Below are 67,275 nucleotides of genomic sequence, written 5' to 3'. Positions count from 1 at the left end.
GTCAAGCATGCTAGCTAGTCATGAGTTGATGTGTCTGTCATGTAAGACAGTGTGAGTTGATGTGTCAAGCATGCTAGCTAGTCAAGACAGAAGTGAGTCTTCAGCATGCAGGATACTAGAGAGCCACAGACTGAGATGATGTGTCAATCTGTAAGACAGTGTGAGTTGATGTGTCAACCAGGCAAGCTATCAAGAAGTGACTCTTCAGTATGCAGGAGACAAGATAGCCATGTGTCGGACATGTAAGACAGTTCTGAGATGATGTGTCAGTCAGGCAAGACAGTGTGAGTTGATGTGTCAGACAGGCAACCTATCAAGAAGTGAGTCTTCAGCATGCAGGATACTAGAGAGCCACGTGTCTGAGATGATGTGTCAATCCTGCAAGACAGTGTGAGTTGATGTGTCAACCAGGCAAGCTATCAAGAAGTTAGTCATCAGCATGCAGGAGACAAGACAACCACGTGTCGGACACCTAAGATGGTCAGACATGATGTTTCAACCATGCAAGCTATCAAGAAGCTAGTCATTAGCATGCAGGAGACAAGACATACACGTGTCAGACACCTAAGATGGTCAGAGATGATGTGTCAATCATGCAAGCCATCCATAAGTGAGTTGTTCAACATGCAGGAGACAACAATGCCACATGTCAGACATGCAGATGGTGGCGCCAATTGGTTTGGCGCCTACACTTAAGGCTTGTACATGGTCGCCAATTTGAATGGCGCCCCCATGGAGTCAGTCCTCGAAACCAAACATTCAGAACTAGCCTTGCATGCATGTACCCTATGGTGTCGCCAATTTGAATGGCGCCCCCTCTTTATTATTGTACATGGTCGCCAAATGAAGTGGAGACACCATGCAAACACAATTTTTTATGCTCTCCTCCATTTGCCTATAAATTCATCCACTCCTTCAACAATTCTTCCACACCAACATTCTCACTACTTCATCTACATTACTTCTTTTACAATTTCATCTTCAACAAAATCTTCCAATTTCATCTACACCAACTCCCCAACAATATGTCTTTACTCACAATGGGCGAAGCACACAGAGGAACAGTTGCAAACATCGCAACATACGTAAGTTTTTTCTTATACTAATTTTTTATGTTTCATCTCCACCAACCCCATTTTATTTTGAAATACCAACTTAGTCAAGTGTTATATTATTTCTATTATAGGATGTATCAAGGTTTCGAACTCGAGTCCACGAATTTGTCCCAATGGACCCGATGATTCAACCTTATGTTGAACTCGCCAGTTTTGGTCACATTAGCAAGATTATGTCTTGGTCTATAGATAACAAGTTCATTCTAGCCTTATGCGAAAGATGGAGGCCAGAGACACACACATTTTGGTTACCAACCGGTGAGTGTACCGTGACGTTAGAAGACGTCTACATGCTTTTAGGACTACGAATTGAAGGCAAAGCTGTTAATGGTAAGACCAACTATGCAAATTAAATTTGCATGGAGCTTTTAGACACTGATTTGTTAGATGATAATGCTAGAGGTCAAGGTATACTACTCTCACGCCTAAAGTCATATTATAATAGTTTATATTTAGATGAGCATTCTACCGAAGATGCTCGAATAATCAAAACTAGATGTTACATTATGTTGTTACTAGGATCCTTTTTATTTCCCGAAGGTAGTGGTTCTAGCATGCATATTATGTACTTACCTTTACTTAGACATATAGATAGAATAGGTAGTTACAGTTGGGGATCCGCATGTCTAGCCTATCTCTATAGTTCGTTGTGCAAAAACTCCCACAAAGACACATCTACATTTTCTGGATGTGCTGTTTTGCTACAAGCATGGGGATGGTCAAGATTACCGTCTCTAGCACCGGTCAATAACAACCCCTTCACTTTTCCATATGCAAAAAAGTAAGTTGTTTAAATTGCTATATCTTTACTTACTTCCTTACAGTTTAGTACCCATAACTAATTTATTTTAACTTTTTGGTGTAGATGGTCGGCACGTGGTATGAATTACAGCAGATGTTTGAGACACTGTATTACTCAGTATCGCAACCTGTTGGATCACCTTCGACCGACAGACGTAAGCAAAATAACTTCATTAATTCGTCATATTATGTTGACTTTTTCTACATTCATTTAAATCCTATCGTCTTTAACATTTCAGTTCATTTGGCGTCCATACCTTAATATGGATCATGAGCATCAGGTCAACCCTGAAGACGCAGTCGTATGGACAACATGCACACCGATAATACGGTTCACAACAGTGGAGATGCACAACACCGATCGTGTGAAGCTGCAGTTCGGTATGGTCCAGAATATCCCAGACCCCCCAGCTAGCCTAGGAGAATGGCATATGCGTAAAGTGAACGACCAATGGAACTACAACCCTTGGCAAACCTTCGCAAGATCAGAGTGTCGCAAGTGGAAGCACCGTCATGACCATGTCTTAACTAACGCAGTCATGCCAAATGAGGTAAAACCAAGTCGTACTTATATGGCTTGGTACAGATCAGTTGGATTTCAATTCATCGCCGATGATATGTACCTCTACGATCCACGCCAGACAAGTTACACACAAGAAGGATCAACATCTAACCCCCAATAACATTCTCAGTCCGGTTACTCACAACTGTAACACCCCGATAAAATAAGATAATTATTTAAATTGAGTTAATAATATATTTATTAATTTAATTAAATAATTGGAATTATTATTATTATTGGAATAATATTTATTGGAATATTATTGGGATTATTATTATTGGATTATTTTTATTGTTATTATTGGAATAAAAGTAGAAATAAGTAAAAAGGTTCCATTTGGTAAAAAGAGTTATTTCACGTGAAAAGGGAAAAGAGGCAGAAAAGGGAAAAAGGGCAAAGAGCCAGAGGACGAAGGTTGAAGGAAGGAAAAGCTTGGAGCTCAGAGATTGCCGGATTTACTCAGGTAAGGGGGGTTTATCATCGATTAATGGATATTATGGGATAATATGTGATGGGTAGTGAGAAACCATTGATTTACCTCTGATTGAATGATGTATGATGAATTTGTGAACTTTTGGGATGAACGAAATTGGGATTAAAATTGAAGAAATTCGTAGGAATTAGAGGTAGAAAGGTTAGAAATTTGTGAAATCGAAAGTGTATGATTCGTGTTAGACGAGATGAATGAATTGTGTGTAAAATTTGAACTGTGGAAGGTTGAATTGGATAGATCTCGTAGCAGGAAAAGCCATTGCAGATCTGGAAATTCTGGTTTCTGGTCATACGCGTATGGCACTAGGCAATACGCGTATGATATGGCTGGTACGCGTATGGATGAGGCCTTACGCGTATGAGTGAAAAAGATGATGTTTTGAACGTGAAATTGTCTCTGTTAGTACGCGTATGAGAATGTGGTACGCGTAGCATACGCGTATGGGCGTGGGCAATACGCGTATGGATTTGGTCAGGAATGGGCAATACGCGTATGGGCATAGGCAATACGCGTATGGGCAGACTTGTGATTTTTCTGAACTATGGTTGTGCAGTTTTTGGTTGTTTAGGCTGAGTGATGTAACTTAGCTGATGTATGACGTAGTAGGGATCATTTTCCCGTTGTTTTGAGTAGTATAGGTATTAGTAGAGTGTGCTAATACTGTGTTTGATTATGCGGCATGATATGATATGCTTTTGTGATAAAATGTGTTGATGATGTGTGATGGTATGCATGATGCTGTGAATGTATCAGTTATGTATGCATTTGTGAATAAACTGTTTTATGGCTTAGAGTGTGAGCATATGTCTATTCTTGAGTTGTTGTTGTTGTTGCATTGCTAGGTGATTAGCATGCATATTGTGGCCTTTATGGTGGTAGCTAATTCCCATGGTGAGGAATTAGTGAGTAAATCATTTTGATTGTTGTTGATGTTTGCATGCTAGGTGATTAGCGTGCATAGCATGGCCCATTTGGGGTGGTAGCTAATTCCCATGGTGAGGAATTAGTGAGTGAGTCACTATGTCTCAAATGAGTGGGACTAGTGAGCTTGGTAGCCGTGCCTGGATTTGGACGGTGAGGTTGAACTATATGTTCACAAATAGTCGGTACTGCATGCATGGAGTCTCATTGCATAATATATGTATGGCGTATAATATGAATGGATGTATTCCAGTATTATACGTGTTGTTTGTGTTGGTGTTGAGTATTATGTTGAGTTGATGTGCTGTTACTGAATACATGTTTGGATTAGGGTGATGAAGTGTGTTAAATTACTTAACATGACATGATATTTTATAATACTTATTATATTGATTGAGGAACTCACCCTTACAACTGTTTTTCAGGTAACGAGCAGTGATTGAGTAGGAGCTAGTACTTGGAGTCTAGAGTAGTTCCTTAGTGGGTCATGCTCTGATAGATGTAACATCGGGAAGGGATGTTTTGAATGTTTTACTGTTGGTTATGAACCATTTTACATGTAATGTGTTACATGTTTTGATTGATTCGATTTATATCCGCTGCGATTTATGCGAATGTTTATTTGATTAAATAAAGAGCATGACTGTTATTTTGGAACATGGTGTGAAGTGTTTATGTGACACCCATAACTGCATAATTACTCTGATGTTGTATTTTGATATTTAATTTAAATTATTGGGGTATTTTAGAAGGGTGTTACAACAACCACCTATCCGTCAAACTTTCCGTTCCACAAACACACAAACATACAACCAAAACATGCCATTCACCCAACCCCAATACCAAGAACATCCCCCATACCACCACCAACAAATGGACCATCAACCTCAGACCGAACATCGCTTCGCACCCACACCATCACCCTACCAAAGTCGCCTTAGCCAAAACACTAACCGCCCCTCCTCCTACCGTAGCCAAGAACCCCAAACATCACAATACCAAAACATCCCACAACCATATCTCTTCCAAACACCCCAACAACCTTTCCAACCGTTCCTAGACCCATCATTCACACCCATGTCTCCCTTCAACCGTCCCGGTCGCCCATCCATGAGTCAACCACACCCCAACTTCTCTGGCATGGGTCATGAGCTCAGCTACGCCGGTACACCATCATTGAATACTGAAGACTATGCTGAGTTGGCTGAATACCTCAACGGATCTTCTCCTGTATGAGGTAATGACGCTCCTGGACCATCAGATGAACAAACACCGGTGCAGAATCGTCAATGTGGGTTAGGGTAGCTAAGGGATGTGGGACCGGAGGTCGGTTAGGTGATCCCGGTCATCACCATTAGGATTCTTTGTGTAAAATCCAAATTTTATTAATATCAATTCGTATTATATCAAATTTATCTTTGTGTAAACTCCAAACATTAGGTTTCTTTGTCTAAACTCCACTTTGGCAAAATTCACATACACATGTTTTGACTGAAACTCCATTGAGATGTCTACTTAAATTGTTATGTTGGACAAAATTTCATAATTCTAAAATAAACACATATGATAATACAAAACATTATAGGTCAGATAACAATTGAAATGTCAAAGAGTCCAAGTTCAGGTGCCCATACCTTTCTCATAAAAAATGCAAATGATGCAAAACTTTTGTCCAAATTCATTATCTTGAAAAGATCTAAAACTTTTATGTTGAAGGTTTTGTCATTTAAGACTTTTATCATTCAAACAGAAGGGCTTGAATTTGGTCCCTTTTGGCAAAATTCACATACACATGTTTTGACAGAAACCCTAATTTTGGGTCAAGTTCGCAAGGACCTAACTCACTCATTTTTAATTATTTTGAAGGTGGGACCAAGTGCATTGGAAAATTTAAGATGTCTACTTCACTTGTTATGTTGGACAAAAATTCATAACTCTAACACAAACACATGCAATAATACAAAACATTATAGGTCAGATAACAGTTAAAATGTCAAAGAGTCCAAGTTCAGGTGCCCATACCTTTCTCATAAAAATTGCAAATGATACAAAACTTTAGTCCAAATTCATTATCTTGAAAAGATCTACAACGTTTATGTTGAGGGTTTTGTCATTTGAGGATTTTATCATTCAAACAGAAGGGCTTGAAGTTGGTCCCTTTTGGCAAAATTCACATACTCATGTTTTGACATAAACCCTAATTTTGGGTCAAGTTCGCAAAGACCTAACTCACTCATTTTTAATTATTTTGAAGTGGGACCAAGTGCATTGGAAAATTTAAGATGTCTACTTCAAATGTTATGTTGGACAAAAATTCATATTCCTAAAAGAAACACATGCAATACTACAAAACATTATAGGTCAGATAACAGTTGAAAAACTCAGAAGTCCAACTTCAACTGCCCATAACTTTCTCATAAAAAATCCAAATGATACACAATTTATATCCAAATTCATTGTCTTGAAAAGATATACAACTTTCATGTTGGAGGATTTTTCATTTGAGGCTTTTTAAGGGAGGCGCCAATTGGATTGGCGCCCCCTCTTAAAAATTACACATAGGCGCCAATTGGATTGGCTAGGGCAGGTGCCCTAGCCAATCCAATTGGCGCCTCCTTGCAATTTTTAAGAGGGGTCGCCAATCCAATTGGCGCCTCCTCCTAAAAGTGGGGTATTTTGAGAATTTTCCTGAAAAGTGGGGTATTTTGGGAATTTTTTCGAAAAAGTGGGTTATCTCGGTAAAAAAACCACATTTGTTACTCTAACAAATTAATTATAACATATAAAAAATAACTTAAATTGCTCTTGCAGTTTCTTAAGGAAGAGTTTAATCTTAGATCTATTCTAGTCTATCTTTAAGGAATATCATTTTCATCAAATCTTTTTTAAAAAATAAACAAAATTTTAAAAAAATGAAGAAAATTTAAGTGCAAAGGCATCACATGATAACTTTGATATTTCAAATATATTGACATTTGCATCACCCTAATGAATTTTTAAAATAAAAGAAACTAATGTACCGATGAGATTGTGGCATATGAACTACAAAAGTTTAGGGTATCTGAGTTCAAAGAATCTGGTATATAAAATTTTTTAAGATTGTAACACCAGAGAAATCATGTGATATATGCTTGAGAGGCAAGCAATCATGATTGTCGTTCTCATCAGAAATGCCTCAAAGAGCAACTCATGCTTTACGTGTGGTGCATTTTTATGTATGTGGTTCATTTGAGGTATCTTCACTTGGAGGGAACAAGTATTTTTTGTCATTTGTGGATGAGTTCACAAGAATGACACGAGTGACACTCATTAAGTTCAAACATGAGATGTTTGCTGAGTTTCAGAAGTTCAAAGTGAAGATTGAAAATAAAAGTGGACAAAAGGTTGAAGATCCTCATAATTGATGGTGGAGGTGAGTTCAACTCAACAGAGTTCAAGAAGTTCTGTGAGAAACATGGTATTGAGCATGAGGTGACTGTTTCATACACTTCACAACATAATGGTCTTGCTGAAAGGAGAAATAAAACTCTGCTTGACATGTCTGGTTGCATTCTGAAGGAGAAGAATCTTCCTAAGCAAGGGTGAAGGAATTGCTACTTCAGTATATGTGTTCAATAGATGTTCAACAAAGAAGTTAAAGGAAGTAGTTCCTATTGAGAAATGGACTGGAATAAAGCAAAGTGTCAGTTATTTCAAGGTGTTTGGTTTTGTATGTTACAAACATATATCAGATGCTACTAGAAAGAAATTGGAAGACATAAGCAAAGTCATGTTGCTTATAGGTTACCATAGTACATGTACTTATAAGCTCTATTGTTCAGTCACCAACAAAGTTGAAGTCAGTAGAGATGTCATAGTAAATGAATCATAAACATGCGATTGGAACAAGTCTTAATCCAACTTTAGTGCAGTGTCAACACTAGAGTTTGATTCTGCCACTGAAGGAGATTCTTCCTCTGAAGGTGATTTTGACTCTAAAGGATAGTCTAAATCTGAAGATGACCCTGACTCTGAAAGTGAGTTTGGCTTTGAAGATAACATTGAATCTGAAGGTGATTCAACCTCTGAAGGTGGTCCAACCTCTAAAGGTGGAATTTCTGAAGGTGATTCAGGATCTGAATGTGGTCTAACCTCTAAAGGTGGAATTTTTGAAGGTGATCCAACCTCTGAAGATGATCCATCCTCTAAAGGTGGAACTTCTGAAGGTGATCCTGTTTTTAAAGGTTTCCAAAGGCCATAAAGAGTAAGACAAATACCAAGGAGAGTTGCAAATTTTGAGTTGCTGCAAGATACTGAGATTGATTCTGAAGGAGAAGTCATACATAATGCCATGATGGCGGACTTTGAACCTGTCACCATCAATGAGGCTCTCAAGAAGAAGGTGTGAGTGAACGTCGTGAAGGAAGAGGTTGAGGCAATTGAAAGAAACAAGACATAGGAATTGACTGTTCTACCTCAGAATAAGAAAGCCATTAATGTGAGGTGGGTTTTCTAAGGTAAAACTGAAGCCAAATGGTTCAGTTGCTAAGCATAAAGAAAGGTAAGTATCTAGGGGATTTCTACAAAAGTCTAGTTTAGACTATTTTGAAGTGTTTGCACCTATAGCCAGACATGAAACCATAAGGTTGGTTATTGTTATAGCCGCAAATAGGGATTGACCTCTGATACATTTAGATGTAAAGTCAGCTTTTCTAAATGGTCCATTGCAAGAAGAAGTTTATGTGTTATAACCTCGTGAATTTACGAAAGAGTATAAAGAATGGATGGTGTACAAGTTGCATAAAGCCTTGTACGGGCTAAAACAAGCTCCAAGGACTTGGAATCTGACGATTGATTCATTTTTCAAGCATCTTGGATTCAAGAAATTTGAAATAGAATATGGTATCTATATGTAACATACTTCTGATGACAATGTGATTATGGGGTGTCTTTTTGTGGATTACATACTTCTGACAATGAGTTGTACTTCTGAGATAAAAAAATTTAAGAAGGTGCAGATGAATGCTTTTGATATGACTGACCTTGGAAATTTGATATATTTTTTAGGGATGAAGATTTTTCATTCTGAGAAATGAATTATTATGGACTAATTGATGTATGAACTTGAGTTGCTGAAGAGATTTGAGCTAATGAATTGTAAGTCAGCACTCACACCTACGGAGACAAATCATAAGTTGGACTCTGATGATGATGATGAGGAGGAGGATGTAGATGCTACAACTTTCAAACAATTGGTTGTTTGTGTAACACCCTTCTACCCAAACGACATATTTAAAGAATTTATCAGAGTACAACATGTAGAAGAGTTTACATTTCATTCAACTTAACACTCATCACTTTACAACATAAAAATATTTTATTTATTTTAATAAAACTTCGCAGCGGACAACAACACAATTAACGATTTATAAAAATGTTTCAACAAAACATATCAATAATTTAGTCTTCATACACAACTTAAATAATAATATAATCTCTATTGAATCCCATAACCCCGGTGTCACATGACCAGAGCATTGACTCGACTCTGTAGAATAACTCTACACTTATTCTTCACCTCAACAAAAGCTACTCCTCATTATCTGCACATTGCTCATCATAGATGAACATAAACACATGCAGAAGGGGTGAGAATTACATTATTAAACAATAATATAACGACAGAATATAATATGAATAATTTGCACATATGTCAACACGGATCATCACAATCATCATTATAATCAACAAACTCATGAATATCAACAAAACAACACATCAATTGCAATGCACACACCCATGCATGACTCAACACGACTCGGTATACCCATTTTGTGACCACTACAGGATCACTACTCCCAGATTCACCACCATAGAATCCGAGTTCCCCATAAGGAACCAAGCCTCTCAACAAGCCCGGAGTCAACAACATCATTGGAACTCAGTCCGTTCATCACTAGGCATCGGCCTTTCATGAATGCATGCACATCAAACATGCATCATAATCAACATAGCAACAACAACATCATATAGTCATGTTATCATCATCATTAATAGCATGACATACAACTCAACAAAACAACAACAACATTACAACGATATCACATCTGGGAGTTTAAAACGCGAAAGCTGTCCGTCAAACTGATATGGCGAACGCCATTAGGCTAATGGCGAACGCCATTAGCGTTAAACGCTCTTATTCTGGAAAAACTGTCCGTCAAACTGATATGGCGAACGCCGTTAGGCTAATGGTGAACGCCATTAGCGTTAAACGCTCTTATTCTGAAAACTGTCTGTCAAACTGATATGGCGAACGCCATTAGGCTAATGGCGAACGCCATTAGCGTTAAACGCTCTTATTCTGGAAAAACTGTCCGTCAAACTGATATGGCGAACGCCATTAGGCTAATGGTGAACGCCATTTAGCGTTAAACGCTCTTATTCTGGAAAAAGGCCCAAATGGCGAGCGCCAAAGGCATAATGGCGAACGTCATTTGGCTGTTATGTGCATAAACAAGATTTTAAGCGCAGAAACAGTGGACGCGCGGCTTCTAAGCCTACAACCCAATATCAACATTTAACAATCATACATACACAACATACTTCGATTACAATGTATATAACGCCACCATACTCACAGATCGGACAATTTCCCTCAAAAACCACAACTTTCCCAATCTCCCTAAATTCCCCAAATTTATCAACAACCCAATCCTATATCATGTAATTGCTCGCATATTATCGTTTAATAAGGTTCAGACCCCTTACCTCTTTGGATTGAAGGAAGCTCTGAGCAATCTTTGGTCTTTTCCTCTTCCTTCTCTTTCTCTTCAGCGCTTCTCCCTTTTCTGACTCTGAGGCAAAATACGTGAAAATGAAAACCTTCAGTTATCTCCTTTGGCCTCTTTTACCCAATTCCACTTTTACCCTTCCACTCTTCATATTCCAATTATATTATTTATTTAATTATTATTAAAATAAATAATATCTATAATAATAATAATAATAATAATAATAATCCAATAATTCAACTTTATTTAATTAAATTAATAAAATACTATTAACTCAATTAAATAATTCTCTTATTTTAATCGGGTGTTACAACTCTCCCCCACTTTAGAAGTTTTCGTCCTCGAAAACATACCTCAAGCAAATAGAGCCGGATACGACTCCTTCATCTGATCTTCACGCTCCCAAGTCAAGCTCTCACCAGCTGGACCTCCCCAAACAACTTTCACTAGAGCAATTTTCTTACCTCTCAGGGTCTTCTCTTCTCGGTCATCTATCCGAATTGGCAACACCTCAACGGTCAAATTATCCCTCACCTGGATATCATCCAACTGAACAACATGCGACGGATCCGCAATATACTTTCTTAACTGAGATACATGAAACACGTCATGCAGATTAGAAAGCGACGGCGGTAAAGCTATCCGATACGCCACTTCCCCAACCCTCTTCAAAATCTGATACGGACCCACAAACCTCGGAGTAAGCTTTTTAGACTTTAAAGCTCTACCCACACCTGTCGTCGGAGTAACTCTCAAGAACACATGATCTCCCTCTTGGAACTCAAGTGCTTTTCTCCTCTTATCATGATAACTCTTCTGACGACTCTGAGAAATCTTCATCTTCTCCTGAATCATCTTAACCTTTTCAGTCGTCTGCTGCACAATCTCAGGTCCGAGTACAACACTCTCACCTGACTCATACCAACACAATGGAGTTCTACACCTCCTACCATACAATGCTTCATATGGAGCCATACCGATACTAGCATGAAAACTATTATTATAAGTAAACTCCACCAACGGCAAATAACTATCCCAAGAACCACTCTGCTCCAACACACAAGCTCTCAACAAATCCTCCAAGGATTGGATAGTTCTTTCAGTCTGACCGTCAGTCTGAGGATGATAAGCTGAACTCAACCTCAACTTAGTCCCCAACGCTTTCTGCAAACTTTCCCAAAATCTAGAAGTAAATCTGGGATCTCTATCAGACACAATACTGGATGGAATACCATGCAGCCTCACTATCTCCTCAATATACAACTCTGCCAACTTCTCTAAAGAGTGATTAATCTTCATCGGCAAGAAATGCGCCGACTTAGTCAATCGATCCACAATCACCCAAATAGAATCATTACCTTTCACCGTCCTCGGCAGTCCCGTCACAAAATCCATGGAAATGCTATCCCACTTCCATTCAGGAATCTTCAAAGGTTGCATCATACCTGTCGGTTTCTGATGTTCAATCTTTGACTTCTGACAAGTCAAACAGGCATACACAAACTTAGCAACATCTCTTTTCATACCCGCCCACCAAAACAACTTCTTCAAATCTTGATACATTTTAGTTGCACCTGGATGGATACTCAATCCACTCCTATGGCCCTCTTCAAGAATACTCTTTTTCAATTCAGACACCTCAGGAACACAAACTCTACCTTTAAATCGCAGGATGCCATTCCCATCAATCTCAAAATTACCACCATTACCCTGGTTAACCATAGTAACATGATCAACTAGAGCGACATCAACTTGCTGACCATTCCGAATATCTTCCAGAATTCCACTAGTCAACTTCAGCATACCCAACTTTACACTATCAGCGGAAACTTCACAACCCAAACTCATATCACGGAACTGTTCAATTAACTCAAGCTCCCGAACCATCATCATAGACATATGTAGAGACTTTCTACTCAGCGCATCTGCAACTACATTAGCCTTACCGGGATGATAACTCAATTCGAAGTCAAAATCCTTCAGTAATTCTAACCACCTTCTCTGCCTCATATTTAACTCTTTCTGATCAAACAGATACTTCAGACTCTTGTGATCACTGAACACTTCGAATCTGGAACCATACAGATAATGCCTCCACATTTTCAACACAAATACAACAGCTGCAAGCTCTAGATCATGCGTAGGATAATTCCTCTCATGAACTCTCAACTGTCTAGAAGCATAAGCTACAACTTTACCATTCTGCATCAAAACACCACCAAGACCCATCAAAGAAGCATCACAATAAACAACGAAGGACTCACCAGGATTAGGCAAGATCAACACTGGAGCACTGGTCAACCGCCTCTTCAACTCAACAAAACTCGCTTCACAAGCTGCATCCCACACATACACTTGACCCTTCTTAGTCAACTGCGTCAACGGCAATGCCAACTTAGAGAAGCCCTTAATAAATCTGCGATAATAACCAGCTAACCCCAGAAAACTGCGTATCTCAGTAGCAGACTTCGGAGTCTCCCACTGTAATACAGCATCAACTTTAGCAGGATCAACAGAAATCCCACCACTCGAAATCACATGGCCAAGGAAACTCACTTCCTTCAACCAGAACTCACATTTAGATAACTTTGCATATAATTTCTTTTCTCTTAACACCTGCAAAACAATTCTCAGATGTCCTGCATGCTCTTCTTCCGTCTTAGAATATATCAATATATCATCTATGAACACCACAACAAAATCATCAAGGTACGGATGGAATATACGATTCATATATTCCATAAACACACCTGGAGCATTAGATACACCGAACGGCATCACAGTGTATTCATAATGACCATACCTCGTACGGAAAGCAGTCTTCGCAATATCATCTGACTTCACTCGGATCTGATGATAACCCGATCGCAAATCAATCTTACTGAAAACATGAGCTCCAACCAACTGGTCCATCAAATCATCAATCCTCGGCAATGGATACCGATTCTTGATAGTCACCTTATTCAACTGCCGATAATCGACACACAACCTCATCGTACCTTCTTTCTTCTCCACTAACAATACTGGTGCACCCCAAGGAGAAACACTTGGACGCACAAACTTCTTCTCAAGCAATTCTTCAAGTTGCTTCTTCAGTTCAACTAATTCAGTTGCCGACATTCTATAAGGAGACATCGACACTGGACTCGTACCTGGTACTAAGTCAATGGCAAATTCGACTTCACGTTCTGGAGGTAAATCACTTACATCCTCCGGAAACACATCCTGAAATTCACAGACAACAGGCAAATCTACACTCACCACTTTCTTGGTACAGCTATCAGCACGGTGGCCTGGCTCGCCACACTTGAAACATTTACCAGCTATGGGAGATCCTCCCCCACTTGGCTTCTTCTCATCTACTACTTTCTGCTTACCTTTACCATTCGGAGATGCATAAGGACTACCACGATCCTTATTCTTCTTCTCACTAAGACTCTTGTAATGAGCAGTCCTAGCCTTGCTATCTTCATCAAATATCCTGCACTTATTAACCAGTGTAGGAAACCCACGAATCTCCTGGTAACCAATGCCTTGTTTGATCTCGGGACGCAACCCGTTCTCAAACTTGACACACTTGGATTCCTCAGCATCAACATCATTATAATGAGGACAATACTGCACCAGCTCCTCAAACTTCGAAGCGTAATCAGCAACAGACATGTTACCCTGCTTCAGTTCTAGAAATTCCATCTCCTTCTTACATCGCACATCAGCAGGAAAATATTTCTCCAGAAAGACCGTCTTGAACCTTTCCCAAGTCATCTCAGCACCTGGTACTTCAATTCTCTGGCGAGTGTTATTCCACCAGTTTTCAGCCTCTTCAGATAACATGTGCGTACCAAACTGCACCTTCTGTGCTTCAGTACACGTCATCACCCGGAAAATCTTCTCAATTTCCCTCAGCCAAATCTGAGCACCATCTGGATCATAGCGCCCTTTGAATGTAGGAGGGTTATTCTTCAGAAACCTTCCCAAATTCTTAAACTCGTCGACCGGCGGATTCTGCTGCGCCTGCATAGCCTGCGCCATAGCAGCCAAAGCCTCAGCAATCGCACGGTCGTTTTCTCCAGCCATACTCTGTACAACACAACCACCACCGTTAAATATCGACAGTGTCATTTACACTAATCGACCAACAGGGAAAACATCACATTATGACTCGACTGGACTAACTATGCTCTGATACCACTAATGTAACACCCTTCTACCCAAACGACATATTTAAAGAATTTATCAGAGTACAACATGTAGAAGAGTTTACATTTCATTCAACTTAACACTCATCACTTTACAACATAAAAATATTTTATTTATTTTAATAAAACTTCGCAGCGGACAACAACACAATTAACGATTTATAAAAATGTTTCAACAAAACATATCAATAATTTAGTCTTCATACACAACTTAAATAATAATATAATCTCTATTGAATCCCATAACCCCGGTGTCACATGACCAGAGCATTGACTCGACTCTGTAGAATAACTCTACACTTATTCTTCACCTCAACAAAAGCTACTCCTCATTATCTGCACATTGCTCATCATAGATGAACATAAACACATGCAGAAGGGGTGAGAATTACATTATTAAACAATAATATAACGACAGAATATAATATGAATAATTTGCACATATGTCAACACGGATCATCACAATCATCATTATAATCAACAAACTCATGAATATCAACAAAACAACACATCAATTGCAATGCACACACCCATGCATGACTCAACACGACTCGGTATACCCATTTTGTGACCACTACAGGATCACTACTCCCAGATTCACCACCATAGAATCCGAGTTCCCCATAAGGAACCAAGCCTCTCAACAAGCCCGGAGTCAACAACATCATTGGAACTCAGTCCGTTCATCACTAGGCATCGGCCTTTCATGAATGCATGCACATCAAACATGCATCATAATCAACATAGCAACAACAACATCATATAGTCATGTTATCATCATCATTAATAGCATGACATACAACTCAACAAAACAACAACAACATTACAACGATATCACATCTGGGAGTTTAAAACGCGAAAGCTGTCCGTCAAACTGATATGGCGAACGCCATTAGGCTAATGGCGAACGCCATTAGCGTTAAACGCTCTTATTCTGGAAAAACTGTCCGTCAAACTGATATGGCGAACGCCGTTAGGCTAATGGTGAACGCCATTAGCGTTAAACGCTCTTATTCTGAAAACTGTCTGTCAAACTGATATGGCGAACGCCATTAGGCTAATGGCGAACGCCATTAGCGTTAAACGCTCTTATTCTGGAAAAACTGTCCGTCAAACTGATATGGCGAACGCCATTAGGCTAATGGTGAACGCCATTTAGCGTTAAACGCTCTTATTCTGGAAAAAGGCCCAAATGGCGAGCGCCAAAGGCATAATGGCGAACGTCATTTGGCTGTTATGTGCATAAACAAGATTTTAAGCGCAGAAACAGTGGACGCGCGGCTTCTAAGCCTACAACCCAATATCAACATTTAACAATCATACATACACAACATACTTCGATTACAATGTATATAACGCCACCATACTCACAGATCGGACAATTTCCCTCAAAAACCACAACTTTCCCAATCTCCCTAAATTCCCCAAATTTATCAACAACCCAATCCTATATCATGTAATTGCTCGCATATTATCGTTTAATAAGGTTCAGACCCCTTACCTCTTTGGATTGAAGGAAGCTCTGAGCAATCTTTGGTCTTTTCCTCTTCCTTCTCTTTCTCTTCAGCGCTTCTCCCTTTTCTGACTCTGAGGCAAAATACGTGAAAATGAAAACCTTCAGTTATCTCCTTTGGCCTCTTTTACCCAATTCCACTTTTACCCTTCCACTCTTCATATTCCAATTATATTATTTATTTAATTATTATTAAAATAAATAATATCTATAATAATAATAATAATAATAATAATAATCCAATAATTCAACTTTATTTAATTAAATTAATAAAATACTATTAACTCAATTAAATAATTCTCTTATTTTAATCGGGGTGTTACAGTTTGTCTGAGATATCTGTGTATCACCAGATCTGACATATGTTATGCAGTTGGAATTGTGAGTAGGTTTATGAATAAACAAAAATGGTCATATTACCAAGTTGCAATCAGGATTTTGAGGTATGTAAAAGGGACCTTGAAGCATGGAATTCTGTTTTCATCTGGAGTGTCAGATGATGCTGAGCTGATATGCTACTTAGACTCTGATTAGTGTAGAGACAGAGTAGAGTAGACTCTGATTAGTGTGGAGACAGAGTAGAAAGAAGAAGCACTACATGATGCACATTTATGTATCTGGGAGCCCCATTTCTTAGTGTTCCAAGAAGCAATCAATGGCTACATTGTCAACCCGTGAAGCTGAACACTTAGTTGGTACTTTGTCAGCTTGTCAGACTGTTTGTCTGATGAATTTGTTGCATGAACTGAAGTTTTAGGTGAGCAAACCAGTTAGATTGATGATTGACAACAAATCTGCCATACGTCTTGCTAATAATCCAGTGTTGCTTAGAAGAAGCAAACACATTGATACTAAGTACCATTTTCTGCATAATCAAGTTCGAAATGAAATACTTGAGATTGTTCATGTCAGCACTCATAAGCAACTTGCAGATGTGTTGACAAAGACAATTAAAACTGAACACTTCATCAATTTGAGGATGAAATTGGTGTTGTTGATTTAACTTGAATGTGAATTAAGAGATGATGTTGAGTTAATTCAACATTCAAATTAGTTTAGCTTTGAATTTTATTTGAGTTTGAAATTTCTAAAAGATTGTAACAGAATTTGAGAATTGAAAAAGTTTGCTGAAATTTCTTTCTCTTTCTCTCTTTTCTCATTCTTTCATCTTCATTTTCTTCAATTCTTATGCATTGTTAATAGAGATTCATCAATAAACTCCAATATATCTGACTATTAATGTTTAAGTTATTAATCTTTCTTTTCTCCTCAAGGTTTTCCAATTTCCTTTATGGGTGATAAAATATCATAAGAGAGAGAAAGAATAATATTCTATATCATCTTTAGAATGAATACATTGGCTCTTTATATATAGAGCAGCTAGCACTAACCGAATACAGCTAGCACAGCATAGCTGGCACAATATTCACCACTAACTACTATATACTCTATTAGTCCCCCTTAGAAACTGAGGGTACAACAAGCAGACTATGTTTGTTGAACACTCTCAGTTTGTCCCTTAGAGGAAGAAACTTGGCTGCTGAAAGTGGCTTGGTTAAAGCATTTGCCCATTGATCCATAGCTGGCACATGTTCAACAATGAGGCTTTTGGACAATACCTTTTCCCTCACAAAAAATATATCAAACTCCATATGTTTTGTCCTATTATGCAGAACAGGATTATGTGCAAGTGTGACTGTGCTGAGATTGTCACAGAGAAGTTTGGGAATGGAGATTTTGCAGTGAAGCTCAAGAAGAAGGGACTGCACCCATAGGATTTCTGCAGCAAGCTGGGCCATACTCCTGTATTCAGCCTCAGCACTAGACCTAGCCACCAATTGTTGCTTCTTAGACCACCATGAAATCAAATTAGGGCCTAGGAACACACAGGCTCCTGAAGTAGAGCGCCTGTCATCAGGGTCTGATGCCCAATCAGCATCACAGAACCCAAGCAAAGATAGAGGTTGATGAGCAGGAGCAGGCTGAATAAGTAATCCATGATGTAGAGTACCACTTAGGTATCTCAAAATCCTTTTAACTGCCTTCCAATGTTCTTCCAAAGGATGAGATAAAAACTGGCAAACCTTGTTTACAGAAAATGAGATTTCAGGTCTGGTAATAGTGGCATACTGAAGTGCCCCCACAACGGACCTGAACTGGGTTGGATCTGGAATTGCAGCAGAGCCAACTTTTGACAGTTTACTTGTAGATACCATAGGAGTAGGCATACTATTTGCATTGAGCATGTTAACCTTAGCAAGCAAATCAGTTAAGTATTTAGCTTGAGAAAGAAAGAGTGAACCATTAGCCAAATGAGTAACTTCTATGCCAAGAAAATACTCCAATTTTCCCAACTGTTTCAGAGAAAAATCAGTATTTAATTTGCTGATCAACTTGGTAATGAAAGGGGCAGAATTACCAGTGATGATAATATCATCAACATAGACCAATACCATTATAGTTAAGTTTGCAGTATGAAGCAGGAATAGGCTAGGATCACATTTGCTGGCATGAAAACCATGTTGCAGTAAAGAGCTCTTAAGCTTGTCAAACCAGGCTCTAGGAGCCTGCTTTAGCCCATAAATAGCCCTGTTCAGCTTGCATACAAGAGTCTTGTCAGGAGCTTCAAAACCAGGAGGTTGCTGCATATATACCTCTTCCTCAAGGGTGCCATTCAGGAAGGCATTGTTCACATCAATTTGCTGGATAGGCCACTTGTGTGTCACTGCAAGAGATAAGACAGTTCTGACAGTAACCTGTTTAACCACAGGTGAAAAAGTTTCTGTAAAATCAGTACCATCCTGCTGATGGAAGCCTTTAGCCACCAACCTGGCCTTATACTTATTGATGGAACCATCAGGGTTCTCCTTAACCCTGAATACCCACTTGCAGCCAATTGGCTTCCTAGAAACAGATGGTGACACCAAGGTCCAAGTCTAATTCTTCAACAGGGCCTGATATTCATCTTTCATGGCCTGAAACCAATGGGGAGAGGCCAAAGCCTGACCAACAGTAGTAGGTTCCACATGAGTGAGTAAAAGGGTGGGGTGAAGTTTAGGTTTTATAATGCCACTTTTGGCTCTAGTTTGCATGGAATGAGTATTATGGGGAAGGATAAAGGTTGGATAGGGGGCTGGTTCAGGGCTGGAATGAGCAACAGATTCAGGACTAGAAGAAGGAGAGATAGTACTAGCCTCCGCAATATCAGAGGTGAGAGGAGTGAGAGATGCAGGAGTGATAGGTGAGGTGATGGGATTAGGGGAGGCCAAAGATGTATTGCTGGGAGCAGGAGAGGTAATGCCGGAAAGTGTTCTGTTAGGAGAATTGAGAGCATGCCCAGGAGTAGACATAGAACTGCTGCCAGAAGCAGTAGTGGTAGCAGGGATAAAACTAACTTGATGGAGAGGAGCTACAGAAAGAGGACCTGCTGGTATAGACCAGGCAGAAGTGGGAGGAGAAGAAGATGTGGTAGCAGCAGGAGAAGTTGAAGGAAATAGAGAAGCATAAGGGAATCGTGTCTCATGAAACAAAACATCCTTAGAGATGTAGATACGACCAGTGGCTGCAAGACACTTATAGCCCTTATGGTTAGTGGAGTAGCCAAGAAATATGCACTCTTTGGATTTATAGTCCAATTTATGAGTGTTATAGGGGCGAAGAAAAGGAAAACAGGCACAGCCAAAGACTCTAAGATGAGAGTAATTTGGAGTTTTGTGAAGAAGCTTGAAATAAGGAGATTGGTGGGCAAGAGATACACTAGACAGCCTATTGATTAAATAAGCAGCTGTAACAAAGGCATGGTCCCAAAATTTGAGTGGTAAATGAGAGTGAGCTAATAGAGCCATGCCTGTTTCTACAATGTGACGATGTTTTCTTTCAACTAAACCGTTCTGGTGATGAGCATGAGGGCATGTAAACCTATGAGAAATACCAAGATCAGTGAGAAATTTGGTGAGAGGTCTAAACTCACCACCTTCATCACTCTGCACAACCTTAATTTTACAGTTAAACTGAAGCTCAACCATGGTTTTAAACTGAACAAACTGAGTAAAGGTATCAGACTTGAGTCTCAAGGGAAAAACCCAAACAAACCTAGAAAAGGCATCTACACATGTCAAAAAATAGGAGTAACCCCCTGATGACTGTATGGGAGCTGGTCCCCACAAGTCACACACAACTAACTCAAAGGGTTGTGTATAAACAGTGGTGGATAGAGAGGTAGGCAGTCTATGGGATTTCCCTAGACAACAGGCAGTACATAGTTCAGTTAGGGACCTGGAAGGGAGAGGAATGTGACAAGTTTTAAGCACTTCAACAAGAGCTTGATAATGAGGATGACCAAGTCTTGTGTGCCATAAAGCATACTTGTTGTTAGACATAATATTAGGAGTAGGAGCAGAACTAGCACAAGTAGTAGAATAAACAAGAGGTGAAGTAACACAAGAAGAGTCAATTTTATTGATTGGAATAACAGTAGTACAAGCAGGAATAGCAGTACTGTTGGCTGTAGAATGCAGTAAAGTATTACAAGATGTACTAGGACTATAAGAATTTGATCCTAAAACAACACTAGAGTTGAGACTAGAGGGAGGCTTGGGCACTTGAGAAGAGAGATTTTGGAACTTGTATAGACCATCAGCTCCTACAACTCCACGAAGAAGCACCTCAGAAGAAGCCTGAGATTTAACAAGGCAAAAATAAGGATGAAATTCAAAGAAAACTTGGTTATCTTGGGCAAATTTGCTGACACTAATCAAATTCTTGGTGATATGAGGAACAAGGAGTAAATTGTGAAGAGTGAGAGGTGTGTGAGGAAAGGTAGGGGAGGTAAAATTCATGGAACCTATAGAGTTGATATACAAACCTTGGCCATTCCCCATGTAAACTTGCTCAGAACCAATCATAGAGTGAGCATCAGACACATTAGAAGAATCAGGTGTAACATGATGTGACGCACCTGAATCAGGATACCACCACTGGTTATTGAAGTTAGGATCTACACTTGCCATAAACGCTTGTGGGAGAGAAGGTGTGGATGCAGCTGGTCTAGGCGCAACATAGCCAAAAGATGGAGCATACAATGGACGAGTGTTCATCAGGAATGGATTGAAGGGAGCACGAGGAGGTGAAAACTGCATAGACGGAGATTGTGAATACCTGTGATAGCAGATTGAAGCGTCATGGCCAGTTTTGTGACAAATCTGACATTGAGGCTTACCAAAACGGCCACCGCCACGACCAAAACGACCGCCACCACGTCCAGATCGGCCTCCTCTGGTGTTGTAATTGTTGTTCTCAGCATGAGCAGTCACGTGACTAGTGCCAGTCGGAAAAGACTCTGTAGTAGGCCCCGAAGGTTCCACCGGAGAAGACGAGGTTGACGACTGAGCTTGCGTCAAATTAACAGACACCGGTTCCGTGAGAATCGCTTTCCGATGCTTCTCCAAGCGAGATTCATGAGCGAGGAGACACGATTCGAGTTCATCCAAAGAGCTGAGATCTTCCTTACTATTGACAGCGGCGACGATAGAATCGTACTCCTCAGGGAGTGCATCAAGAACGATTTCAATTAGGTTTCGAAGGGGAACAGGATCCCCAATTGAAATCAAGGACTCATTGATTTCACGCACGCGCATCATGAACGATTCAATTGCGAGATTACCTTTGGAAAGACGACGCAACTCCGAGCGAAGCTGACGTGCTTTCGTCGTGAGCAACGTGGAGAAGTAACGGTGAACTTCCGTCCATACCTGCCATGCGTGCGTACAATCAACAAGTTTCGGAAGCAACGAATCGGAGATCGTGGAGAGGAGCCAGGTGCAGATGAGAGCATCTTGTTGCTCCCACTCAAGATACACATCACTCACCTCACTGAGATTAGGATCAGAAGACGACGGCGATCGCTGAGGAATCATCGGTACTGTGACGAAGCGTTGAAGCTTATGGCCACGAACAACACCATCAATTTGTTGTTTCCATTGCTTGAAATTTTTATCATCAAGCTTTACAGAGATCAGATTTGAAAGCTTGATGTGAGAGGAAGAAAAGGCGTCGTCGTTGCAAAACGGTGACGCCATGGGTGAGGGTCACTGGATCGAAAAAAAAGCAGCTCTAGATACCATGATAGAATATCATAAGAGAGAGAAAGAATAATATTCTATATCATCTTTAGAATGAATACAATGACTCTTTATATATAGAGCAGCTAGCCCTAACCGAATACAGCTGGCACAGTATTCACCACTAACTACTATATACTCTATTAATGGGTAAATTTTGTATTATAATAACCTTAAGCTAGCACATAAAATTTGTGGTAAATATTAAATTTTGAAATTTTTGTATAGTATTAACAATATTCTCCCTGACACAACCATGTTATTATTGAAATCAAGAACACCAAGACTTCCATTTCCATGTCCATATCGTAATCATATTATTTATTAATCGTAGTTGTGAAAAGTATTGTATATTTACTTTATCTGGGATGCGAACTAGCAGGATGAGTCAGAGGATTTCATCAAGATGCAGCAATATAAAGGTTATGGTTGATAGTTGTTTAGGTGAGTTAGATTGTATCAAATACAAATACAAAAGCCTTTCTATCTGTTTGGTAGTTTAGAGAATCTATTTTAATTTAACAAAGAAAGTCTCTATTAAAAAGAAGTAAAAAAATTCAAAAATAATAACCATTTAAATAACATTAAAATCTAGAGATAATAAGAAATAATATAAACATGTTATTCCTACCAATATGATTTTCGTATATTATATTTTAGTATATTATATTATAGAGTTTTTGTCAAATTTCAGAACCACTAAATAAATTATAACCAAGTTTTAGGAATATAAGCATTTTCACACATTTTTATTTAAAATTATTCTTCTTATTATAAAATTTTCAAAATTTAGAGATATTGTGCTAAAGATACTTGACACTATGTATATAATTTTTTCACTATTAAAACATATACTAATATTTTCATTGAAAAAATACTTATAATTTTTATTGAAAGTTGATATATCAGTACAAAGAAGACTATATCAGTCGAAAATGTTATAAAACTTTATAAATACTATGTTTGAGATAGCTAAATCTTATAAACCTAATAATTTATAATTGAAACACATGAATATTTGGAATACTTTAGTCTATATTCGAGTTTGTATTAGATCGATGAAAATTCGAATGTAGGAAATATGAAATTTGGATTTTTGTGTGAAGATGATAGATTTTTGTGTTGTATTTTTCTTTATCCAGAATGTTTAATTTATAGGTCAAAGTAGTGTTGTTTCACAAGGTTGCGATCCTTGATGAAACACATACTTTCAGCAACACTTTTATCAAATATTTCACTGTTTCACTTACAACCAGACTTTTATCAAATGTTGTATTGTTTCGCCTACAACAACACTTTTACTAAATGTTGCACTATTTTGCCTACAATAACAATTTTCAAAGGACGTAATGTTTCGCATTCTGCAACACTTTGCGAAGTGTTGCATATTTCTGAATTTAAAATAAAAACTTCCTACTGCAACACTTCACAAGTGTTGCTTGTTTTTGAATTAAAAAGTTAACATTCACTCACATATTTTCTTGTTATTTAGAAAAACACTCAAGATTATTAATTTTTAATAAAATTTACAACAATCTCCCACTTGTTCTAATAATGACAAGATCAATTGCAGAAAAAGATAGGAAAAGAATGTTAATACAGTTAAACATCTTTCGATTTGAACTTATCCTTAGTAAGGATAACACAAAGTTTAATCAGAATGTTAGGTAGATGTACTTTGAACCGTTATCCCTTGTGATTATACTGACATTACTTTACACACATTCTTTAATGGTTCTTCGCCTACATCTCTCGCCTAACATTATTTATGGCCATGTGATTTTCCTATTTTCGTAAATTTTTCATGAGAGAAACTCCAACTCTCACTTTGAGACGACACCATCTCGAAATTCATATAGGTGAAGTTCATTTTGTATCTATTTCTTGAGATACATATCCTAAATATAAAAATTTATTAAGAGTTTGAAAAAAAAAAGAACTCAATCTGTAATATGTAATAGTTAACATTGTCACAGAATGTTACACAAACATCCAAATCAACGACTTGTTATTACCCATTGAATCTTAGGTTAAGGTTTATTAACTTCATAGTAGGTTGCTACTATTGTCAGAATCCTTATTCAATGAGTTTCAATCTCATACCTCTCGAGGTAATCTTTGTTAAATCTTTGGCCAGTGGTTTACTAAATGGATCAAGCAAATCACAAATTGACCAGATATATGTGAATGAAATGATTACATTCTTAATCAATTTTCTTATGAATGAATATCTAAGTCCTACTTGCCTAGACTTTCTGTTATACACTTTTTGTATGCTTAGGTAAAATGGCTTGATTACCGCAATATATCAACACCTTTGAAACATTGTCTTTAGCCAATGAAACTTCCAACAGAAGATCCCTCAACCATTAAACTTCTTCACCAACGGAAACAAGAGACTTGAACTCTGATTATATGGTTGAGAGAGTGATCCACATTTGTTTCTCGCTCTTTCAAGAAATTGCACCCTCGATTAGTATAAATATTCACTCAAATGCATATTTATGATATTCAACACTTGATATCCAACTCGCATCGGAATATCATTCTAATATGACAAGAAATCTACCATTATGGAGACCAAAATTTTTGGTTTTCATAAGATAGCCTAAAATCCTAATGATGGTCTTCCAGTGCTCATCATTTGGATTGCTAGTAAAATTTACTCATTTTACTAATTGCATGTTATGTCAGGTCTAGTACATTGCATGCACTTACATATTTCAATTGAACCATAACTCTTCCATCATTCTTTTGAAGTTTGACACTAGGATCAAATAGAGTACTTACTTTCTTAAAATGTAGGTGTTTGAACTTGTCAAATACTTTCTCAACATAATGTGTTTAATTAAGTTCATAATCCCCACTATTTCACTTTACTTTGATCCCAAAAGTGTGTCAACTAGTCAAAGATCATTCATCTTAAATGTGAAAGTTAAAACCCTCTTTGTTTCTAAAACTACATCCATCTCATTGCTAATGATCAATATGTAATCAACATAGAGACAAAAAAATATCACAATATTGTCACACAACTTTGTGTACAAACACTTGCCATAAGAATTAGATGAAAAAGATTTTTAGATAATCATGCATGACAATGTAAGAAGGTTTTTAGATGAAGTGAAAGATGAAATTCAGAGCAATATAAAGTAATATAGTATGAATTGTAATGAGTATCTTATTTATGTTCACTTGTCTCAAATCTTCACTTGAATTTCTATGTTCAATCTTCTTGATCAATTTTATCATTGATGTGCATGACAATTTTGATCTCTTTCTTCTTTGATGATCTTTGTCTTCATCAAAACTGAACTAAATATAAGATGTATTCTTCATAATTCCCCTATTTTGATGATGACAAACTCTTGTGTGCATCCCCTTAATCGGTGAATCTTACAATGACAAAGTCAAACTTTTGATGTCATTGTTTCGGTGCTTGTTTTAATCTATATAAATATTTGACAAGTTTGAATACTTTTTTTTCATTACAAAGAAGTACATAACCTTCTGGTTTCTCCACATAAATCTCCTCACCGAGATATCTATTTATGAATAATGTTTTGACATCCATTTGATGAACTATAAGGTTATGCAAGTAAGCTAATGCAAAAGAAACTCTAATTTTATTGTGCTTGCTACTAGTGCATATGTATCAAAATAATCAACAATTCATGGAGAGCATTCCTCACAAAGTTCTTAGTTTGTGGGAATCTCGAATTCCTTATCCTCCGCGATAAGTGATCACACTGAATCACACAGTGTTTTTGACTCGGATTTCACATGTTTATTAGGTCTTTATTATCATTTTGCTTGTGTTATGCTCTCTTTTATGTTGTTTTCAGATATTTAGCTCTTTCGGGACCCTTTTAGAAGAAACGAAGCAAAAAGACCAAAAATTAGGGTTTTTCGACTAATATTGTACACATGGCGGCCGCTATAGGAGAAGCCATGACTCATCAGCCCTCAACCAGGAGGTAACCGCCACGTTCCCATGATCTTTTCCATTTCCACACATGGCGGGCGCCATGAAGGGGTGGCGGGCGCCACCTTTGCAATTCACGTTCCCACTAAGGAGAAGTTGAAGGCCACCATGGTCTTTGCAAGCTGCTGAATTCCTCTATAAATAGGTCGTTCCATTTCATTTCCAAATCATCCAACTTAGTTTACAACACTAAGACTATATTTATCATCTGTAAAAGCGATAATCCGTCACATCGGGGGGGAGGGGGGGGGGGGTTATCGCACCTTAGTAAGATTGAGTTGGGTCACTTCGATTTGTTGTCGACTTTATCTTCAGAGTCGAAGGTTTATTTTCCTTGTACCAGATTTAAAGCCTCCATTTGGAGTAAGTTCTTATTTAATCGCTTTTATTTATTTTACTTGTCTACGCTTTACTTTATTTAATTTTTTGTCTACGCTTTACTTTATTTAATTTCTGTCTACGCTTTACTTTATTTAATTTCTGTCCACGCTTTACTTTATTTAATTTTTGTCCACGCTTTACTTTATCTTTACGCCTTACATTCTAAAACAACTTTTCATCATGATCAATATCGTTGTGTTTGTTGGTATTACCATGTCTGGCTAAATCTTTTAAAGGTTAGAATGTAAGGATCGCGGTTAAAGAGATGTTTCACATATTGAATCTGTAGAAATGCTTTAAAGGCTGTTTTGATTTTTAACTTGAGTTTTCTGAAACAAACTTGGTTAGTTTTAACTATTCAAGGAGTGCGAAAGCACTCTGGCTTAGTTAACTAGGAATTTTTATCACTTTAAGGAAAAACGATTTTTGAAACTATTTTCGGACGCGTTGATAGATTTAAAATCAGGAAACTCCTTGGGTAAAACTTTCCAAATCAAAATCACTTTTCAACTAAGTTTATGAGTCTTATTTCTTAAAAATAAGTTTACCACTTTAGCGTTCTGCGCACATTTTATAAGTGACAATAAAATGCCTTAATTTAAGGGTAAACTCGGTTCTGAATACGCGAAAGCGACAGTTCCTGTTAAATGGATTCTTTTTTAGAGTAGAAAATATTGCCCCATAAGTAGTTCTATTTAGACAATCGAAATATCGTTTAACTGACGTGAAATACATTCAAACCCTGTCTTTATCTGCACCACATTTATTACCTCTTTTATTTATCGTTATTTTACAACATCAATATCTCTTTTATACCGCCTTAGATAAACATCGTAACGATAGTAATCGATAGATTGACGATTTGATCTCTGTGGGATCGATATTCTTTTATATTACTCTGACGCGATTCGTGCACTTGCGAATAAAGCGATCAATAAGGTTATCAAAATTCCACATATAGGATTCAATAATTATATTAGACTCCAAATTCAAAATTCTATATGCTTTAATGTTAGGGGTATAGCCTACAAAAACATATTTAATCCCATATATGACCCAACTTGTTCCTTTTAAGGTCCATATTCTTATAATAAGCTACACCCCCACACTCTAAAATAACTAATAGTTTGGGCTTTGCCTTTCCATACCTCACATGGAGAAATATCATTGCTAATGATCAATATGTAATCAACATAGAGAAAAAAAATATCACAATGTTGTCACACAATTTTGTGTACAAACACTTGTCATAAGAATTAGATGAAGAAGATTTTTAGATAATCATGCATGATGATGTAAGAAGGTTTTTAGATGAAGTGAGAGATGAAATTTAGAGCAATATAAAGTAATATAGTATAATTTGCAATGAGTACCTTATTTATGTTCACTTGTCTCAAATCTTCACTTGAATTTCTATGTTCAATCTTCTTGATCAATTTCATCATTGATGTGCATGACACTTTTGATCTCTTTCTTCTTTGATGATTCTTGTCTTCATCAAAACCGAACTAGATATAAGATGTATTCTTCATAATCTCCTTATTTTGATGATGACAAACTCTTGTGTGCATCCCCTTAACCGGTGAATCTTACAATGACAGAGTCATACTTTTGATGTCATTGCTTTGGTGCTTGTTTTAATCTATATAAAGATTTGACAAGTTTGAATATTTTTTTTTCATTACAAAGAAGTATATAACCTTCTGGTTGCTCCATATAAATCTCCTCACCGAGATACCTATTTAGGAATATTATTTTGACATCCATTTGATGAACTATAAGGTTATGCAAGGAAGCTAATGCAAACGAAACTCTGATTTTATTGTGTTTGCTACTAGTGCATATGTGTCAAAATAATCAACAATTCATGGAGAACCTTCGTCACAGAGTTCTTAATTTGTGGGAATCTCAAATTCCTTATCCTCCGCGATAAGGTTATCAAAATTCTACATATATGATTCAATAATTATGTTAGACTCAAAATTCAAAATTCTATATACTTTAATGTTAGGTGTATAGCCTACAAAAACATATTTAATCCAACGATGACCCAACTTGTTCCTTTTAAGGTCCATATTCTTATAATAAGCTACACACCCCCACACTCTAAAATAACTGATAGTTTGAGCTCTGCCTTTCCATACCTCATATGGAGAAATATCATTTTTCTTCAAAACAATTCTATTCATTATATAATATAAGGACTCTGTGACACAACAAATTTTATGTCATTCTTCCATAGTCAATAAAATATTTAATAGTAATGTTTTTCCTTTGAAGTTATACTTCTATTTGAATATATCTAAAATATATTCAATGCATTAAATAGTTATAACAATCGACAACCATGGTATTAATGAATGATATTTCTTAACATCATGTTTAACAATGTTCTATGTTATATCCATATAAGAATCACATTATAAAATAAACAATGAACCAAAATCATTAATATTTTCTATAACTTTTTTCATTAATATTTGTCAACTGTCAATAATAAAAAAGAATGTACAAATTATTTTTAATATAAAAATGATCAAAAAATAACTTTTTCATATAAGCATGCACGTATAATTTGAGATAAGTAATTTAAGATGTTCAAATTATTATTATTATTATTATTTATACCATTTTATGTTTCCAATACAACTTCTTATTTATAATTTTTAAAAATTATTTTACTCATAAATAAATGTATTATTTATCTTATAATAGCATTTTAAGTAATAATTATAAAAATTAAAGAGTTAATTTATTTGAATGATACATGGAAATTTCTTTTTCATAAATATATCCACTGAGTAATCTATGTAATATAAATATTTCGAGGTGGAAATAAATTATAAGGAGCAAAGTGATCTAGTGGTAGGTGTTTGTTTTGCATGCTCAAGGTAATGAATTCAACACTTTATGACCGCTAATGCTTTTTCATTTTTTACAACTAGTATTATCCAGTCAGCGTGCCACGTAACTTTAGGCGCTAACATGATGAAATGATGTTATTTCTACTAAGTTTTGTTGTTTAGACTTTAGAGTAATTTGGTGTATTTAATGCAATTATTTTTGGAAATCCCTCATTTTTGGTTCCGTCTGTCTTCAGTCCTCCTCACCGTGAACATCCTCCAACGAAACAAAACCGGCGATGGCATCCGCCGCCAAACTCGATGAAGATCAGGTTTTCTCTACTCTCAAAATTCCGTTCTTATACTTCAATTCTCTATTTATTCTTCCGGCTTAAAATTTCGATCCATTTTTACTCATCCGATTTTTTTTTCAATTTGAATCGTTTTCTGTTTCAGGTTCTGGTGGAACGTAAATCATATGCGAGAGTTTTGACATTGAACAGGCCTAAGCAATTGAATGCCCTCTCTTATTATATGGTACTATTTCAAAATTCTTATTTTTTCTCGTTCATTTCATGCGTAGCTTTTTTTGTTCTATTATTTTATTTTCCTTTTGGAGGAGCTAAATTTGACTGTAGAAGTGTAGAATTTGGTTTTGATATGTTTTTGTTGCTCTTGATATAAAATTGACTCTAATTGAAGCTAGAATTTGGAACTTTTGATTCTAGAATTGATTATTAAGCTCAAATTTGTTGTTCAACTAAGTTTTATGTATTGTGACATGAATCATTTTAACTTTAAATTTACTTTTAGCCAAAATCAATTTATTTAAAATCAAAATTTCACTAGAACATTTAGCTTCCGTGCTTGGTTCCACGGTTGGCGGGCTCACTCTTGAGTTTGCCACGGTCAATAATCATCTGACAGGATGTAAAGCTGTTTGACTTCCTAAGTCGAAGCTTCTTTGTGTAGCTTCCAAGGTGGCTTGGAATTGATTCTGAATTTCATTGTAATGTGATGGATATCTTTCCACTATTTCTATGGTAACTGCATACTCAAAATCACCTGAAGATGTATTGGGGCTTCTTAGCCTTGTTTTCTAACATGTGCTGTCTAGCCATCTATATTACTCTGGCTCACATTAGAAACAAATAGTAATATTTATGATCTGGAATGTATATTTCAAATTTTATGGTAATGTTGTTTGACAGAATGCAAGAAAACGGTCTATTCGCTTTTGTTCTCCTTGGTTCTATTCGAAAGGATGAAATTAAAATTTATTATTTTTCTTATCTTGTGTTTGATTTGTTTCAATTTCTCCACCAAATGCTACCGAAGAATACATTTTTTTTCCGGTTACATCATTTGGTTTTTTTTAGTGTTTTTTTCCTTCCAATATTTGTGTTAAGAGTCCCACATCGGACTCGACAAAGGTCACAGAGAATAGAAAAACACAAACGATGAAGAAGAATTGGAAAAAGGGGGGAAAGTTGAAAGGAGAGTGCGGTGTGTTTAGTGCAGCTGGGATTGGTGCTCTTGGTGCTTCTAACACTCAAGATCTTAACCTTTTGGAAAATGTTTCTCAAGATGGTGCATTATTTGATGCATCACAATATGCATTCGGTAAAGATGTTGCTGAGAAAGTAGAGTTGGGGGGTGAGGTGATAAAAATGATTACATCCCTTCGGTTGAGTTCAACGGGGAGGAGTTTTTTCTCAATGCAGAAGAGGCGGAGGATGCAAGATCTTTTTCTGAAATTGACGATCTCTCAACACTTGTTTGAAGTTGAACAAAAGTGTTAGTGGACCAAGAAATGCAGGAGTTATTGGTGATCGGTGTCTAGAGAAAATTCCTCTGCTTCTGAATGGTCACAGAGGAATGATGTTCCCTACTGGGTTGACTATCACTCTTGTGACAGTGAAGGTTCTCAGGATGGCAAAAGATGATCCTCACATCCACATTCTTCTGTCACTCATCTACAAGAAACAAAGCCCTTATACCGAACGTCGTCATATCCTGAGCAGCAACAGCAGCTACAACACCACCTCGAACATCGCTCTAGTGAACATGTTCCTAACTGTTCTGATCAGCATTTTTATGATAGTGAAACCACTGATGATGAAAAGAGATGGTCATCACATCCACATAACTCTATTTCAAACACAGAAGGACCAATGCCTTAATATAGAACATCTTCTTATCCTGACAAGAGACAAGAGCTTCCTTGTTTTTCGAGTGAACCAATTTTGGCACCAAAATCTTCATTTACTTCCTATCCTCCCCCTGGTGGTAGGTCTCACCAGTCTTCTTCAAATCACAGTGCAGGTCAGTTGAATATTCCTAATGCTGGGGGAGCTCACATGCACTGTCATCACAAAATTGCTCTCATTTATTCAATTCTGCATTACACTTGGGTGGATCAAAATATGAGCCACATTTTAGTGGAAATATGGCCCAGTTTAATACTGGCTCCCCCTCAATAACTGAATCCAGAATCAATGGTGTTGAATTTTCCGCTTTAATTGCGGTTCGTCCCTAGTCGCGGCACTTTGGTTTGCTTCATTGCAGCCCCTAACACGTTCATTGTGTTAGCTTTGAAGGGGTGAGTTTAGTCCCACATTGCTTAGAGATATGGTTTGTGTTGTGTTTACAAATGGGGGTAATCCTCCCCTTACAAGTCGGTTTTGTAGGGATGAGTTAGGCCCAACCTAAATTCTGAGATGGTATCAGAGTCTATCCTAGATCTATTGTTGGGCTTCCTGCATCGTCCACACTTTGGGCTCATTGAGGCCCAAGCGTGAGGGCGTGTGTTGAACTTTCCGCCTTAATTATGGTCCACCCCTAGTCGCCTTAATTGCGGCACTTTGGCGTGCCTCATTGCAGCCCCTAACACGTTCATTGTGTTAGCTTTGAAGGGGTGGATTTAGTCCCACGTTGCTTAGAGTTTTGTAGGGATGAGTTTGGCCCAACCCAAATTCTGAGAAATGGATCAACCAAAAAGGGTTGTATCCTGGAAATAATTCAAACCTCCTGAATAATATGCTACAACAACAACTATACCATCACAATGGATCAATGTCTCCTCACCTACCGACTAAGCTGCAGCAACAGCCGCATAGATTACATCATCCTGTTCAGCGGTCAGCAGCCTTAACGCAGGTTTACAGTCTCATATATTTAATCATGATCTTTCGCCTGGATCATCCATTGGTAGAAAATATGAACACGTGTTTATACGTGGGGGAAATTCTCACCCTACAAGCCGATTTTGTAGGTTGAGTTAGGCCAAACTACATTTCTTAACATGGTATCAGAGTCCGATTTAAGATCCGTTGGGCCACTGGCTATCAGGTTTCCGCTATCAGGCCACCCACAATTTATTGTCACAATCCAAATGTCCACTCCTGGGCGTGAGCGGGTGCATTAAGAGTCCCCATCGGACTATATATGACCTGAAAAGGTGCTTATATGTGGGGGCAACCAGTTTTGTAGGGTTGAGTTAGGTTCAACCACATTTCTTTACAATTTGTTTCACAAATAACTACAAAAATGTCATCTTGTTTTTCATTTTGTTGTCTCATTTTTAAATATTTGCACCAGAAATGACAGATAATTTTTCACAAACCAAAATCACTTTAATTTCTTCTGCATACCTGCCTGAACTCTTTAAAAAAATTATTATATTATTTGTGAAGTTCCAATTCCATTTCCTATTCTCTTCTCTTAGTATTATTCTCCTCTTTTCCTGATATAGGTATCTAAGCTACTGGAAGTACTTCATGACGACGAGGAAAATTCTGATGTTAAATTGGTTATTGTTAAGGTCATTTTCATTTACACTTTTTTGCATTTTGTTATTCCCTGATGTAAAATATGGAAGAGAGAGAAAAGTGCTAGCAATTGGAATAAAAATGAATAAACTGCTAAATTACTTGACATTTTCTTGCAAGAGCAAATTGGTGCCTGAAAGTAATCAATATGTCTGAAAGGAAATCTGAATAAATTAAAGACTCAAACTGAAGAGAACCTCAATTTTCTAACTTCTGGATACCTATATTAGGGAAATGGAAGGGCATTTTGTGCTGGTGGTGATGTTGCAGCCGTTGCTCACAATGCAAAAGGAGGCATGTTCTCTTCTTATTACTTAATTTATCAGATAATATAACTATAATGTTCGTTGCATTGCTGTGAGCGCTGTATTTCATACTAGTCTTTTTCTTTTGACAGTATGTCATACTAGACTTAAATATCATTTCATATTATATTATATTCTTTTATTGATTTTACTTTTCATTTATGAGCTGCTGTAAATTTGTAACCATCCCTCATTATAATTTCATTAAATTATTCTTTTATTAGGATTATTAGTAACCATGCATAGGGGATTATGTTTTAGGCAGGGTAAAAGTAGTTAGGTCTATAATGAAAAGGGCAGTGTCCGAAACTATTATCAATAATTTTCAGTTTTTTCCCTAAGTCTTTTTATTTCAAGTTGGCATTTGAGCTCTTGATATGGAAGACCATGCTTTTACAAAAACCTTAGGCAACCTTCATTGCAGCTGCGGCTGACCTTGACACTCTGTTGATGGCTTCATGCCTTCATTGCATTTATATTAGGATCTGGACACTAAACCATTTATCACCTCTACTGCCAGCAAAACTTCATCAGACAACCTCACTAGACAAACTGCCAGCCTTCATCCAACCAACAGATCCATCTTGAGTTGCTGCCACACACATTCGAGTTTTGCTTGCATTTCAGAGTCATGTGCCTCGTGGTAGCATGTGAAGGCACACGTTGCCTATATTCATCTTGCTAGCAATCCCATCTTTCTACCCTGGCGAGCCTTAATTCTGTTTTGGTGGTCAGTTTCCATAGCCTCCACCTTGAGGTTGACTCCCCTTACTATTTATTTTGGGATAAATTTGATTCTCTCCTTGTAGTGCCCTCCAATTGAGACAATTGTTACAATCTTAATTAAATTTGATATGAAATGTCACACTGTTTCTAAATTCCTTATGGCAGTAGAGAATATAAATTTGAATGCATGGATTTTCAAATGCAGTATTAACTCAAATGAAAATCTAATATTTGTTTCCCTATGGAATAGGTGATTGGAGGTTTGGTGCAAAGTTTTTTGATACGGAATATAAATTGAATTATTTGATGGCAACATATAGTAAGCCTCAGGTATCTCTATGATTGTACAAACACTTATTCTGTTTTGTGTTTGCGCTCATTGCTTTAGCACCTAAAATTTCCTCACATCTGTTTCCAAACATCTTCAGGTTTCAATTCTTAATGGAATTGTCATGGGAGGTGGTGCTGGTGCTTCTATGCATGGAAGATTTCGGGTCGTTACAGAAAATACCGTACGTTTTGTCGAGATCATTATCATGTAATTACTTTAGTGTCTAGATACATTGGATAGTCTAACCAAATCAGAGAATTATTGCTTCTGAGAAATTCTCTCAGGAAATTTATAATGCTGGCATATTTTCATTTCAGAACCCTAATCCCTAAGTTGTAAGGATCAATATTGATCTTAATTATAATAGGATTCTATTGCTAATTGCAAAGGATGTATCAAAGACTATCAATCCTCCCAAGCCGGTGCACATACATTATATGTATCAAGGTTGTTGCATATGCATGTTACCGTTGGGTCTCGAAGAGATTTAGCGAAGACGATGACAATTAACTGATTTGAAGTAATCAACAATTTACTAAGCCTAGCCTGTCAAATCACCTTAATATATATATATATATATATATATATATATATATATATATATATATATATATATATATATATATATATATATATATATATATATTTCAAAACATGACCTATTTTTATAATATATTCTTTCAAAATATCTGGCACTTCTCTGTAACCTTAGGCAGCACAATACCATTGGAATTCTTATGCAGGTGTCTTATTTGTATTTGCTGAAGTTATGAGTTTTAGATAGAAGGAGAATAATCAGATATATAATTATTGTGAAATATGATTGATAATGGTTTGATACTAACTTGATACAAAAGACTAAATGTTAATCCCTATTTATAGGGATACAAGATTCCTAATCCTTAATAAATAGGAAAGTCAGGAAGCAGATCATAATAATAACTAAATAACATAGAAACTAATCCTAAGAGATAATTTAAAATACACTAGGATCAAAATATTCTAATATATTTCATATTTATTAGTTCTAACAATATTATTTTTTTGGATTTTTTCTTGTTCACTATTGTTGGAATTTGGAAATTTGTTTTCTATCCAAAAAAGAAAACAGTGATACGAAAGAAAGGTTGGTTTGAAATGGCTTATACAGATATGCATGTCCCTATCTATTTAGTATCCAGATGTTCATTGATTTAATTTTTATGTTTGTACTTCATGACCTATGTACTAGTGGACCATTTGCAGGTCTTTGCAATGCCAGAAACAGCTTTGGGATTATTTCCTGATGTAGGCGCCCCATATTTCTTGTCTAGATTAGCTGGTTTTTTTGGTATGAAAGTTGTATCTTAGATATCTATGAATTTAATTTATCATTAATGGTTTAGTTGATATTAACGTTACTCAGATTTTCAATCTTTTCATCATTTTTGTCACTGATATCTCCTATAAGTTTCGTGGATAACTGATTTTGTCAGTCAATTAACATCCTCCACTTTACACACACATGTATGTGCACACACACAACACCAGGGGGTAGGTTAGAGGAGATGCCTAGATTCTTGAATTTTCACTATTGTTTACTTTCTCTTGGATGGTTGGATTATGTAAATCTAATACTGTTTAATTGAATATTTTTTATTATGATTCCAACATCTTTTCAGCATTTGCAAATTGCAAATGTCTTATAAGAAAAGTACAATATCATTCCCTCTCCTTTTGGACACAAATTGCAGGTGAATATGTTGGTCTTACAGGTGCTAGGTTGGATGGTGCAGAAATGCTTGCTTGTGGTCTTGCAACACATTTTGTCCCTTCAACGGTATGCTACCTACTACTAAAGTTTTGGGCTCTTTCTGCCAATTTGCATTTTGGTGAATAAATACCTAAACTCCAGTCAACTTAAACAATGTACAGGCACCCACCATTGGAAAATTATTGCAGTTTTGAAAGATAATGGTTTTCAGGCCTGGGGTTTAGAAGTTTATCATGAAATATATATGGATAACTACTATTCAGAAGTTAGAGGCGTCGTTGTTTAATTAGTTCCCAACAGTTACTGTTAGCAATAAAAAAGAGAATAGTGGTTTGAGAAACTTCTTTCTTGCAATTTGAGCTGTTTTGAATGCTTAAGAGGTGTAAACACATGCATCTTTAAGCCATTACCTTACTCCCCTTATTCTTTAAAATAGAAACAAGCTCTATCCAATCTGAAACCTTATCCAAGTTAGGTACATGGAGATTCATTTTAAACAAAGATGGCCTTATCCAAATTTAACTGTTTGGCTTACATCAGTACTTTTAATGGATATTCCTGTGGAACTTTATTATGTCACAACTTTATAATGCATAAACATTCTTTTTTAATGACTAAGATATTTATATGATGTTTAAACTCCTTGATTTGGGGTTTCTAATCTGTGTCTGTTTGGTTGCCTTTTGCAATGAATGCACAGAAACTATCCTTATTAGAAGAATCATTATGCAAGGTCGAAACTAGTGATCCAGCTGTAGTATCTGCAATTATTGATAAGTACTCAAAGAAGGTTTCCCTAAAAGAGGATAGTGTTTATCACAGGTTGGTGTTTGTTTGTTTTCTTTATTGTTTCTAAATAATTGGAACATATCACTCTAGTCTTAGTCAGTTACCTTTCTCCTTTATATTCACTTATTGTGGCCACTCATTGCAGAATGTATGTAATCAATAAGTGTTTCTCTCGGAAAACAATGGAAGAAATTTTATCTTCTCTTGTAAGTTATGTTTTGAGTTATTACGCCATTAAAAATGCCTTTTGACATTTAGCAACCATAACATTATTACACTAATTTAGGAGACCGAAGCTACGGGTAAGGCAGACAGTTGGATTTCTACAACTCTTGAAACCTTGAAGAAATCATCTCCAACAAGCCTTAAAATCTTTCTTAGATTGGTACGTGGCCAGAGAGTATTAAATGTTACGTTTTATGGAAGCATAATATAGTTGGCTACAAGAGTCTATTATACTTGTTACCATTATTATAATGTCTGCTTCATATTTTTTTATTGACCTTTTTCAGATTAGAGAAGTCAGGCTTCTAGGTATTGGTGATTGCCTTGTTCGTGAATATAGAATTGTTTGCCATATCTTACAAGGACACCATAGCAAAGATTTCTTTGAGGTTTTTCGATGATTCATAAACATGTCTATGTTTTAGATTATTTTGATTTCATGCCATACTCAATGGTTATGCCCAACTGCAGGGTTGTAGAGCTATACTGATAGACAAAGATAGGAAGCCAAAGGTGAGAAGCCATAATTATAGACACAAATTAGCTAGTAACTTAGTAATTAGTATTATTGAAATTGCATTTCTTTGGTTCTCATGTTGATTGTGTCTTTATCAGTGGGGACCTTCCAAATTGGAGCTTCTGAGTGACAGCGACGTTGACAGATACTTCTCTAAGCTTGATGCTGAAGGGTGGAAAGATTTGGAGCTTCCCAAAAGGTTCAAAAACTTGCCTGCACATGCTATTTCCAAGCTTTAAGGCATCAACAGTCTGTCATCTGTTAAGCGGAAAGTGTAGAAACCAATGAATCACAGCATTAAATGGATTCTTGAAGGTTGAGTATAGCTTTGTGAATTGCCACCGAGCAAATTCATTATATATTTATTGATATAAAAAATAAATAGTCAGATGAAATTAATTGATACCTAAGCGAACCATGATAAAAGAATAATGAGAAAATTATATATTGATATAGATTGTTGTAAAACTGTGTCGGAGTTAATCTATGTTTCATTGGTCATAAAATTATATACACTGTGTCGGAGTTAATCTATGTTTCATTGGTCAATTCATATATATGGCATCGCTAGGAAAATGATTACATACACATCCAATTGTGTTTTCTTTTGGAGAAGTTACATTCACTCATGTGGCCATGTGAGATATGTCGAGTACTTGGTTACATGTAGATTAATAGCTTAACATTAACGTGTGTGTCTAGTACAAGGGAATACACACGACCGGGCGAATTTATATTCAAATTTTGATTGGGAGAGAGATTTATATTTAGAGTAGGTTGTTTGCTTATCTATTGGAAAATCAATGTCTGTTGTTGTTATGTTAAATTGGTTGGATATGGAGGGTGATGAAGGGGTGGAGGTGTTAGAAGACAAGTGCTTAACATACACCCTTTTGTAACTCACTCTAACAAATAGTAACAGAGGTGCCAACTAACACACCTCTGAATAACAAACAGTTTCTAAAAGAAAAAGTAAGAGGCTAGTTAGTTACAGTTAATCTTACACCCATCATCCCCAGAAGATCCAAGCGAGTCGCACCCACATTGATATTGCTAAGAAACTCAAGAAGGTTAAAATGTCAGCTTTTTAGAAATCTATTTCATTAAAGTATAACTTAGATATTGAATTTTTTCAAAAACTCACCCAAATAGAAAGAAAATTCAATGGCATGAACATGATCGTTGGGCGTATAATAACATCATCGCGTACATGTTAAGGTTTTCCAATTGCTAGCTTACAAGCCACGCCTCATTTCCACATGATTTTTTTCCTTTTTTTTTGTTGTTATTTCTTGTCCATATGTTCTATTACGACAAGTATTGTGTTACTCAAACCATCACGACAAGTTAAAGAAACACAACCATTTATGATATATATTTTCATTATTAAATGAATTTTATTAGAAGGATTTAGATTCTTCTGAGTCTCATTTTCACTTGTCGTATAGTATATTCTTTATGCCTTTCTAAGTTGCTTCACCAACAATATAACTTCATCACATTATTTGAGTGCATGTAGTAAGTATAAATATGTCTCTTATTTGGGAATTATCAGCAAAATCCCCCCAAAAAAGAAGAAAATTTTCAAGAAAATGACTTCAAATTCTAGTCCTACTAATAGCTATCCAATCAAAACGGTGGTCGTTTTGGTTCAAGAGAACCGTTCATTTGACCACATGTTGGGTTGGATGAGGTCCTTAAATCCAAAAATCAACGGTGTTACCGGTTCAGAGTCAAATCCAATTTCAACGTCCAATCCCAACTCAAAACGAGTTCAATTTAGCGACCGGTCAATATATGTTGACCCAGACCCCGGACACTCGATCCAAGACATTTACGAGCAAATTTTTGGAGAACCATGGAGCGAAGCCTCAGCAGCAAAGAAATTGCCACCAATGATGGAGGGCTTCGCTCAAAATGCGACGAGACAAGAGAAACCAAAAGAGGCAACAACATTGACAATGACGGAGGCGGTTATGAATGGGTTTAAACCCGATTTGGTTCCGGTTTACAAAGAGTTAGTTAAAGAGTTTGCAATTTGTGACAATTGGTTTGCTTCGGTTCCTGCATCGACCCAACCAAACCGACTTTATGTACATTCCGCCACATCACACGGGTTAACTAGCAATGACCCTTATAAGCTAATTGGAGGGTTACCTCAAAAGACAATATTTGATTCTTTGGATGAAAATGGGTTCACTTTTGGGATCTACTATCAACAGCCACCATCCACTCTTTTTTACAGGTTTGTTCATTTCATAATTTAGGTACCTTACTATACAAGTTTCCTTATTTTTCTGTTTTCCTTCATGGTTACAATTGATGTCTTATAATTACTTCTAGGAATCTTAGGCAGCTGAAATACATAGATAACTTTCATGAATTCGGATTAACATTCAAGAATCATTGTGAAGAAGGGAAATTACCAAACTACGTGGTGATAGAACAAAGATTTTTCGACTTGTTCTCAATACCTGCAAATGATGATCACCCATCTCATGATGTTGGAGAAGGACAAAAACTTGTAAAAGAAGTGTATGAAGCACTAAGAGACAGTCCACAATGGAATGAAATGTTGTTTGTAATTACTTACGACGAACATGGAGGATTTTACGATCACATGCCAACGCCAGTGGATGGAGTCCCTAGTCCAGATGACATTGTTGGTCCTGAGCCATTCAAGTTTAAGTTTGATAGGCTTGGTGTTAGGGTTCCAACCATCTTTATTTCTCCATGGGTTGAGCCAGGAAAAGGTAAGAATGAGATGCATATGCATATGCATGCAAACTAAAACTAAGTTATTAATGCTTCCTATAATTTAGAGTTTTCTTAATTTAGTGCATTATAGTAAAATGAACACTCTTTTTAAGGAACTAGTTACACCAATTAACTATAACATGGTTAATATTGAATAGTGTTGCATGAACCTTGTGGACCTTTTCCAACATCACAATATGAGCATTCATCTATACCAGCAACTGTGAAGAAGATATTTAATCTCCCTAATTTTTTGACAAAGAGGGATGCATGGGCTGGAACATTTGAGAGCCTTTTAACTCTAACCCGCCCGCGAACCGATTGTCCAGGTAAAATATCGGTCTCTTTAAGGTTACGAAGTCAAACTCTTTGTTTTGATGAACTTTCAATGAATAAAACGTTACCTCATTCTCGTGCAGAAAAATTACCCGACCCGATTAAACTACGAGAGACGGCTGCTAAAGAACGAGCCAAGTTGAGTGAATTTCAGGAAGAATTGGTATTACTGGCAGCAACTCTAAATGGAGATCATAGAAAGAGTATATACCCGGACAAGTTAGTCGAGAACATGTGTGTTTCTGAAGCAGTTATATATGTTGAGGACGCATTCAATACGTTCTTGAATGAGTGTGAAAAAGCAAAGAAAAATGGAGCTGATGGATCTGAAATTGTTGATTGTGCCAATTCATGTAGTACACAATCCAATTCCAAAAACTTGTTTCACAAGTTGTTGTCTTGTGTAACCTGTGATCGATGAATAATCAACTTGCACATGATTTACATTATGAAACAAGTGCTTCTGTGTGTGTAATTGGCAATATTGTTAATGAAGTAAGTGCTCTTGTGTGTATCCAATAATGAATAAAGAAGTGCATATATATTATTCACACTTAAAGCTTGGTATCCAATGTGACTTTTGTTTGAACCCTGGCTCAAAGTAAAATTTTGAAAATTTTCTTACATTAATGACTTTGATGATAAATTGATAAATAATTATTTAAGGGAATTTCTTAATGTATTATATGATTTATTAACACACCTTGTGAAAATACAATAACATTCTCAGATTTTGGAGATGTATCTTCGACGCATCCCAAATCAATACATTTCGAAATCAAGCCCTAAGTCAATGGGAACAAAAATTACGAAGATACATCTTCAGACACTATTTGTTCAAAAACGCACCTGAACTCTTTCTCCTTCCTCAGTTAAAAAAAACACTTTCAAGGTTCTCAAACTCTCTCAACTCACATTATCTCAAAATCATCCAAATAACTTAAAAACTTCTTCCATCAACATCAAGTCCATCGACATCAAGTCCATTAAATAGCTCATTTAACACCGAAGTAAACTCACAATTTGTAAGTTTTTGATTTTTCTAAACGTTTTTGAGTTTTTCTATAAATTTGTATAAATTGATGATTAGGTTATGAAATAGATAGTTTATACATAATGGGAAATGTGTTTGATAGGTAGTTTTATTGATCAATGCACTATTTTTTTTATATTTTAGGGGATTGCATTACCACCATTGATGCTGATGAGAGTTGTAGAAAATTTTAAAGACACATCTTCAGAATTTTCCAACGTTTTGATTTCCAGAAACCAGAGATACATCTCCGAAGTTTTTCAGTATGCACTTTTTTGTTGCTTTTTTTTGCTTGCACTTATTGTGTAACGCATATGTGGTTTACTTACAAACATTATAGCTGATAGGGAAGACCGATTGAGGCATACCAAGATTGCACAACATGCATCTGTTTGGAGGGAAAATAGCTAACCACCACAGGCTCCTGTTACCTCTATCCCGATTGATGTAGAGGTGTCAGCTTCAGGGGTTCATGTATCTCCGCCTTCTTCTTCCCGTATGAGACGTGTTTCACCTACTCACGCATCCCCGCCTCCATCTTCCCGTATGCGACAAGTTTCATCAATTCATGCATCCAAGGAAATAGAGGTACCCGAGTCAACAGAGGTACCTTAGACACTAGTGGTACCTGAGGTACAAGAGGCAGCAGAGGGACTTGAGGCACCCCATGCCCATGAGGCAGCAAAGGCACCACATGCACCACATGTGTTTGGAGGAGGCCTGTCAGACTTGTCATTGTTGCCTCCTTACCCGGACCATACTTCCAGACATGTCTTGGACGGAGAGATAAAATTAGTTGGATTTATTCTTTTTAAATAATATTTGTTATAATATTAAAAGTTTCTAACGATGATTTATTTTTCTACAGAACCGTGATCCGCTAAAACTCATCAACCATGGGGGAAAAATTACTGGGCAACAGCAACTCAATGAACTATAGTTTCATGATGTTTTACGGCTATGTGGGATGAGATACTTATGAAAGACCAATTATGGTACGGTTAACCATGGTATGCTTAATGCGTTTGTATAAAGATGACACACATAGACGTCATCATTTCATCTTCCCCATGGTGAGATGTCTATCACATTGAACGATGCCTCGTGTCTGCTGCATCTTCCTATTAGGGGGAAACTTTTAGATCACATGAATATTAATATAGATGATGCACTAGAGTTGATGGTAGACTATCTGGGAGTTGACCCAGAGGCTTCCATGAGGGAGTTTGAATCCACTCGATGGGCTCATGCTAGGCTTTGATTCATGGAAAAAGTGTATACATATAAGCTTCTTAGAGCATAATAGGAAGCTAGTGATGACAAGAAGGTTGCGCAACATAAAACATACAATATGAGAGAATACTTGTTGTATTTGGTTGGCACTGCTATTTTTGTGGACAAGAGTTCCACTTTTGTAGATTTCATCTGAAGGTGCAGGAAACACAAAAAACGGGGGGTTTGAATTGGGTTTCCAGCTTGATAACGTTTTTCTTCCCGAAACAAATACAAGAATAACAACAAGAGTAATAATAACAATGATAAAATACATAAGAATTTTATCTCGCTTCACCATTAACTAGGATACCTCCAGTCCATCCATCCAGTGATTTTCCTTATCCAAGGACTTAATCCAATAATCAAATCATGATTACAAAGCAATGACAACCTGTCACAAATTACCTCAAAAGCATGACCTACCTGGTCGCTTGAGAAACCCCAACAGTCATTGACTCTTTAAGACTTGACCTACCTAGTCGTTTAAGAAGATTTCTCCCTCAATGACTATCCATCACTGACTTCTCAAGAGCCTGACCAACATGGTCGCTTGAGGAACATAACCAGGTTGGGTTAATGTAGTTTGTGTTTACAAGAGTGCTTCTTAGATAAGCATATTACACAAGATGAGGTTCAGATGATTACACTTAAAAGATATATAATGAAAGTTCTAACTGTTTCTCTCTTTGCTGTGTTATGGTGTTGCAGCTTCAACGTCTGATAAGATTCACACACATCCACACGCATGCCTGCGTCCACACGCTCTTTTTCCTTTCTATTTTCTTCTTTCTTTTATGCATGCTCTCTCACTCTCGACATCTTTCACCTTACATATTCTTCATAATATATAGGGAATGAATAAATCCGTTGGAGGGTAGAATATGAGTTAACCTTTGAAGTATCTGTTGTATGAAGGTCGCTTCATGTGCAACAGTTGAGTGGGGCTTGCATCAGAAAGTTATATGATGATGGAAGGTGAGAAGTCTTCTTTACTTAAAAAGTAGTTTTTCTTTTTAAACTTCGGTCACATCAAAAAATAAAGACTTTTAACTCAAATTTTCTATTCAGAGGCTTCTTATGAAAGTGATTTGAAGCTTGAGTAAATATTATAATTTGTCTTCAAAAGGAAATTTGTTTATTATTCTACTTTCCTTGAGTATACTATTCGTCATAATCAGAGGCCTCATATAATAGATGAAGTGAAGTTTGATCAGAGTCCAGAGCCTAGATGATGTAAACCTCAAAGTATATTCACAGTGAGGCTTGAAAGTAGTACAATCCAGAGAGAATGTGAACAAGAAATGCAGAAGCATTTGTTCAGCTCAGATGCGTTGACTGTAATAGAATATTTCCTTTGCTTACCAACTTCTAGTGAAAGACTTCTGTTATAACTTGGTGAAGCTTGAGTAGAATCCAGAAGCTGTCTTCAAAACATTGAGAAACTTCAGAGACCTCTTAGTACTGGGTTCTCAGACTTCATAGTTATAGTTAAAGTTTTATCAGAGTTTTTCTGGATGGTTTCTTTTCAGAAACGTTGACTTGATAATATTGAAGCTTGAATTAATGAAAACACATATTTGTATTCCTCCTTTGTTCAACATGTGTTTTTCCTTTCTTCAACCTGCTTTCTGCTTTCTCCAGACTTCGTATGCATTCAAATTGATTTTTTCAATGGCATAGTTATCTTCAGATTCTGGATTTTATAATTTGATGTTGTTCAGACCTTGCTTCAGACTTTGCTTTGATTTGAAGTTTTATTTCCATTTGCCTTTGTTGTATTTTGAGTTGACAATCATATTTGCCTTCTTTCAGAGTCTTCAACTATCAGAGTTGTCTCCAAACAAGCAAATGATGTTCCTAAATAAGAATATGCATTTTCTCTTTCCATATAGATTCCATCCTAATTTTTTGAGTATCTGCACACTTAACAAACAGTTAGTGTACAATATTGTTCTTGTTATCATCCAAACATAAAGGTATGTATATGTAAAACAAAACTTATTCTTACATCATCTACCTGCGATAATTTAATGACTTTGAGCGGATCCATGAGTAAAATTGGGGGGTCGCTTGTTTGGTCTACTTGTACTCTAAGTTATCCGAAGGATGTATATGAAAGACGAAACATGTGACAGGAAGCATCACACTATTGAAGGTAATATTTCTTTATCTTTTAGTGTTTATGTGCCCTTTTCATAAGACTTTTGTAATGCCATTACTAAGGATCCATGTGTTCCATCACTTTTCAAACTTGGATCCTCCAGTACTTCCCACACATATTTGATTGGTCATGTCTACCGACCTATACTAAGGATATGTCACACGCTGTCACATTCACCCCACCTAGACGTAACCAGAAGACAGAGCCATTCAGAGTGTATCTTGATCGCTTGGTAGAAGAGGATATACACTTCCATACGTACATCGATCACCGTGAGACGTGTCCCTTTGATGACATTGCCTTATACTCAAGATTATTGGCTTATAGTTCACGTATGACATATCCTTATCTTCCTGAACGCATCATGCGGCAGTTCGGCTACATGTAATACATTTCCAAAGACCCTTTTATGCCTGCTCCTCCTGCTATGACACGTAAAGATATGAATGTTATGTTTGATGATTATCTTTATCATATGGTACCGAAGAAGACATGAAGTATCATAGTTGAGAGCGACTGGAGCTACATTGATGGTTACATCTGATGGTTCTTCAGGGTGTCACATCCTTATATGATACAGGATGATCTAGGAGATCCACTGAGGCCGACTCATTAGGAGATACCAGAGGAGGAACAAGATATGTCAAATAATATTGTTGATGTGTTGCCTAGATGTATTTATACCATGGAGAGTGGGAAGACGGGTATTGGCAAAAGACTCTTTCCGGATAGCTCTGAAGCGAGGGACGTTGTAGGTGCCATGATAGCCGAGGCACGAGAGACACCGTAGTACAGGAGGCAGCGTAGGAACAGGGGTCCGAAGTCGAGTCCGTCATACCAGTAGTTTATAGTATTTGTACTTTGGATTTATTTTCAATTGTATTTTATTTTGACTTATTTCAACTTTATTGTGTATTATGGATTTATTATTTTATATTTGTCATTTTCTGCATATTTGTTGTATGGTCTAAGTTATCATAGTATACCTTTACTATATTATCAATTTCATCTGAGCATCACTAAAACAAACTTAAAAATTATTGTCTGGTCTGGATAGGAAGATGCATCTCTGGATTCTATCTGGTGTGCATATAGAGATGCATATTCGAAATAATCTATGGTAAAAAGGGGTGTTTCAGATAGGGATGTCTGAGTGTAACTTGAATTATTCCGGAGATGCATCTCAGAATTAAATTTTATAATATATATTGGGTGTGATTAAATTTTAACGTTTTGACTAAAGAAAAGGGTGCGTTCGGATATACATTTCTGAAATCTGAGGGGAAACTTTGGATTTTTATAGGGTGTTTTTCCACCACATAAGATGGGGTTAGTATTTTTCTTATTTAAATGTGTAAATTTTGGGCCACTTGTTTAATATTTTATAAAATATTTTTTATAATGTTTTATATTTTTATTTAAAAAAAATTTACAACAAATTTTTTAAAATGATTTTAAATAAAAAATTAATTTAAATAGTTTTTCTTAAAATATTATTTTAGGTGTATTATTCTTTTACAATAATTTTTTTAGATATCAAAATTTAAAAAAAAACTTAAATTTTATGCTATTTTGAATAGTTTTTTATAAAAATAATTTTTGAGGTACATCTTTTTTTTTGTTGATTTTTTTTGTAATTTTGACTATGCTTTAGTATTTAATAATATATATTTATGTTACTAGTGTCATACCCTAATTTTATCCCACCTTTATCCTTCTTCTTTTCCATCTTACATTGCATTATTGCATTTTAAGGCATTCATCAATTTGAACTTAGGAGAATTTGATCCCGACTTTCCAGTGCATTGCATTGTGTTAGTTTAGTCACTTTTAAGCTATTCCATATTGATTCATATCTCTTTACATTATCCATAATAATAAGTCTTTTTTGGAGCCTTTGGCCATTATCACTCATATTTAGGGATGTCAACGGGACAGAGAATGTGCAGAGGATGTTTTCTCACACCCCAATATTTTCTCCATCCCCATTCTCATTCCCCATCCCTATCCCCACAAATCCCCACAGAGAATTGAAGATCCACAAAGATCAAGTCTTAAATTTTTTCTATATTTTCTTATCAAAACTATGACACTAGTATTTCGTTATTTTCCCTTTTTAAAAAAGATATATTTTGCATTTTTTTTAAAATAAAAACACATCTTGTATCAATAACAAAAAAAATACAAAAACACTTCCAGTTACGAAAATATAACTACTAATTTACTAATTGAAACATGTTACTAATTGAAGTATAGTGAAGTTGAAAAGTAACTACCATAAACACAATGAACAAATGAGAGTGATTGTTGTGATGATGATGATGAGAACAAAGGAGATGAGGAATGGAGGAGGCAAAGAGAACTGAGAAAATAAGAAAAGGATATAATGTGTACACTATATGTAAGAAATTCACTTTTTTAAGGTTGGGTACTTGGGTAGTGAAACTGTACATTATACAATGAAACAAAAAAATAAAATGATCCACTGATAACTCTTCATTTTCTAATATATTAATTATTATTTTTATGAAAATAAATATGCAAAATTATATAATTATATATAAAAATTAAATAATATGGTCGGGGTCGGGGAATCTGCGGGGCGGAGGGTACTTCCCCGATCCCCGCCCCGAAGTGTCATCGGGGGAACTTTTCCCTCCATCCCCGTCCCCACAGGGAATAAAATCCCCGACTTCAGAGCTCCGCACAGATGATCCCTACAGGGATCCCCATTAAAATATGAAAATTGACATCCCTAGTCATATTTGTCGTCATCATCATTTAATTGGAAGTTTGAGTCCATCTTATCTCATTAAAGCTAGTTCCTTTATTTTGAATAAAACTTTGCATTTAATCATAGTTTGTTCTTTTCATTTCTATTTTATAACATTATTACACTAATTGCATATCATTTCATCACCATCATCAAATGTAAAATTAAAAATAATAGGTTTGAAGCAAGTTGGAGTTAGTCTCATCATTCATGACTATTCCTCATTCATGTGCATTTTACTTAATAAGTTTGAAGTTAAATTAGCATTAAAAACAAATCTAATTACATTGGTCCATCATATTCAACCATACATATATCAAATTGAAAGAATTTTTTGATTTAATTGAACGAGTTTTCATTACAAAAGTCAAAACAAAATTACATGAATTAACATTCCATCACTTTGCTCTTCATTGTCCATACAATAAATTAAAGATTATTAAAACAAGTTTACAACATCAATGCATACATTACATACACATGTACACAAACCATTTGAAAATATAACAAATAAAAAGTAAGCTTGGCTTGTTGTAGCATGAGTTTCTCAGCAGCATCACCATCATCATGCCATTAACACAACCATCCTCACCCCATGCCATGCTCCTTGTTGCAGCCATGTGCATCAACATCCCCATTATCATCTCCCTGTATCCACATACATCACACACAATTTCAAATTGAAAAAATATTAAAAAAAGAAGGAAATGGAATATCAAGTAACAATTTCTTTGCAACAACTATGTCAACATCTATTCATCATGCACATAGCATTTATAACACATACAAAAATAAATTAAAATGAAACTTGAAAAATAAATAATGTGAAACAAAGTAGAAAACACGTGAACACCTCCAACTGAATATTCATCAACATTCACTCACATACATCATCCTCATCATGCCATAATAAATTCACTCATCTCAAGTCATAAACTCTATCACCCTTGCTGCAAGTCACACTAATCACTAACATTTCCCCCCAAAAAAATCATTTTATCAACTCTTTCCCCCCTCAAATTCATTCACGGGGATCACGCCTCACCTCACCCCCTAACTATAAATAAGACCCTTCTATCACTCTTGACACATAAAAGAAGTGCCTATCCAAACACTACTAAAACTCTCCCTAACCCCCACTTATAGCTCTCTCAAGAAACTCCCCATGTTCATCATCCGAACTTGGGTTAATTGGGGCTAAGCCCTACACTGCCACTCACCAGAGTCATAAAGATGGAGAAGGAGACTGAGGGAGGATCAAAGAAGCAAACAAAATAAAAAGAAGAGAGAGAGAGAGATAACATAAAGAAGCTTACCCGAGGTATTAGGACTCATGTGAAGTCTCTCAGGAGTTTCAGACTCCAACGAGGTATTCTTCTTCATTTTATCTTCATTTTATCCTTGTTGCGTTATTACTTACGATGCTTTAATTGATGCACGGTTTTTGTAATTTTGACAATTGATGTTGAATTTTGGATTAGGGTTCATGTTAGGGATGAGCCTGATTTGGCCTAATGGTTAGTGTTTTGGTTGTTTTAATAATGGATTTGTAATCAGGAGGAGATTTTAGGTAGGTATATATTCATAGTTTTTGGGTTTGAGGTGATTTCATAAAATCTGGATTTCTCTCATGAACACCATCATGGTGTTCACGAGATATTCTTGGTCAGCCACAGGGTTTGATCTTGTTTTAAGGGAAAAAAGAGTGAGAAAGTGTTTGTACTATGGAGTGTGGTAGAGAAGAGAGAGAGAGAGAGAGAGAGAGAGAGAGAGAGAGAGGGGGGGGGGGAATAGTGGAAGAATGAAGTGCACCTGAGGCTCCTAATGTCATTTTTATTCATCTTTTCATCTCAACCACTATGGACGTGTGGCCCATCTCCTGGCCACTGGATCTAATTACTAGCATGTGTTGACCTGAGGTCTCATAAGGGATCCCCCACCACTACTATGACACACCTTTATTCCCTAGCATTTAGATCGTTTTGGCCTTCATCCAAGGGATAAGGTTGAGTCAATTTCGTTGACTCCCCTAGTCCTTTGACTTGGACTAACGCACTCCTTTGGTAATTCCTTTGGACCACGTGCTTTTGGCACCCCTTTCTGATTCATTCTATAGTTTTTTTATTGTTTGGGTTTTAGTTCTTTTGCCCATTTGGCTTGTTTTTTTTATTACTTGCCCATCTCTCCTAATTACTTCATGCACCCCTATTTCCCATTTCATTTTACTTCCTTTTATTATTTTTATTTCATTTTTCTAAAAAAATATTTTATTTTATTATTTTTGTTTAAAAAAAATCATTTTATTAAAGTAAAATCAATACTTTTCAAATAAAAAAGTCTAGATCAACATCAATACCTTTCAAAAAATCAAAATTAAATGCCTTTTACTAAAATTCAAACACTTCTCGAATGCGAACCAAAACACTCAATCGTTATCAAGCTACTTTTTATCGTAAGTGCTTCGCTAAATTTTTTTTCTTAATAAAATCAGAAGAAAAGAAACATTGGAGTATACACTCCATGAAAACCTTGAAACCTCAAAAAAGGGACATATGAGTACACACTCCTTGAAACCTTGAACAATCGGCCTCGAGGCACATGTACTGGTCTTACCGAAAGTTCATCTTCTGCAAATAAATTTCATAAATTTTTTGGATGAAAAAGGTAAATTGGGGCACACACTCCTTGAAACCTCGAATAATTGGCCCCGAGGCACACATCTTCGTCTTACCGAGCGTTCGTCATCCTCCTAAAAACAATTCAGCTCATCAAACTATCTTTTCTAGTCCCCGCGGTATCGAAAACCTTTTCACAAACAAATATTGTTATTCCGTTCTACCGCAATACAAACAAATGCTTAAGCCTCTTATTATGAACATACAAGCAATGTTTAACCGCTAAAACGAGATCTAAACATGTGTTCACTAAAATCAAGCAACCAACACTCATTTGCTACCAAGAACTACATATTTTTGAGTTCCCCATCGCACCTGGGGATACGTAAGAGTGAGATTCAATGTCTCGTCAAGCAATATAACAAAAAACCCAAAAATACTCTTTGCCTTACCATAACTATGTAACTTTGATTTCCTCATCGCACATGAGGATACGTAGGAGCAAGACTCACAATCTTGTCAAACACCCTAATAAAAACATTTTTTGTGACCTTTTATTTTTCCCTTTACCAAATATGGTGAAATGGTTTTTACATAGTAGTGGTTGAAGCTTAGATCTTCACCAATGATGAAGATGAAGATGATGATGTAACAGGAATAACGGTACCTTATAGGTCTATACCATACTATATGAGAATTCATGCATGGGAATAAGAGAATGAATCTTATAGAAGAGAATGTTCAAGCAAGATCTTCTTGCACTGATTCTATTTTCATTACATTAAGAGAGAGATCCATTCTTTATATATATATACTAGTTAGCTTGAATAGTTAGTTACAAGCTTCTAAACTCATAACTAACTTTGGTTGAGACTTCTTTAATACATACATAAGAAGACACCGTCTAGTTTACATAGACGGTGTTAACTCTTCGCAAATTGCAATCATACAAAACAATTCCATTGTCCTCAATTTTCTTGGAAAAAGTATTAGTTTTACCCCTATCATCAAGACACACCTTCTACTTCTAGCTTACATAGCCGGTGTTAAGCTCTTCACAAATTGCAACCATCCTTCCATGAAACAATTCGATTGTCCTTTTTTATTGTTGCAAAATCATCACTGAACATATACTTTTTTACTATAAACTGTTGAAGTTTGAGTGATAATTCAAGTGCAAATATGTAGTTCAGTAGTAGAGAAGTCTGGGTTTCAAAGGCATAATCGGTTAACATGATTGGTGTAACCAGTTTCCATTGGAACTGAATTAATTCTGGAATTAATTAGCTTCAGGTGTAACCGGTAACCCACTTTAGGGTAACCGGTTATGAGCCAAAGTTTTTTTTTGCTATTGTACTTGGTCAAAGTGTATTCCAATCATTGTGTAATCCCTATATAGGTGTGTAGGGTGCACTCTCACCCTAAGTAATGAAATATCTCATTCTCACCTTCAATTCTCTCTCTCTCTCTCTCTCTCTCTCTCACTCTCAACACACCAATGCAGGATGTAACCGAATACCAGAATCCTGTAACTGGTGGTTTGAAATTTTGTATTCTGAGGTTGCAGGAAGTACATAACAACATGTCGTCTGTCACACCTCGAAAAATGAGAACACGACTTAGCGAAGCATAATCACACGCTCGCAAGATGGACTAAACAGAGTCACCACTGAACTTTATTTATTCCTAAAAAGGAAAGGGGAAATATCGATAAAACCCAAGAAAGAACAACAGTGATATTTCACAACCAAATCAGGGTTCAGGAGTCGATTACGTAAGGGGAAGGTATTAACACCTCATACGCCTGTTATACTCAACGGGAACCATTAGGTTAATTGTGTGTGTTAGTGTTAACTTAGAAATGCTAGGCTTCTCAAGTTATTAATATGCCTGAGAAAAATGTTTTTATTTTTTATTAATGTGCTTGACAAGATTTATAAATCCTGCTCCTACGTATCTTCGGGTACAATAGAGAACTCAAGTCTTACGTAGTTCTGGGTAGAAAATGTTTGTTTGCTTGTTGGTCGATTTTAGCGAAAGGTACTTTGTGTCAATCAATGAAAACATTGTTGGCTACCCAAAACAAGTGGAGAAGGTAACGTTTGCATCACAACCAAATGGATTTACAAATCAACATTCGTGGGCAATGTCGTAAGCTTACTCATACGTTCAAGTGGACGAAACATTATTTTTGTGTCGTCTTGAGACAAAATACCTTTCATTTGAGAAAAGGGTTTGAGGATCAATCGTACGATAAAGAGAAAAGAATTTGATTGGTTTGGATGTCTTTTGAGTAATGGCGAGATATCCATCTCGAATCCTAGCCCCAGGAGCTCGTGGTATCCACCATGTTCCATTTCCATTTTATTTGCAAAAGAGTTTGATATTTTAGGTGTTTTAAAGATTGGTTGAGAAAAGGTTTGAAGAAGTTGCATTGAAAGTTTTTAAAAATAGTGAGAGCTAGGATGGGCGAGATATCCATCTCGAATCTTAGTCTCGGGAGCTCATCGTATCCACCACGCTCTATTTCCATCTTTATTGAAAATTGTTTGATAAGCATTAAGTGTTTTTGATTTTTATTGTGAAAATGACTTGATGGAAAGGTTTGAAAAGGTAGAAGATGTCTTTGAGAAAGTACTCGACGTTGGATCGGGTTTTTCTTTTTGTTCTTTTTGAAAAAAGGATTGATTTTATTATTGTGTTAGAAACTACCTAAACAAAAAGCAATAAAAAATAAAAGCAATAAAATCATTACACATTATGAGAGTGGGGGGTACATTTTGTCGAATGGGGATATGAGATAATGAAACGATTAAATCAAAACCCAATTAACAAACGCAAGTAAATGAGTGTACGCACATGAAAGAAAATGATCTCATTGTAAGGAGGCTCAAGAGTAAGCCATGCGAGTTGGAGACAACAACACAATTCCATATGCACAACACGTATTCATTTTAATTAAATTGAAAGAAGTAAAAAAAATGAAACATGCACAAATCAAATCAAGATGTGGGGATGTGAATCAATGTCACACAATGCAAGGACGCGTAAAGTAAATGGAAATTGAGTTCAAGTTCGATTTAAACAACAAAAACATTAGATTATTGTTTGTTATCATGAATCGAGAGAAATGCTAATGTAGGACGTATCATTGCAAAATGGAACGAAATGGGAATGAACTCAAGCACTCAACCGAATGAAGTCATAAAGTGAGGTTTAATTCGTATAAAGGAAAAGGTATCAAAATTGATATTAAGTAAACCTCACAATCGACAAATAAAACAAATAAGAAATTAGGAAGTGCAAGCGAAACTCTAGGTAATGTTCTCAAAGCCGGTTTGTGTGTATCAATAACAAATGAGACGTCGCATGCAAATGTCATAATGCAGCGAAATACAATTGATATATCGATAAAAAATTGGTGGCCTAACGACATGAAAATGTCGAATTCGCGGATTAAAATCCAATTTTTAGCAATGAAAATAAGCCAAAGAACAAAATAACCCCACATGCATATTATACTTTATTATTCAACAATGTCGCGAACTTACAATTATCGTAATCGAAATAAAAATGGAAAAAACCAATCATAAAATGTAACCAACAAAAGAGTGTAAATAGAAAGAGCCAAATGGACTTTAAATTAAATGCTACAAACCCGTAAAAAATTACAATTTATTTGATTAAAAAGAAAGCCAAAAACAGTGCATTTTTTTATTATTCAGCAAAAGTTACAACTTATTACGATGACCCAACGTAACCGAAACAAAAAGCAAGCACACCAATACACTAAACAAAAACAAATGTGATTGAAAAAAATGCAAAAATAAAACAAACATCACCAAATCGTAAAGTGAAGGGAAAACATAAAACAAACCCAATGGAACAAAAACTCAAGTTGTTGTGGTTATCCTTGTTGTGACATTGTTGCTTGAAGCGTGTGAGGCGTTGCTGCGTGGAGCTTATACAGAAAAACTTACCAAAGCAGGACACTTAACATATTAAGGCATATGTAAAGCTAATGAGTTGATGAATCATTTACAGAGTTGAATGAATCAAAACATCGAGACAAACGGTAATTTTCTTGTGCCCTTTCTCAAAATGCATATATGGACATTTGCATGTGCTAGCATGCACTTATGAACTTTGAACAAGCTGAGGTAGGTGATAGAGGAATGGAAGTTGAGAATAAGGTGCGCTGCAATGAGGAAGAGGGAAACACCTCAACAGGGTTGAGTGAATCTAGACGCCGACACAGAGGATCACATAACTGGCGAAAATAAGGGTTAGGCAGGTGTGTTGTTGTTTGTCAGTGGTGGTGTTATGAGGCAAGATGGAGGTACCCCATAGGTGAGTGGTGTGAGGGTTATAGTTACGAGAGTGTCACCGGTTTCGTGAGGTAGATATGTTGTTGTTTGAGGTTGCTTGGAGTGGTTGTGTCGTGATTGTTGCAGATCGGAGTTGTCATGTTTAATGACTTGAACAAAAAATGAAGGTTTAACCGTTTGGTTTGGTTTGGTTTGTAGGTGAATTGATGGAAGGAGTGTGAATCGAGATGAGGGAGTTTAGGGGAAGACGAAGATGTGTTATGTGGGTTGTTTGTATGGTGATGGCCGAAGCATTTTTGGCAAAACAGAAGGGAGAGATGGTGGTGGTTTTAACTTTGAGTTTGTCAAGTTTGCAGAGATTAGGGTGACTTGTTTCCACACTTGAAGGAATAAAAAAATTAATAGTGGGTTATTCTGCATAAAAGGTCATGTTTCTTGAGTCTTTCTTTTAGAGAAATTTTTTAAGAGCAACTCATAAAAGACAAAAACGAAAAGAGTGGAAAACTGGAATCTACCATGCCTCCACGTGATTATCTTTCTTCTTAATTTTAAAAATTTCCTCCTCCAGCCAGATCATGTCATGTGTCTCCAAATGGGAGAAAAAAATTGGATCCGACATCAATATCCTACAACTGTCAAAAGCTATAAAATCTCTTTCCCAATTTTAAGTGAAATATCCTCCTGAAAAATAAAACGTGTTGAGTCGTTTTTTGTGCTCCCTTTTTTTCCGAATTTGAAAAACAAAATCAATGAGCGTCCTCCAGCTGGCCACATTTGGAGATCATGTGGTCCTCCCACTTTCAGCAAACACTCATTAATAAGTATGAATAAAAAATTAAGGTTTGCAAAGTTAATGATTAAAGAAATTCCCTTAATTAGGGATTGTTAGTGTAAAACCAATTAAAAATTAAAATAAATCAAATAAAATCACATCAATGTAAATAAACAAAATTAATTTAAAATAAAAACATATAAAATTTATTTATTTACTCCGAATCTTTTAGCAAAAAATTAAAAATAAAAGGGCTCAAAATGAATAAAAAATTGGGCGTAAAAGTGCTCAAAAAAATAAAATGAATACATCACAATGATCAGCGCGAAATAAACTTCTACGAAACATACCATTTTTTTTATCAAATTTGAAATAAAAAACGTTCAATTAAAATGCTCATGCGAATCAAAATGTGACCGAAAAAATAGTCGAAAAAATCAAATGAGCACACCAGGTTAAACTATGCAAAACATAGATTAATAAAGCTGATGTCTGCAAGCTCGATTTTGAAATTTTTTATCTGCTAATTTGACACACATTTGAAAATTGATTCAACCGGTCATTCTGTAGATCCTAAATTTATTTCTACTGACATTTTAGACATTATGCAGCATAAAATGCATGCTATGATATGCAAAGATGCAAAAGCTGTGATGAGTGTATTGGTTCAGCGATTCAGGGTAAAAATTAAGGTGTGACACCGTCGAAGCCCGTGATGAAGGAAACTTAGGAGGTCAACAAGGAAAAGGGGTTTGCCTTAGAGACTCCAAGATTGTGAGCTATTTCGTGACAATGAGGTCAATGATGATGGTGATTTTGTTCACTTTGCACTTATGGCCGAATTCGAACCCGTTAACGCGAAAGATGCTTTAAGTGATCCAAAGTGGTTTATGCTATGAAAGAAGAGCTGGAATCCATTGAGAAAAACATTACTTGGGAGCTTGTTGATCTACCAAAAGGGAATAAGGCAATTGGAGTGAAATTGATGTTCAAAGTGAAGGCAAATCCCAAGGGTCAGATAATCAAGCATAAGGCTGGATTAGTGGCTAAGGGATTTTTACAAAGAGAACGTATAGACTTTTAGGAGGTATTTATACTGGTTGCTAGGATTGAAACCATTAGGCTTGTTGTTGGTATCGAAAATAACCATAATTGACCTATTTGCCAAATGGATGTGAAATCCGCGTTTTTGAATGAACCACTTGAAGAGGAGATATATGTAGGAAAATCCCCTGGTTTTGTTGTGAAAAACCAAGAGCTGAAATTCTAAAATTTGAAGAAAGCGCTTTATGGTTTGAAACAAGCTTCAAGATCTTGGAATAAAAGAATTAATGGTTTCCTAAAGGAAATTGACTTCAAGAAATGTGTATCGGAGCATGGAGTATATGTGAAGACGGATTCTAGTGAAGGGGCATTTATCCTTTGTCTATATGTGGATGATTTATTGATCACATGCAGCAATGGTAAGTGCATTTCAAAGTTCAAAAGTGAACTTATGCATGAACTTGAGATGATGGACCTTGGTCTCGTGACTTATTTTCTTGGCATTGAGATCTACAAGTCTAAAATGGGGTTGCTCGTGCATCAAAGGAGATATGCTCTTGAGATATTGAAAAAGTGTGAAATGGAGCATTGCAATGCTGCTATTTTTCCAGCTGAACCAATATTGCAATTGTCTAAGACTGAGGATGAGGAAGATGTTAATCCAATTCAATATACGAGGTTGATTGGATCTTTGCGTTACTTGTGTAATACGCAGTCAGACTTAGCGTTTAGTGTTGATATTGTGAGTAGATTCATGGAGAGACCGAAGGTGTCTCATATGGAAGCAATCAAGAGGATCCTGCGATATATCAAAGGTTTTGTTGGCTGCGAAATACTATTTCCCACATTGGATTCAGGAAGAGAATACAATTTGCTCGGTTTTATCGATTCTAACTGTGCAAAGATAAAGATTATTGGAAGTGTACAGCTGAATACATATTTATGTACGGTGCAACATCAACCTCTTGGTGTTCGAAGAATGAACTGGTAGTTGCACTCTCATCTTGTGAGACCGAGTACATTGTCACTTCGCTATGTGCGTGCCAAGCCGTATGACTTATGAATCCATTAAAGGAGCTACAAAGCAGTGGGGGCGAGGCTATCACATTCTTAGTTGACAATGTTTCAGTGATTAATCTTGCTAAGAACCTAATTGCACATGGGACGAGCAAGCACATAGAGACAAGGTTCCACTATTTGAGACAACTAGTTGGCGAAGGGAGGTTACGATTGGGATACTGCAGAAGCGAGGACCAAGTTGATGATTTGTAGACAAAGGGAGTCACGAATGATATTTTCAAGAGGTTGAATATGAGCATGGGGAAGGTAGACTTGTAACACTTAAATTAAGGTGGTGTATTGAAGTTTGAGTAATAATTCAAGTGCAGATATGCACTTCAGTAGCACAAAAGTATGATTTTCGAAGGCGTAACTGATTATCATAATTGGTGTAACCGGTTTCCACTAGAACTTAATTAATTCTGGAATTAATTAGCTTCAGGTGTAATCGGTTATCCACTTGGATGTAACCGGTTACGAGTCCGAGTTTTTGTTTTTTCTATTATTGTACTTGATCAAAGTGTATTCCAATCATTGTATAATCTATATATAAGTGTGTAGGGTGCACTCTCATCATAGTTAATGAAATATCTCATTCTCACCTTCAATTCTCTCTCTCTCTCTCAATATTTTCCTCTTTCACTTTCCACACACCAATCTTACTCATTCCAAATTTCACAAACTTTATGGCTGCTTGTTCCAACGGAAATAAATTTAAAGACAATTTATTTACATTTGGTTGAGGATAATGTTTGTATAAGAAAAGAATATTAGAGAGACCAATTTTGATTATAAACATATTTTATAAGGTTTAAGATCTAATGATAAAACCAAAAGTTGTATATACAATAAGATAACAATGATCAAGAACAAAAAGTTGTATATCATTAAATCAGTGATCTGGATCAAAAAATATCATTAAATCAGTACATATAATTACATCCCATTATCTAAACCCTTAATTGTCCTTTTCAAGTATATCATTAGAATCACTACTCAATAACATATATATGCCATTCATGTTAAAGTGGACTCTTTCCAAATTGGCTTATCATGTCTCATTGAAGCACTCATCTAATTTATCACCACTATGATCTAACTATCTTACATCATGCATGCATCAATTCACCTAAATGTACATCATCAACATGCATGCATGCATATATGCATGTATACAATCCATTAAAACTTTTTATAATGGAATTTCACTTTCTCTAAACTAGTGTTCAACCATTACCAATATTGGTCTTTCTAGTTCATTCTTAGACTCTTGATGATCACCAACAACATTTTCATTGTGATTTTCTTCACCACCGTCGCTTCCATTTCCCATCTCCACAACCGCGCCGAATTGAACGCGACGCTCTTCATCACCGGCAATAGGGGAATCAGCGGCGGATTTTGCACCACTAGGGCTGGTTGTTTGTGGAGATTTTGGTGTCCAAATTGCAGTAGTTTTACCATGATTGTTATTATTATGGTGTTCTTGAAGATTATTAGGTCTAATGCATCTATATATAAAGATGATAAACCAAGAGAGCCATGGAATTGCAACCAATGCCATGCCTACATAGAGATAACATGATAAAGCTTCTATATCTGGTAGGAATATGTACATGCAAAGGAAGATTCCTCCTCCAATTGTGCATCCAAAGAAAAAACAAGAGATGACATATATTCTATGATCTCCTTTTCTATCTCCCATTGAAGAGGAAGATCACACTATAAATGAATATCAATATATAATAATGATATCACTTTTTTTTGTTGGAAGATTTTGCAGAAGCTCAATGGTTTGTTTGTTCAGAAACAATTATCAGACAGTTTCAAAGAAGGGGACATATTGAAGCGTTTAAATCGGAAGATGGTTTGTTTGTTTGTCAAGCAATTAGTATTACGTTTGAGGGTTTTTCTATATTTTATTTTATATATTAAATAAAATAAACTAAGTTTAACTTTTATGTCTACAATTTTATATTAAAAATAAAATTAAAATGTAAAATCATTTAAACATCCAACTATATAGAACTCTTTAGTTATCACCTATCATTTACAACACTTTAAAAATATTATTATAAAGTAAAAATAAATCATTTAAGTCTCAGAGGGATTAAACAAAAATCCAAAGGCTCTGATACCACTAGTTGAGATTTTTTTTATTGAGGAGCATTGAATATTGTAGGACTTCTTTTTTTAGAGCAAAACCTTTGTGAGAGACACACCACATACTCACCCAAAACATTAAGGTGATAAGTGAGTGGATTCTCTCACTTATAAATACTAAAATCTCCATATTTTCAACCAATGTGGGACTATTACCCACATTACTCATACTTGATGCATTCTCAACAAGTTTCATTCTATGAAAATTCTTGATCTAAAAAAATAAGAGTTTGTTTGAAATGATTTATTTAAATTTATTTAATAATATAATTTTTGTGATACAGTCTAAGAGAAATTATATAAAAAAAGATATTTTCTATAAAATAAATTCATTCGTTGAAATAATTCATGAAAATAACTTATAGTATAGAAAAGTAATTTATATAATTTTATCTTTTGTTATAATTGTCGTGCCGTGAAAAATATCCGAGCACATCACACGCTCGAAATACAACAGAGTTGTCATTGAATCTTATTTATTCAAAGAGAAATGAGAAATATCAATAAAACTCAAGGGGGAAGAGAAAAGAGGTAAGCAACTCAGTTATGCAAGAGAATTGTATTAACATCCATCACATCCGTTGTAATCAACGAGAACCATTTTGATTGTTCTTTGCACAAATGAGTGTTATTATCTAAAGGTTACTTGTGATTAATTTTAATTAAGGGAAAAACAAGTTTTTAATTAATGTGTTTGCCAAGGATTCAAATCCTCGTGCCTACGTATTCTCATGGTGCAATGAGAAAATTAGAGCTCCGTAGTGTTAGCGCGTGAGACACTTTTAGTGAGGAGAGAAAGAGAGAGAATAAGGAAATACGAATTGTATTATTGAAATGAATGAATAATGAAACTTAATTATAAAGTGTCTATTTGTATACACCTAAGTGACTTGAATACTAAGTGAAATAACAAACTAAGTAACAAACCCTAAATCTTAATTAGCTTTGGGTTTGGGTCACACAACTCAACTTGGATTACATCTAATATCTCCACATATCCCTTATAATCCAAGTTGTCGAAAAACACTAATCATTGTCGATCTAAACTATTTCTAATTTTTTTCTCAACTTTAGGAACCTGTCGATCTTCAATCCTTTGGTGAAAATATCGACCAATTGTGTTTCACTTGAGAAATGCCTTACTTCAAGTTCACTTTGATTCACCTTCTCTATTAAGAAGTCAAATCTAGCTTTTATGTGCTTATTTCTTCCATGCAAAACTAGATTCTTCGCAAGATTTATGATTGACTTGTTGTCGATCTGCAGTACCAAAGGTTTCTTCACTTTGACCTCGATCTCTTCCAGCACAGATCTGATCCAAATTGTTTGACACACAACATGGGATCCTGCTATATATTCATCCTCACACGATGATAATGTCACCACTGGTTGCTTTCTATGTCACCATGAGATTGGGGCACGGAATATTTGAAAGAAATATCAAGTAGTGCTTCTTCGATCATCCTTATCTCCATACCAATCAGCATCTGAATAACAAGCTCTTGGAGCTTGAAATTTGAAAAATGATTCATTTTTCAAGCTCCAAGGATTTAGAAAGTGTGAGATGGAGTATGTCATTTGTAAGGGCAAACTGTCATACAACATACAATCATAGGTTTCGATGATGACAAATTACCACCATAGATGAATCGGCATTGTCGATTCCACCTCTACAAAACAAATGCAACATATCACCTATCATATCCTTTTCTATGCTCATCTAAACTGTTATATTTCATAACACATATGTGGATAAAATGTGGTCATGACAAAATGCATGAAAACCACAAAAATATGAATTTTTGCAGATTTGCAGGGTTTGAGTCGACCGCAAGGGTCAGCGCATGAACCACGGGTCAGCGCATAGCTTAGTGCATTTCCCACGGGTCAGCGCACAAAAGGCTTGAGTCGACCGCTGGGGTCAGCGCATGAACCACGGGTCAGCGCACGCCGACCTATGGTCGACGCATACTGTTGTGTTTTTCAGTCTGTCCAAAACTGCAGGCTATGCGTCGACGCATAGACCTGCTATGGTCGACCGTTCATGCGCAAATTCTATTTTTAAGTATTTCCCACTCTATTTGAAAAGCTGTTAAGTGGCTTGGTTGGTTTGTTACTATAAATAGAAGTTTAGTTATTTGTATTAACTAACATTTTGATATTTTGATTCAAGTGTTCAAAGAACAAGAAAAAGTGAAATAGGTGTCCAAGATTCTTCATCTTCATCTTCAACATCTCACAACACATCAATTACACACAACCATTTTTGAAGTGCTTTGTGATTGGTTAAAGGTGATAACGTTCGAAGCCGTGATTGGGGAATCCGGTTCGGGTTGAAGCTTGCGACAGGTTTTTTCTTGAATAAAACCTTTAGGGTTTTGTCCTCCAAGACTGGTTTGTTCACCTTGAATCAAGGAACAAGGAGTGGAAGCAACATTCAACGTCTTGAGAGTTCTGTTGTATATTTGCTTTGCAATCCTTGTATAAACGGTTATACTCAACAGGTGATATCTATTAAATCATCTCAATTCTAGTTTTAGAATTGAGGGCAGACGTACCCCGAAGCGAGGACGGCGGGGGAACTGCCTCATCAAATCTTTGTCTTCTCTATTTTTCAGCTTATTTGTCTTGGCTTAAAAATAAGTGACTTTTGTATAAGCACTTTATCAAACCTTGATATTAATTGAGTAAGAAGTTAAAACTCTGTTTTTGAATCCAAAGCACAATAAGAAATTGTACTAGACTAATTGGAATCACTTACTCAACATAAATATCACTTGGAGTGTTTTCACACACCAAGTGTTTGATAATTTGCCTAAACCAAAATCATCTTAGTTGTGTATCTAGTTTGGTTTGCTCTTTGAATCATTGGAACTAGGAATCCTAGTAAGTGAAACAAATCATTGATAGTGTGACTAGTGTAGTGATTCGTATTCTACATTATCACTAATCCATAGGCTTGACGCATATCCGGTTTTCCAATAACAGTTCGTTTTAGACTATATTTTCTTCGGCCGCTTCCGCACTTAAAACAAATTTTCAAAACCAATTTTATTAATTGGTAGCGCCGACTCAAATTTTAATTGGGATCTATTCAACCCCCCCCCCCCCCTTCTAGATCCGTGCTGTCATACGGTGAACTGACTTTGGGTATTTTGCTTTTTATCGCAATGTCGCGGATAGCAAGAGTCGCCACCGACTTTTCTTTTATCCAATAAGGAAAGGTGGAAAAGAACAGGAAAGACCTCAATAGATTTTGGGTTCGGGAGGTACATTATACAAAGGGAAGGTGTTAGCACCCTTTGTATCCATGGTTATCCATGGGCTCTTAATTGCTGGATCACTTATATTTTTGTCTGAAAAGTGTTCGTGAATCGTTTAAAAAGTGTTTCGAAAAGAGAGTTTAACTTTGTAATGATTCTCGTATGAATGTATACAAAGTATTTATCTCGTTTGATTTTGAAAACGGTTTAGAAAAATGTAACTTGGTAATGATTCTAGTATGAATGTATACCAAGTGGTGATTTTCTAGGATTTGCAAAGTGTGAGGGGTGGAAAATGTTTTAGGTTATGATCCAGTAATTGAGAGTTATACCTTCCTAAGGTCTTTATGAACGTTTCCTATCCTTATGAGGGTAAAACTGTCCTTACTATTGAGAAGTAAGTAATTTTATCCTTTGGATGTAAAAGGGTCATCGTAGGGTCATCGATAGGTCATTGAAGGCAACAGTTGTAAGGATACCTTAGCATTCGAAGGGACGATCATCATTTAACCGTAGGCTACACCGAAGGGTCATCGAGGGACAAAATCGTATTTTCGAAGGCAACATCCGAGGGACCATGATTTATTTTATGATGATTTAATCGAAGGGTCTTTGCTAAGTGTATCCCTACATTCGCGGGACATGACCGTAATACCGTAATATCATAAGGCAAAAGAGAGGTCCAAGATCACATATTTAAAGGCCGCATTTTAAAGTTAATCAGGTGATTATGATGAATCTCCACATTAAAGTCAATACATTAAAAATAATACATTAAAATTAATACATTAAAATTAATTATTAAAATTAACACATTAAAATTAATTAAGCAATTTAGGGTGAGCCTCCACAAAGGGTATCCCACAAATAAAGTGGAAGACCTAACAACGGTCTTTTTTCTGGGACATATGAACCTTTGCAAAATTCAACAAACGGGTTAGCATACCAAATCAGGGTGCAATCGAGGATTACACCGCAAAAGAAAATACAACAGCATGAATGTCAGGCAAAACAGTGCATAATTAACATAGAATAGATCAGGTTACGCATAGAACATAACAAATATCAATGGCTGTCCCGTTCGCCTCTGCCTCGCCTAGCGAAGGCCTAGCGAACACTCGCTACATGCTCGCTTAGCGATGTGCTAGCGAGCGGCTGCGGGTTTTGAATTTCAGAACGGTATGACTTCAACCTGCGGCATGGCTTATGGCATTCAACACATAATTACATGGTTCAGCATTCACGATATTCAGGCACACTTAAATTCACATGCAAAACCTCAAATATGTTTATGAATTCAATTATAATATCACATACAAGTTAAGAACATAAAGCGGTAGCACATGCATATTAAGAAAATAAAGCGATAATAGTAATGCAAACCTGTTTGCAATCGAATTGTAACCTTGAGTTGGCCGATCGGATCGAATTGAGCGGAAGTGACCTTGCTGCCGCCGGCTTTTCCTTCAGGGCTTCCTTTAGGGTTTTCCGTCTGTGAGCGCTAGGGTTTGCTTGCTAGAGTTCTCCTCTCTCCTTTTTTCGTCCTCCTTTCATTACTGAAGTGCTGGTACTTATAATGCCTTTTTCATGACCTAATGGGCTCAGAATGAAGCCCGAAATTTTCTGTTGTCTGTCAGCTTCGCTAGGCGAGCTGGTAGCGAACGTGTAGCGAACGTTCGCTAGGCGAGCGTGTAGCGAACGCGTAGCGAACAGGCCAGTTTTGGGCCCTTTTCTGGATTGGGCCATTCGTGAGCTGGGCCTTCGTTCCTTTGGGATCAGTGTCATGAAAATGATTCGGAATGCCTTGAAAAATGTCTTGAAATATTAATGGGCAAATTTTGGGGTATGACAGCTGCCCCTGTTCAATATTCTTGAACCGAGAGAGTAGAATGGTATGTGCCGTTCGCGGTCTGGAGGTGAAAGATTATTGAACACTAGAATGCCCCGAAAATTTGCGCTTGTCCATTAGTCTCGATGAGGATGGGCTTAAAGATGCCATCCAGGTAGTTCGATGACGAGCTTCCGATTGCGTCGTACGTTAGACGATGTCTGAAGACATGAATGTCATACCGGGTCATACGCTAGACCGTATAGTGAGTCATCCATCATGCTGTTGACTTCGCTGGGGAGTCAGAGTACGCTATATACTGCTGGGGATAAGGGATCAGAATGGATCGTATATTAGACCGTGTCTGAATACCAGAGTGAGTTATTCATTAGGCGGATGACTTTGCTGGGGATGAAAGATCAGAATGGATCGTACGCTAGATCGTATCTGAGTTGCAGAATGAGCCGTACGTTAGGCTGAATCTGCTGAAAAGGGAGTAGTCGTATACTAGACTACTATTCAGAAATGTACCTGTCCGAAGGTAGCATCTGAGGGGATGAAGGTCTAACTTGGTCGTACATTAAACCATATCTGAGCAGAGTGAGCCGTCCGTTAGGCTGAATCTGCTGAAAAGGGAGTAGTCGTATACTAGACTACCATTCAGAAATGTACCTGTCCGAAGGTAGCATCTGAGTAGGGGAGTAGCCGTATACTAGACTACCATTCAGAAATGTACCTGTCCGAAGGTAGCATCTGAGTAAGGGAGTAGCCGTATACTGGACTACCATTCAGAAATGTACCTGTCCGAAGGTAGCATCTGAGAAAGGGAGTAGTCGTATACTAGACTACCATTCAGAAATGTACCTGTCCGAAGGTAGCATCTGAGTAAGGGAGTAGCCGTATACTGGACTACCATTCAGAAATGTACCTGTCCGAAGGTAGCATCTGAGTAAGGGAGTAGCCGTATACTGGACTACCATTCAGAAATGTACCTGTCCGAAGGTAGCATCTGAGAAAGGGAGTAGTCGTATACTAGACTATCATTCAGAAATGTACCTGTCCGAAGGTAGCATCTGAGCAAGGGAGTAGCCGTATACTGGACTACCATTCAGAAATGTACCTGTCCGAAGGTAGCATCTGAGCAAGGGAGTAGCCGTATACTGGACTACCATTCAGAAATGTACCTGTCCGAAGGTAGCATCTGAGGACTTGACGGTCTAACTTGGTCGTACATTAGACTGTCACTGAGCAGAATCTGGTCTAACTTGATCGTACATTAGACTGTATCTGGGCAGAATCCGAGGACTTAAAGGTCTAACTTGGTCGTACATTAGACTGTCACTGAGCAGAATCTGAGGACTTAACGGTCTAACTTGGTCGTACATTAGACTGTCTTTGAGTGGTATTTGAAGATTTGAAGGTCTAACTTGGTCGTACATTAGACTGTCTTTGAGTTAAAGATCCAAATGGGTCTTATGATAGACTGTATTGGAGTTGCAGGATGAGCCGTCCATTAGGCTGAATCTGATGATAAAAGGGGGTAGTCGTACACTAGACTACACTTCAGAAATGTACCGTACACTAGGTAGCATCTGATAGTATTTGTATATGCTGAATTTGCAATAAATGTCTGGGATGGGCTTATAGATGCCATCGTTAGGAGGATGTCAGGATGAATGTTGACATGGAG

At 36.6% G+C, this 67,275-nt stretch overlaps 3 protein-coding genes across 6 annotated transcripts; all 3 read left to right on the top strand.

The window, feature by feature from the left end:
* The first annotated feature begins 29,838 nt into the window (after positions 1–29,838).
* Positions 29,839–38,687, top strand: LOC127076589 (3-hydroxyisobutyryl-CoA hydrolase 1). Of its 3 annotated transcripts, XM_051018277.1 has the most exons (14): positions 29,839–30,034; positions 30,159–30,239; positions 33,457–33,525; positions 33,763–33,826; positions 34,814–34,893; positions 34,992–35,075; positions 36,140–36,224; positions 36,628–36,713; positions 37,348–37,469; positions 37,582–37,642; positions 37,723–37,821; positions 37,949–38,050; positions 38,133–38,174; positions 38,277–38,687. In XM_051018277.1, exons 1-14 carry the CDS (start codon positions 30,002–30,004, stop codon positions 38,415–38,417), a joined length of 1,149 nt encoding a protein of 382 aa, XP_050874234.1. In that variant the 5' UTR covers positions 29,839–30,001; the 3' UTR covers positions 38,418–38,687. The 3 variants fall into 3 exon arrangements, with proteins under 3 accessions (XP_050874234.1, XP_050874235.1, XP_050874233.1); XM_051018276.1 differs by lacking the exons at positions 29,839–30,034; positions 30,159–30,239 and adding an exon at positions 30,391–32,027; XM_051018278.1 differs by lacking the exons at positions 29,839–30,034; positions 30,159–30,239; positions 37,348–37,469; ... (3 more) ...; positions 38,133–38,174; positions 38,277–38,687 and adding exons at positions 30,321–32,027; positions 36,809–37,320.
* An 894-nt stretch (positions 38,688–39,581) lies between these two features.
* LOC127076588 (non-specific phospholipase C4) lies at positions 39,582–41,830 on the top strand. 2 transcript variants are annotated; one of them, XM_051018275.1, is made up of 4 exons: positions 39,582–40,423; positions 40,531–40,931; positions 41,094–41,264; positions 41,355–41,830. In XM_051018275.1, exons 1-4 carry the CDS (start codon positions 39,771–39,773, stop codon positions 41,690–41,692), a joined length of 1,563 nt encoding a protein of 520 aa, XP_050874232.1. In that variant the 5' UTR covers positions 39,582–39,770; the 3' UTR covers positions 41,693–41,830. The 2 variants fall into 2 exon arrangements, with proteins under 2 accessions (XP_050874232.1, XP_050874231.1); XM_051018274.1 differs by having other exon boundaries at positions 39,584–40,423; positions 40,522–40,931.
* Positions 41,831–57,795: 15,965 nt separating this feature from the next.
* LOC127138169 (uncharacterized mitochondrial protein AtMg00810-like) lies at positions 57,796–58,263 on the top strand. Its single transcript, XM_051064563.1, has one exon. It carries the CDS (start codon positions 57,796–57,798, stop codon positions 58,261–58,263), a length of 468 nt encoding a protein of 155 aa, XP_050920520.1.
* Positions 58,264–67,275: the final 9,012 nt, after the last annotated feature.

The sequence above is a fragment of the Lathyrus oleraceus genome, chromosome 4 (genome assembly GCF_024323335.1).
Source record: "Lathyrus oleraceus cultivar Zhongwan6 chromosome 4, CAAS_Psat_ZW6_1.0, whole genome shotgun sequence".
NCBI lineage: Eukaryota > Viridiplantae > Streptophyta > Magnoliopsida > Fabales > Fabaceae > Lathyrus > Lathyrus oleraceus.
Note: the sequence above shows the minus strand (reverse complement) of the source record. Positions and strands in the feature narration are given on the sequence as shown.

Coding starts and splice junctions, on each gene's coding strand:
- LOC127076588 (XM_051018274.1), top strand. CDS start 39,771: ATGACTTCAAATTCTAGTCCTACTAATAGCTATCCAATCAAAACGGTG. Junction 40,932..41,093: donor ATGGGTTGAGCCAGGAAAAG/GTAAGAATGAGA, acceptor AATATTGAATAG/TGTTGCATGAACCTTGTGGA. Junction 41,265..41,354: donor CCCGCGAACCGATTGTCCAG/GTAAAATATCGG, acceptor ATTCTCGTGCAG/AAAAATTACCCGACCCGATT.
- LOC127138169 (XM_051064563.1), top strand. CDS start 57,796: ATGGGGTTGCTCGTGCATCAAAGGAGATATGCTCTTGAGATATTGAAA.
- LOC127076589 (XM_051018276.1), top strand. CDS start 31,581: ATGATGTTCCCTACTGGGTTGACTATCACTCTTGTGACAGTGAAGGTT. Junction 36,225..36,627: donor TAGATTAGCTGGTTTTTTTG/GTATGAAAGTTG, acceptor CACAAATTGCAG/GTGAATATGTTGGTCTTACA. Junction 37,643..37,722: donor AAGAAATTTTATCTTCTCTT/GTAAGTTATGTT, acceptor ACACTAATTTAG/GAGACCGAAGCTACGGGTAA.